The following is a 72,089-nucleotide window of genomic DNA, read 5'->3' as shown; positions in this document are numbered from 1 at the left end:
TTCGGTAGAAATGGTTCCGGGATCAAACCAAGCATGTAGGTATTCAGCTGCTAGAATCGCAATATGTAGTGGTAAATTCAATTAACGTACCCGCGAAGGCGCAATAACATGCACAGTTGAAAATATGTCCTGTCTAATGATTGCTTCTAATCAAAAATCCGTTTAATATCGTTTTGTATTAATTAATTTCCATCGTGGTGAGCAGACTGGACGAGCATTATTACTCGTGGTATAACCACGGGACCATTGCGTGTTCTGATTGTTAATTGCCTCAATCTTAATTATCCCGTCTCTACTGTACTGTTACAAACTGACGACGGTATGCACGAAGGATCGTGATTAGTCTGCTTATTAATATGAGTTGCGGCTCGTATAACAAGCTAACAACGTTTTATACCGTGAACACGAGACCTGGCTTATCAGAAGTGCATTGAATTTCCATATCAATTCATAAAACAAACTACTGGACAGAAACAATCGTTGAGACAATAAGGTATTAATTCCGGATGAAACCGTACTCGTATTATAATTAAGGTCGCAGAAGCATTTTTAATAAGTACAGAGATAATTTTCTATAAAAATACCCGGCCTAATTGACTGTAAGTATCATTTATTATTGTATGCAGATGGTCCTGCTTAACGTAATGGATACGAACAAGAGACCGGCTATTTCATAAATTTGTTAAAGTCCAGTCGAGATTACCTTAACCCCTTGGCTTATAACATCGCGTCAAACTCGTGGTGACGATATCAAAATGGATTCAACAAACACAAATATTATTCGTTTTTTTTTTAGTCGAAGTGAAATGCTACTTACTCTAAAAGTTACATATTAATATCAGCAAATGGACAATTGCAATAAGTACACGAATTCCTTTTGTTTCTGGGGAATTATTGATGATGAAATAATTCTGGAGACTGGAGACATCAAGAAAATCATATCTCAACTGATTGATTATAAAGAGCAAAACAGAAATATTGATTGATAATCCCGTAAAAGATAAAGACTAACTCGACTTGTACGACCTTGGTCAATAAAAAGCTGTCTCACGGATGTGATTTCGAAGCAGTTACGTTATTAAAAGATCAACAAATGTAAAGCAGCGTACTCACCCCTGGCCCCGATCGATGAACTCCGATCTCTCAGTGGACACTGCACTCTATTACGGTCCGCACGCGATCGTCCAACAATAGAACACACCCGCACCACCATCTTTCCGACACCCCAGAGTTCGATCGTGATTCGTCTTAACCAGCAATGGCGATCATCGGCGAACACGCGGACCGATCATGGATGACTTTTCAGGCTGGGTCAAGGACGTCAACCAGCTGCCACTTCTCGTTCCTTTTATTTTTTCCACAACTCGCCCTCTCCCCGATCGGCAATAAAATCGTTTCGATACTTTCAATGGTTCACTTTTGCCTCCTTGGTGTTTGCCACCCGTATAATTGACTGGTTCTTTTAACTCAATCTGATTCCATTTCTTCGTAACCTTATTTAGAGACAAATATACAAGAGAGTTTTTGTACTTTTGTAACTCGAGATGCTCTCTTCACTGGCATTTTTTTTTTTTGCACAATTAAACCGAATATAATTGGAGCGCGAGATCATTAATGGCTCGTACTTTACTCCGCGACCGGTTACTTTTATCTCCGTCGCGTATTTTAAGCACTGCGAGTCTTCCCGCGATTGGACGAACCGTTGGAGAACACACGTCTCTTCAAAGGTGTCTGGAACTCCGTTTATTATTCCCGAAATCCCACGAGACATGAACTACGCCCACCATTAACGATCTATATTTATAACATCACAACATCCCCTTGATTCACTGAATATTCACTAACTGTTTATCTTCTCTTCTTCGTCTGCCTCTTCTTCTTCGAATGTCTTCCCCGAACACTCGACTACTTCAATCCAGTCAGGCCATCGGTCTGCGTTCTCCATTACCGTGACAGGCGCCATGCATCGACACTCGACTCTTTTTACGAACTCTACCGTATCAACTGAACTCCATATTGATCTCCAAAAAGAAAATAAAAAAAAATAGAATATTCTTCACCCTTCCAGTAAACAAGAACTCTTCACAGAGAATCTTCCGTGAAGACAATCTCTCCAAAACCATCTCTCTGTCGTGTCAGGGGCAAGTCCGGTATGCAAAACAAACACAAACACCGTGCTCGTCGTAGCGAACTCGAGGTTCGGTCACCATAATTATTTACATGTTAGCAACCCCAACACGTAAGATAGGAAGACGCCGGGAGGAGCGAGGAACAGGAGTCGGGGCGACCATGTGCTCCGCGAGCCTCACGAACATAACTGCGCTTGCGCCCCTTCCCTATGTCTGACCCCTGCAAACGTCACACGAGCTCTTCCGTCGCTCTTTTCCCCCCTCGTTCTGGTCCCGGTCCTGACCGGTGTGTGCCCTGCGCCTGGCTAACAGGAGATGGATATGCTGGATACGTTTGTCGGGCGAACTGTTACCGCTACCGTTTCGAGGCCATCTACGTGTTCCCGGAAGAGGCAGCGAGGGGGTGGTGGTCGATGGCGCGGTTGCAGTTGTCCGAGGTAGGGTACACGCGTGCTCCAAGGATCACTGTTATTCCTCCCTCCGGCCCAGGATGACTCGAACACTGACCGACTTATAATTACCGCCACATTCCACTTGGTATTAGACGTTGGCAATACCTTCGAACCTCCTCGTTCGAGGATTGCAACGATCATGTGGACACGTCCACACGGCGACTCGTTCTTATTACCAGCGTTAGGGAGGTCAAAGTGGGCGTCGTTTAGTCAATCGTTGTCTGAAGATACCGGACCACGATTCGATTAAGTCGAGACAGGGTATACGGGTTCGTCCAACAACGATAATTCTTGACCCGATTTAATCGAACTTATCACTGACTCTTCGACCGTTCGTCTTCTATTTGCTCCCCTGACTCCGATCGGACGTTATATCTATAATTGTCGGTGATTAACGAAACACCAACACCAATGTTTTCCTTCTTCTCGTCTTCCATCTCTCGTTCCAAGGGTGATGGTTCCGCGGTGACCGGTGGATCGACGAATCTTATCGCTAGTCCGATCAAGGAACGGCTCCCCGGTGGTGTGTTTCCGTGTCATGATGGCGCGCGATCGAAGACCCACGGACAAACGCGGCCACTGGATGACTTCTTCTCCCGACCCTTCCACAGCGCGCTCGAGGCGCATCCCGTGCACCCGATGTGCACCCCCTTTTACGCACTTGCTCCGGCTGTCGGCGTACTTCCTTCCAGGTATACCCATGCGCACTGCACGAAAAACGAAAGAGAGGCAGCATCGGTCGAAGAAGGTGAAGCTTATTCGTGTATCGAACATTCGCGTCACGTTCGCCGGTCTGGGTACAAAAGCCGACGTCGCCGTCGCCGCCGCCGTTGGTCACAAAGCACCCGAAAGGTTACGAACCAATGGCGGCGAATGGGCGTTCACGTGACAAGGCTGTTCTTTCCGTCTATGAAAATCGGGGGAGACGCTCGATTTCCCCGCGCATCCGATCATTCCGCGAACGATCGATTAACGAGCCAGTCGGGACGACACGGTGCCAACGTTCGCGTGTCGTTCGCGACGGTTTTAGCTGGATACCGCGACGGCGACCAAATTAACCCCCTCGCGGTTTAACGCGTGGCGGACGAGACGGAATGTGTTTGGTCTAATTTGAATACCTGTGGCTTTGATGGAAATTTATCGCTGCGTATATTGTTCTTAGCGGTTTTTCTCGTTCTGGATGGATACGCTTGGATTTCGTTACGATGTTTCGTATGAAGTTACGCGTAGGAACACAAATGACTTTCAGGCGCTCGAGAGCCCAACGGATTTAGGGGATATTTTAGACGCCTCGATGGATAATTTAATGTATGTATCTTTTTGTCGAGTATGGTATTTTATTTTTAGGATGTGAATAATGTGCGTTGATTCTGAGCACGCAGCTTGATCATTATTCTAAATTGAAACTGCATTGTTACTTTATTTTTAAATAGTGAGTTACTCATTGGAATCAGCGTTCTTCAACCTCGTTCCAATGGCCGACTGAATATTTTTGTTGATTTAAAAATACAACGGGCTAGTCAGTGGTTTCCAGTTTGGTTGCTAAAATTTATCATTTTCTTCGAAGATTAAATTTTTATCTGTTTGTTTCACGATCGAGCGATTTAATTTTATTAAGAAACAAATACGTATTTCACTTCGTGTATTTATGTAAACCTCTAGTATCTTTTTACTGCAGATTCAATAAGAAAATCTCAAGAATTATCCTAAACATGTTGAGCAGCCAAATAATTTAAATGTTGCTTCCACAATATGCAAAAGTGTTACAAAACTACCTAGAAGCACGTGAATATCAAGGAAAAACACAATTTTCCAACAAAATAAATTAAAACAACGACACATTAGTACAATAATCTCACTGTGTCAATAAGTTATCCAAACACGCATTGAAATCACTGAAACAAATCCCCGTAGTACAGAATTTAACATATTATACTGCAGTGGACCAAGAAATTATTCTTCTGATCTCATTCAATACCTACAATTACGTTTACCTTCGCGACATCATGTCGCGACTTCAACTTGATCCTAAATACACTCGACGCGGTATTGACGAGTCTGAAAGTATGAATTTCAATTTCCAATTCTTATTGCCTGTGTAATTGACTTCCGAACACGATTGTGATTCCAGTCTGTATTACTCACAGGTGCATCGGAAATAAATTCATGGACGTTCGAAGACGTTATTTCGGCCGGAAAGTTCGACAGGAGACATTCCGTGACCCTCCGGAAGCCACGGAATGGCAGTTCGGGATCGAATCGAAGAATATTCTTAGAAACTTTTGCATTCGGCTCGGAACCACACACACCGGACTAGCCCCCTTCTGGATGAAAAAGTGCTCCCGGAGAGGGAGAGAGAGAGAGAGAGAGAGAAAAGAGAGAATGTCGTCTCGTAAAACCGGTGATTTGCATACGATGTAAATTACACGATAAGAGCATAAAATCTTGATTGCTTCATACGCGTTATAAACCTGTTGTCATGCACGATCTTCGATGCAAATCGTTGGACGTTATTACCGTCGATATCTACGAGACGGTGGATAGAACACGCCTCCATTGTTACTTTGTTCCATGGCGAAACAGCGCGGTCGAATCGTTTTAGCGAACGGAAAACGCGACGCCGGTCTTAAAAACTAGCAATCGCCACCTCGCGATCGCGATAAGAAAATCGCTGCCCTCCTCGACAATGCGACCGCGCTCGACTGAAACACGTTTTCGCTTTGGAAGTTTTCCTTTTGAGAAGTCTTTCCTCTCGATCAGACTGTAATTTATTAAATAAATTACGCTTGTATTTCTTGAGGAGATTGCAATAGAACGTTTAAGAGGCTTTACTATTGGATTGTGCCTACAATTTGGGGGTGGTTTTCATTCGTAGCGATATATTTACTGGATGAAGCTTGTTGGTAGTGCCAATTTTTTAAACAAATTATGCTTATATTTTTCAGGTGATTGCAACGGAGCGTTTGACAAACTTTATTGTTGAATTGTACCCATTCGGGGGGTGGTTTCCATTCGCAGCGCTATGTTTACAGGATGAAGTTTGTTGGCAACATCATTACTGTTGCTGCGTGTCTTCATTATACAGATTCATGATCAGTGAATTAGATACAAATAGGAATACAAGGGGAATACGATGTTTAAATTCATGAGTGTGTACATAGTCGATGAGGCTAAGTGACTGAAATTTCACTGTTATTGTACCTTACCTTAAGCTACTTAGCAATGAAAATGCCAAGCAATGAGAGACGCAGTACAAATTGTCTATTATTCCATACGTATGAAAATTTATGAGATAATTGTTATTGCGTGTTAAAACAACATAATTCGTGGTGTCTATGGTCTTATCGTATTCATCTGAGATTGAAAGCTTGCGAGTCTAAATTCCACGTATTCTTACACGCTTCGGATTCGTATCAAAGAATAACAATAAATAAATGTACTATTAACTAATCTGATCATCTCTAATGTATACAAACATGACTATCAGAAGCACCAGATGAAATTTAAGAATATTTTTGTCTTATGAAGGAAGATATCAGTTATTGGCCATTTTATTTAACTGATACAGACTGTTTACGAACAAATATACTGTAATGTTCAAGATTTAAGAGCACAGAACCCAGTAGACCAGAAACTTTCATAAACCTTTTATTCTCACTCGACAAAATCCTGAATACAAGAAACAAATCCCTCAGACATCGGTCTTCTAAAGTACCGTACGAGAATGTACAATACTCAAACATCTGGTGTCCAGTCATCACTGATAAACCGAAGGCTGCAAGATGGTGCAGTCTCGCCAGGAATTCGAGGAAAATGGAAAGGGAAAGTTTAGGGCCAGGCGCATTGTTCGCGACGGAATTCGAGCGCGGCCCTCGGAAAGGATTGCCGCGTATAAAAACTCGGGTCGAAATTGAAAACATAACCTACTTTCACTTCGAGGTATCCATTGGCAGACGAACGTTGCGTTTAGAAAAAAAAAAAGGGAAAACGCAACCTCGAGTGGTCGAAACAAGGGAGGCAAAAGAGAAAGCGGTACGGTACCTGCATGCATGTCCGACCGAACGAAGGGAAAACTGTCGGTAGATCTCACGAACATAACTCGAGATCAAGAGAGAACAGGTTTCCAGGAAAATAATTTTCTTTGAAAACGCCATGGGAAACCATCCAGCTAAAATGATCCTCCGATTCTGTTCACCGTCGCCGCCATTACGGAAGCTACCATAAACGAGATTTTTTCATAGCGAACGCTCACGCCAAGATTATGAATATTTGAAAACCATTTTGACGGTTTATTAACACTCGAGGAATTCGAATTTACGCAAAGTCACGAATGGTTGAAAAGTAATAAAACATAATTCTTCGAGGAGTTTAATAATTTAATTGAGATTGTATGACGATTCTAATGATTTTTCGTTACTTCGTTTAGTTATTCGAATATTCCTCTCTTTAATTTCACCATGGTATCTGTTTTAGTCTTAATTTCTTAGTATTCTTGTTTGAAATGGAGCAAGTCACATTCCATCGTTTTTATTCACTATGTAATTATGATTGTAGATAGGCAAGACTCTGTTCGAACGACGCACGATGATTAAAGACCAGATATAAATATTTAATTACCGTTTGGATAGGCTGGAAGTTGTTTAAATTATAATGTTGACATATTGCACGATTAACGTACTTATCTTTGCTTATTGAATAACGAGCATAAATATTCTATCTGCTATTTTTATAAGATATCTCTATCTAAATGGAAATATTCCCCAGTTCTATTATCGATATCGAATTAATCAGTTAATAAAACTCAGGTGTGGGAAATAAAATTGAATAGACTTATCTGTTCAACTCATACATTGTAGGCGAACGGTTTATTTAGTATACATCATTCTGTAATTGAAAGGAAGTGGAGACTTTTTTGTTAAAAAAACGGAATAAGTATAACGAATTGCATATATTAACATGCCCATAATTGACTTGTGAACTCTTGTTTAGTTTAGAATTCCGGTAAATATCGCGAAATTTTTTCGCGTGATATGATTTTATTGGAATTTATTTTTTCATCGCTAGTATTCAATGCCAATGTTTAAGATTGCATAATATTATTCCCGACAGAAGACAATGACCCATAAACTAAACAAAAATATACCAATTTTCTTTCTCTACACGAAAACTTGAAACGAAATTCATGTGAAACGTTTTGTTATTGGCCAAAGTGATCATCCCAAGCATTTAATGCGAGATCGATGAATATTCTACAACGAATCCTACAGTTTGAATAGGGCTTGATAGATTTGTACAAGCGTGGGTACAAAACGTGACCGTTTGTTTCACTTTCGCCGTATAATTTAACGCATGTAAACGTCGCCACTGTTTAACACCTCTGAGATTTACACACCGTTCGACCGAAAGTGATGAGCCATTGTTTTCAATTGTACACCTTTGTCTTCCCGTTTTATCTAGATTTTTTTCGCCGGTTCTGACAAAACGGTGACTAGAATTTCCATACAAATTAGACAAGTAACGACAATGGGCTGGTGAATTATGCCGGTGAATTCGACTCGTCGGAATCAGGCGACCGTAGGTGTTTGTTTATCGCGGACGAGTAGCCTGTGACATTTCTAAAATCGGTTTTTCGTCTGTTTGCACAACAGAATCGTAATTTTCTGTCGTGTTACAGCGCGTTAGTGGGCTACTGATCCGAAGTTTTATTAGTTTCACGATAACATGTGTTATAGCATTATATAAATTTTTGGCCAGAAGGGACCACCTTGTTTAAGAAAAAACACCGTCAATCTGAAGGTCAATGCGACGAATTTTAAATTTATATTTGCAGTAGTTTATAATTCGAGTGAATGCTGATGAGATTGGAGAACTAAAAAGCAAAATAGATGAACTCATTTCTAACGATGTTCAAAGACTTATGTACCTATGTTGAAATGAATATTTCGTTGCCCTAAAACAATAAAGTGGCATATTTTTAATGAAAATTCTAATCCGTGACTAAAGATGCATGTTTGTAAGACAATCGAAAGGAAATAGAACGAGATCGGATATGTAAGAAATTACCAGATGTGTAAGAAATTTTAAGAAATCTAGAAACTCTGTAAACTTCCGTTGAGAAATGCATGAAAATGAACCACGTCGAATGATAATGTACAATTTCCTGCCCAAAGGAATACGACGGAAGCATACATATGACGCGTAACAGTATGAAAAATTCCATTCTTCGAAAATTTACATCACTGTTCAACAAACAAACAGTTCAAACGCATAAAATTTATAAAAAGAATCCACTCCATATCATAGAATTCAAGTTAAATCATTCCTATCACTAATGAACAAATAACCGAACAAATAATCCCGTCACAAGGGAATCGTCACCGAAGAATCTCCAACATTCCGACCATAATTTCGTCGGAAACTGTTCAAAGTAATATCATCAAGAACAGAAAACCGAACCCGACGTTCGCCATACCCTCTCAAAGCAACAATTACGAGGACAGAGAATGTCCCCGTATCATTTTCAACGAGCAAACATCGTCGCAACATCGTCGCCAATCTTATCGAATGCCCGACCCTAAAAAAATTCGCGATTCCCTCCGCAGACGCAGTCGATACCCGTTGTGTGCTCGTGTGTGTGTGTGTGCGTGCGTGTATCGGGTCGCCTTGAGAGTTCACGTACCTTCCACGGGATCGTCGCTCGTGGATTTTTCGGTCCGCGGAGAGCCGCGATTATTGCACGATCGGCGGCGATCTCCCGGCTTGCGGGGCGGCGTATCAACAGAGAATCCAATCTGATCAGAAATGGCGGGGCGCGCTCGGTGGCTGCGTATGGGTGGAGGAAAAACGATCATCGAGGGCAGGGTAGGGGGATATGGTGGAGGTTGAGGAAGGGGATGAAGGCATTGCCAAACATTTACGAGGAGACTACTTTGCATCCGTAGGTCGATAACGCGGTGATCCCGACCTGCGCGAGTATTTTCCTGCACCGCATCGGGAGATTGCACACGCAAGTCCACATGGCGCATGGTCGCGCGATACAACACGGGGCAACACTCCGCCGACCGTAGTCAAGTGGGCGTGGCCAACCGTTCGACGACCGTTCCGCCAATCGATAACCAGCCCGCCCCACCATACCTCCGACCGATCGGTGCACCGCACCGCGCGCGTGGAATTCACGCTCCCCCGACGATGACGCGTCCGCGGAGCGCATCCACGATATTCCCCGGCTTGGAACAGCGAGATCTCGACCCCGCGAAAAAAAACGCCCGGCTAATTGAGTATTTGGGTGGCAGAGGCGTTTGTTTGTCCCTAGCCGCGCATACTTCCAGAGAGCAACCGTACATACATACCGGTGTGTATTTACGTTCAGCGGACTGCTAACCAGGTTGTACTCCAGGCTTTCGAGATACGATCGCCGGAGGTCTTCGACGGCGGAGGCCTCTCGACAGTTTGGAACATCGAGTTTTTTTTTCACTGTATTGACGTGCATGAATGGGAAGGTTCGATGAGTGGGGATTCATTGGGAGTCCGCTTCTAATGAAGCTAACTGACAGGGGTTGAATCCATGATCTTACGAGAAGCGAAGTGGAATGATTCTGATCAAGTCGATGTACAGCGGGGATACTTGAAGAAACGTATCTCTCTGAAGTGTTTACTTAATTCTCAGAACGATCCGTCGAACATGTACCTCGATTCGATCGAGTGTCTTAAACGAGCTATCACTATGATCCCTAGTAGAATGTCTGTCCAGTCAGGAAGCCTCCTCGAACGCGCAAAAGCAAGCAGCGTCTTCTTAACCCCGCCGCGCAGTAGGTGATTCGTGTATAAGGGTGCTTACCGTGAGAGACAGTGCGTAGCTCGGGATCCCCGTTGTAGCAGCGACGGCGTTGTTCGACGGGCGTCGTCGGAACGCGGCGGCACGCACTCAACAGCCCACGCAACGGACCAAACTGGATCCACGACAATACGCGGACACGTGACCACGGTTGCTCGGTAGATAATGAACGTCTAACGGAGTAGCTTGGCCGCGGCACAATAAGCACAGACGGAAAAAAACCACGTTCGACGTGACACGACGAACTCCCGTCAGCCTCGTGGACGCGCACGACGAACGGCTACGTCGGGGACAGCGGAACTTTCCATGATTATTATTTTCACCGATGGGACGACAACGTCGAGAACACGAGTGACGTTTAGGGGGGGCCCCCGACTTGTACACCGCGAAAGGAGATCGGCCGTAGCCCCGCGTGTTGCGCGAGGGCCGACACACACCGCACCGCGGCGTGGATCGACAAGGTACGGTTCGGCTTGCACCGAGGTCGGGCCACGCACGGAAAGAGGGCCGTCGTCGTAGCGATCGTTTCGCGACTAGAAACCGAAAATACCGGCGAAATACTGGCTAACGCGATTTGAAGACAAGCCCCGTCCCGTGTACGTTCGACGTTCGGCGCGCTATACGCCTTTGGCTTTGCTATACTATAAGATAGTAAGTGAGCGAGAGACCAAGCGCGGGACCCCTACCGGCGCAGCCGTACATCTTAGTATTATGGGCAACTCACATTGGAAGATACGCCATCAAGCATAGCCCTAGCGAGAACGCGAGAGCGAGCGAGCCAAGCCGAGCGATTGTAAAAGTTTTAGGGACACTTTGCGAACGGTCTCTCCTCTCCCCTACCGCCCCTCTCCACCGCAGCCATGCGGCTCTCTCCTCTGCGCTTCGGGTTCGTCTCTTCGCCTCCTCTCCTTTCCTCCGCCCTTCTCGCCGCTATCGTGCTCCTACGAACCTCGCGCCGCCGGTGCGCGCGGAGCCGCGCCCCGGTTCTCTCGCCCCGCGACGACCCTCCCCCCCCCCGAAACCGATCGCAAACATATATACAACGGCTCGGCTCTCTCTGGTCCGCCCAGGCAGTTGGACAAAGACCGTCGGGGCTGCTGGGAGAGAACGACAGATCGGAGGAAAGAGTAGACGCCGGATGCCCCCGTCGAAATCCCCGCCCCCCTCGCCCCCCTTTTCGTCTCTGAGCCCTCCCTCTCTTCGAGCAACAGCCGCCGCGGCGCGTTGGCCGCAGCCGGGAGAAAGATGGCGAGGGCACGCGGTAGGCGAAAGCGAGAACGGTGGAGATCTCGAGAAAATGATGATGATGCCCTCTGCTCTCGTCCGCTTGCTTCCTCCGATCGGCAACGCACAGAGACCACGCTCTGCAGCAGCCACGACGACAAGGACCAAGATAGTTCTTCCCTCGTAGCTCCGTCCCTCCTTCCAGTGTCTCAGTTTCCTCCCCCTTGCCCCTCGGAGCGCGTTCGATATACCGACGAGGATGACGCCCGGACACAGCCGAGCGTCCGGAATGAAGACGCGAGACGACCGAGACGAAATTATGCGCCGACTGGGGCCATTCCCCGCGGCCACGAAAAGACCAGGGGCGACCAGACACATACACGCGCACATACTGTAGGTAGGACGCGATTATCGTGCTCTCGGACCTCTTTCATCGAGCAGGATGGACTAGCGAAAGGGTGGATGCTTCCTAAGGGGTGGAGTGCGGGGTGAGCGCGTCGCGGTGCCCGACATGGGCGCGGCACTCGATCGGGAGAGGAGAGTCACACCGACTGGAATGGAAAAGGGGAAGGAGATACTCGTCGGGTGCGAAAGAAAGAGAGTCTGCGTAGGGCGAAGAGGATGGAAGATGTTGGAAGAACACTTCTCTGTGGGTAGCGAGCCATGTGGAGGGTGAAGACAGAGAGAGAGAGAGAGGACGGGGAACCAGAGACAAAGAGGAAATGTTCTCCCGTTGGATACGGTTTCTTGCCACTGTGCGGTGGCGCCCTCCGATATTTTCTACGAACCAGATGTAACTGGGATGTAGTTTTTTTTTTTCAAAAATACAGTATGTGTGTGAATGTTCTTAATTATGATTTGGGTATTACGGAGCTGGATGTCTGATCAGTTTACTCGTGGGCCGGCTGTCTTGGACGTGGTTGGATTTGGAGAGTAGGCTATTTTGGGGATCGGTAGATCATTCTTTTCTGGTTTAGCGTGACGGCACGCTCGTCTGTGTTGAGGATGAAGGTCGTACTAACACGGACTGGTAAGTTTGAATATATCTGTAAATATCGACTGCTCCTTTAGATGGTTCTGTTAGGTCGTGTTTGAAGAGAATGCGGATTGATCAAGGTAGCAAACTTGGATTCATACTTGTCAAACCAGGCATGTGATGTTTCTCAATGATTTCTCTTGTTACGGAGACTGATAACAACGTCAAATTTATTCATGTTTCATTAATGTTGTAATTCGTAAACGATCATCAATCCTAGCAAGAATATGATTCTTTGAAATTTGGTTAGCCACTAGGCAAATACTTGAAATCTATCTCGTCTCACAATTAGGTTCCATTGGCGCAGAAAAAAGACTCTTCCGGAATCGAAAGTCGGTACTGACCATTGGGACTAGTGTTTTCACGCAAGAGTCGTGTATTCCTTCAAAGATCATTGCGAAATGGAAATTACCGCGCTCTCTGGCCAGTTTACTGGACCGTATCTCCCTGCTCTGATAAGTTTCACACTCTTCAGAATGGTGCTTCGTGTATCGGCCGTCAATTTCTGGAATCGACTTTCACGTGGGCCTTCAATCTTTGTGTAAACTACGAACGCAATAACGTCAATGATAGTGTCATAAATCGGGGGAATGAATTGTGCCTTCGAGAGAGTTGATCGCATGCACGTGAAAGATGGATTGAAGTTCGCGGCACAACGAGCAAGATATACGGCTCAAAGGTGCTTATAATAGCAATACAATGTTCGTTATATTGTCGAGGAATGTAACATTGATAGTTACTGAAATATAAGTGCACGTAGTTGAAGCCTGATATTATGGACATTATCACAAAACATTCAACCATGAAAAATTCACGTCCATCATTTTTATGATCTGTTAAAGTGTCTAAATATAGTCTGTTACCCCAAGCACGTGACATTACATTACATATTCATAGAATTTATTCTATACGACTAATTTACAGTCACGAATAACCATTAACGCATACTTAGAATACCAAAAATATACGAATTTCGATGAATGCATGCCGACTATCGAATGTTTCTTTTTGAAAAGAACGAAGTTCTGGAACGAAACCGTACGTTCCTGTATTATTATTCATTTTCAAAGTGGCATTTTATTTTTTCAAGTCCAGAGAATTTTTGCTGGTTAATCTCGTATAGGTGACTATTTAATTACCAAGATTTCCTCGAGTTTATAACAACCGAATACAAGCGAGACATACGCGTCGTAGAGTGTTTTTAATTATAAAGAATATAAAAGCTCCAGGAACTATGAACGTTCTAATTATTCCTTCTATCTCAACGCGTGCACATATTTTACACGGTGCTCGTTCTCGTAAATGAACGCAGAGTTCAATGCATCCCCGACATGGCGTCGGCGATTCTATTGTTTCCTCTTTTCAGGACTTCTCGCCGCCGAGGCCGAACAATACATTTTTTTTCACGACTTTTCGCTGTGAATTATTAACATCGTAATTCCAGCGTAATAGGACAACACGTTACACGGGAACGCGTTGCTTAAAACGTTTCGCATGATACCTCGAGTTTCCGGTAATACCTAAAACAACGATCGAGCTATTACTCGCTTTCCCTGTGTTAAATAGGATTTATTTTAATATTTAAATGAACAAAATCACCTGGTTGATTGAACTTTAGCTTTTTTTTACAGTCTTCAGTCTTTCGTTTCATTAATGTTAACACGTTGACTGCTAAGTGAATTCTTTATATTTTGATCACATAGCCAGAAGAAAATGTTCATTATACGAAGTAAATAATAAAAAAATATTACATAATATTATTGAACTGTGCGCTGATGTCGTAGTTTGTAAATCAACTTCCCGAATGTTGTTAGTATATGGTATAATATTAATAATTTTGAAACTTTTCCAAATGTTCAACGTGACGAATGTTTTTTTTCTACTGTTTTAGTAGATCTTCGATAATGGTAACATTAGACTCATAATAATATTAAATTCATTCTAAATTCTTCAAATACAAGTTTTTCAGCATGGTCAAGGTATCTTCTATGGTGAATGTTAGTTTTTCCAGAATGAAATAAAAACCTTATGGGAATTTAATGAAGTTTATATGTTTTTTCTTCTTGAAAATTTATATGCATATCTATGAATTAAACAAAACTAGTCTTTTAGCATTAGTCTGAAGTCCCTTACATTAAAACAATCAATCGATAGAAGATAATGTGAACTGGCGAATAACTTATGACTCACCCTAACATCTCTTAATTACAACAAAAGTAGAATTGCTTACAAAAAGATGAAAGACCACTTTCATAAACTCTAACCTTCATCGCCCTACAAATCCAATTAAAGAAATCCTGTATATTTCAAACTCACATTAAAGACAACAGTAACCCCAACATCTTCGAGCAGCCATTTACTTCCCTCCAACTCAATAATTCGTCGAATAAAGCAATGTTCTGTTTTATTTACGACTTAGCAAACTGAAGTTGTAAAACGCGCAACTTGTTTCAAAGACTCCCTAATACAAATGTACGCCCAACCCCAACTCACATACCATCACAGAGCGTTGACAGTTATCCAAAGATGCTAGACGACCCTTCAAGCGACACATTCCAGTATCGAGTCATTTCTAAAAAATTCCGAAGTAACGGCGACAGAACACGTCCACCCGCGTTTCCCGTTGAATAAAGTCCGTGACAGCGCATGACCCAGTACGATTCTGAGAAAGAAATTAATGTACCTTGACTGCATAGGCATTGTCTGGATCGATCGCATGGTTCGGTTTCTCTGAACCACGTAATTCCTGGTAATGCTGCTCTCCCATGGAACAACGGACGGTAGGAAACGTTATTTTCCCATTCCGTCCGCTCCCCCCCCCTCTCTTTTTCTGCCCCCAAGCCCCCTCCATTCGCCAACGTTCCCGTTTTTACGAACGGCTTATATCGCCGCGTAAATTTGTCTTCGGGTTTTCGCCCGAATGGAAACGGGACGCCATTTAATGCGAATCGCGAGTACGTTTACTGCTTGGTCGGTCCAATTAAAATCGCGCGGCTCTCCCCCGTTCACCGTGTATCGGGTAACACTTATTAAAGTCACCGGAGGAACGCTTAATCGTCCTGATCCTCCTCACCCTCCAACCCCCTCTGGAACCCCTCCATTCGAAGTCCTCGTTACTAAACGCCTCGCCGTGGAATTCAAATTCGTATAACGAACCGACGATGATTCCAGGTGTGTACACCTCCGCCATCAAATTCCTGTTTCGTTCGAGGGAGTACGGTGGTCTCTGGAGTCGTCTGCCGAAATTCCATGGCTGATCCTGGGGGGAGGGGGCAGCATGGACACAGTGCTTGTTGCCACGTCGTGTTCGGGGTAATCGACATGGGTGCCTTTAACGTTTGTATCGTGTATGTAGGACAATATGAAATTTGTAACCGTAATGTAGGTAGCGGATTTTGTGTGCTTATGATATTCAGAAGTTTTGGAAAATACAACGACTCACTTCTTTTTGAATATTTTTTGTAACTTTGAAATAAGATGCGTCGTTTGGTACGTAATCTGATGAAGTAAATGCGACAGACTTCTTTGAACTGATTTGTGAGTCACTGTATCGTGTAGGAAAAAGTTTGCTATTAGATGGCGAGTAATGCTAGTCCTAAAATAGGATTACTAGCATTTATTTGGCAATCTCATTTATTGTAGTCGAACGGAATTTCTGTTCATACCAATGTTTGCAAAATGTCGACTAAACATGTGTAATAGAAAGTGGAAATTTGTGTATCAGAAAAGGATAAACAAACCTGGGATAGTAAATATCAATTGCAACGTTCGTGATCGCTTTAATATTTTAGAGTTGGGAACAATTGTTGTAGATCTGATACCTCAATAAAATTCTACCTATACCTGGGTGTAGAAGGAATGTAAATTCCCCTTCCAATAACGTACAGTCGCTTGTAATCGCGGTGTAAACGCGCTAGAAAAGGAAAGGGAGACGTTGGGTCCTCGTGGGAAGTTGTCGTGGGGCTCGGAATCCATAGATGTTCTACCGGCCAATTACAAACTTGCGAAGCGGTCGAGGGGAGACGGTAGAAGGATCAGGTTTGTGGAAAATATAGAATAAACTTGTTCGGTGGGAAACTTCATTCTCGAGATAGTCGAACCTGAATACTCGTGGAGCACAAGTGTTTTGGAGTAAGATTAGCTAATTGGTCCGTTCACGTTATTATCACCTTTCCATTGTTCCCACACTTTACTACCAAATGAGTTTACGTTAGATAACTGTAGAAACCAAAGAATATCGTACGACTGACGTGTGGTCCTGCCTGGAATTAAAACGTGAACAGACTTTAAGCGACGCACACACATGTCCGCGATCAGGCGTCCCCCGTATTAATCCCAATTAAGTCGCGGGAATGCGATGACGCTCCGAAGATCTTACTCGCGCGCATGCATCCCCTGTCCGCAATGGGAGTAAACCACATACATACTACTACGAAAAACGACGATATAATAAAATCTCGAAATGACGGCACCGACCGTCTCCCAGCGTTATTATCCGGTTGCTCCGGGGGGGGGGGGGGGGGGGGGGGGGGGGGGGGGGGGGGGGGTTTGCAGACGGTGTGTATCCTACACGAGGAGCATAAAATAGCCGGTTAAATGCGCCGAAGGAATACGAAAAAGTCTAATATGAGGAACCCTGGCCGCAACGGCGGCAGCGGTGGCGGCTCGGCCCCGAACGACCGAGAGAACCCGAGGAGAGTTTATGCAGCCGCGGGGCCTGACTGGCCGCGCGGCCAATCGGAGCGGCGGGTTTCGCGGGACGAGTAAATAAATTGAACGCGCCCCGCGACCGGCGTGTTCCCGGAACCGGTGAGACATCTCTCGCGCGATGGAACCGCTCCCCTCGGGGCAACAAGCCCAGCCCCCCTTTTGCCCCTGAAACAGAATCGGACAGGAGCGTTCAATGGGATCGTCGCGATACCACGCGTTCTCCTTCGTTTCCTTCTTTCTCTCGACGGAATTAAACTTGTGTGCTGTAAATATAGAGCTTCACTTGTATCACTTATTGCGCATCGAGTGTGCTTCTCGAGGAATTCTCGAGGGGAAGATCGTGGATTATGGTTTTTGTATAACGTTTTTTTATACCCCGAGGGGATTTAGGTTGGACTGCTCGCGGGAAAACGAGTGTCCTTGCTTCTTCTTCGTGTTTTTAGCGTGTTTTTTGCGTGTGGTTGCCGTTGGATTGGATGTTTAATTGGTATCGGAGGGGTTGCGATATGGGCTTCTTTGTGGGAATGTATTGTGGGTCAAGAAGATATTCCAGATCTGATATGTATGGTTGTTATTTGGTGTTTGTTGTAAATGTTGGCGGAGGCACGGAATAATTTTTATATTGGTCCAAGATATGTTAAATATCGCTGTATTTATATTAAGGTATTGTTAGGGAGAAGCAGGGAACAATAGGTCGTAGCGATTTTTCGTCGATAGTGAGAGAAATGGAAGGAATTTTGTAATGGACCGAATGACGGACATAAACATCGGCACAAATACACGTTTTTAAAAAAATTCTCAAATTCAGTATTCTTATATCCTGCGTGTATTAATCATGAGGTTCTTATTGAAGGGTCACCGAAGACCCCTCTCTGAACTCGGTCATCGAACCGTATATACAATAACTAAACGAATACCGACCCATAAATATCACAGCCCCGCAAGGAATGTCTCACAAGTACAAAAAATGTCATTTTTCAGGAAAGATCAAAGAATCTGATTCATCGCAAAGCGACACTAGTGCCATCTCGCTTCAATTTATGACATTTTCCTGGACGATGCATCCCCTATTAAAAGACATTACACGCAGTGAAATAAAAATTGAAAATTTTTTGCTCATGACACTTTTCCCCAGGTGTGTGATACGTCTATAAGTGTCCAAAAGATTGTAATACCTGTCCCGAATGTAACACCCTGTACAAACAAATATGCTTTAAATACGCCGCTCGAATTGCACCCGTAAATTTAACGATCCCCACGAATTTCGAATCGTACCTGCACAGACGTCAGTTTCATCGTGGCCACCGATTCGTTCAACCGACTTTCAGTAGCCAGTGACGCGAGGATCGAGGGATCCGAGGATCAACCGATGGCTGGCGCAGTTCGACTCGGATCAGCGAAACACCGATTTCTCCGATTCAACCGTTCTACGGTTGAATCCAGTCGAACGGCCGATGGAAGAATGCCCAGGGCGGGGAACGGGGAGCTAACCCGAAGAAAAAAGGGGTTTTGCGACGGGGAGGAGAAGGGGGGTGGGGAGAAAGCGATGTCCCAGGTTACGGCAGGCAACATGGTGGCCGTGACAGCGACGATTTCGCTCGGTCGAGAGAGAGAAGGAGAGCCCCAATGGACAACGATGGTCTCGTCCCACCCCGTAATGCCCCATATACTCGGCAATTTATGCGCCGAAACGTATTAAATACCTTACTGCTCTCATCCTCCCTCCTCCCTCCCGCCCTTCCACCCTCCTCCCACCTCGCTATGTGCGCAATCTTTGAGCCACGGAGATGCCAACCCGCCACGGTCACAATATATACTAACGCCGATATTTTACACACGGTACACCTACATTGTAAATACGGGCGTTCCGCGCGTATCTTTTCTAAGAATAGAGCCCTGACTCGCGACAACCCGTGCCCGCGTCAAGAAAACCACGGGGAATCGCGACGAGGGAGACTCCGACGTTACACGCCCTCGCGCATCTTTTTGTTGGTCGGATCTACGCTTCCCTTCGATTCCTGTTCTTTGTTTTCTCGCTTCGCTGTTGGCTGGATTTAGATTGTTTTCACGGGGTTTCTTTTAGAGGATGTTTCGGGTGGCATTTGGGCGGGTGGAGACTAAAGGCTTGTTTACACGGTCGAATAATTTGCGAACATTGACTTGTGCAGGAATATTTGCGCATAAATTGAAGCTTTGCACACCGCATCCATCCTTTCTCCGCTCACACTTAATCAATCCGATCGAAAACTGCGAATTAATGGCTACCACGATCCTGTAAGCATATGTATAGATCGTAGTCGAAAGGATCGATCCGTTCGCCATTGAAGTTTCGCCGCTCGGCCACTGATCGCCTCCAGGAGGCTAAGTCCGGCTCACCTGAACCGACACGACCCGGAGCCAATCTGCGGTTTCACGGCCGGTTGTTCGCGGTGAAGTGAGACGCCTCGACATCGATTATATTTTTAGCCGGCGATACGGTGAAAACGGAGTCGCGACGGTCACACTCGGGGTACCGGTAATCCCATTGAACGTAGAAGCGACGAAAAAAGGAGACGAGATTGAGACAGAGAAAAAAAAACGAAAAGTATAAAAGATTGTCTCGCAAAAAGAAGCCTTTTCGTCGAAATGAATTATTTACGAGGCGAGCGAAACGAAGCGTCCTGAGATAACGAGCGCGATCGTAAGTGCTTCTGAGCTCCGAGGTCCTTTTTCCTCGCGATAGAAACCGCGGAGCACGTGTTCCAGGGACGGGGACCGTTAAACCGATCGCTTCATTCGTGTTACGAAATTATCGAAGTCAGGTGTCGGATGACGGATAATTCCCGGGTTGGTTCACGATCTTAATTGGATTGATTCGCGATTCCGAATGGAAAAACTGGCCCGTCCTGTTTCTACCAATTACCGCACTCCATGGTCAATGAGCATCGCTTTGTACAGCTTATGTTGATGAACGAAATTATGGAAATCGTTTCCTGGTATCGACGAAGAAGAGAGTCGAATAAATCGCGAGGAGTACAGGCTATCGATGATCACCCAATTAAGTGTAATTTTGAGCGTTTAGACTGGAACTTCTTGGCGTTAGGCTGATTGTATTAACGAGCGTGATCTGGCCTGATGAATGCAATTATGCGGAGGTAAATGAAATACATTGATAACTAAATTGAGATTATGAGTACCTCTAATTGATGTTTTCGCTGATTTCGGTCGCTGAAAAATGAAGATTGCGTCTTTAATCATCATTTTCTTGTGTTTCCCTACTTTGAATATTCGAGATTCTTCGAATTTTCCAGTGGTAAATTTAAATTGTATTTAAATACATATGAATATATTACGGATACATAAATTGACACTTCACTTGTCGCCTTGGGAATTAATCGGAGCTAAATGATGTAATTGTGAAACGTGAAATCACAGATTGCATACCTTTGAAAAATTTGGGAATTTATGGGACATTTAGTGACGCCCTCACCACTTTAGTGACGAAAATTGGAACTAATTCCAGAACTTAAAAACGTGCAGGTTTTTCCGCTACCTTGGATTCAGAAAAGTGCCGGAAAAATAGCTAGTGAGTTTGGCGGGCGCTGAGTTGCCCATCACTGCTCAAGATGGACACGCAGCGGTGACTTTTATATGCTTCGACAAAAAATCTGGAGGTGTGGAAATTAGTAGTCCGAAGTTATAAAAAAGAAAAGGAAATAAAACAGAAGCATGGCTGACGTGTACTTGTGAAAAAAACCGCAGTCTTTTTTAAGCAATAAGAACAAAAAGTATTTCTTCTAGATTTCTAATCTGTAACACGACGAAACGCGTCAATTAAGATTTAGTACATGATAATAATGATCGTTCACTGCCTATATTTTCTTAATACACCCATAAAGAACTACTAAAGCAAACTTTAATAATTATAATTAAATTCTATCGCACAAGTGCACAGTATTATAACTAAAGAATACATTTAATCAAGCTATTTTGATACAATTAACTTCATTTCATCTATTTTTCCATTTCCACCGATTGATTTATTTACCATGAAATATAATACGTACATAATAACATCCAAATCTCCAAATTAAACCAAAAGAAGAGCAGGGCGAAAAGAACCAGGATCCAAGATAACCATAATCGTTACAACAAATTTCGTGGAAGAGCTCGAGGAATTATCGAACGCGGGGGCCGACGTTAATTTAACGAATGGCCGATCGAAGGACACGATAAGGGAATGGGGGGTGGGATGAAAGTGGTCGACGGGGGCCGGGAGTTCCGCTTTTGTTTAAGCTAATCCCATTCGCGTATAAGGAGCAATTCCATTAGGAGGCGGACTGGAGTCTGGAACCGCGCGGGAGGGTCGGAGAACAATCCCGACCCCCGGGTCGCGTCCCCCCGCGCGGAGGGGTTGGCAAACGTCCCCCTCCCTTCCCCCCTTGTACAGCGAATTGAGACGTCGCCTCGAACGATCCTCCGATTCTCCATTGATATTTCCACGCCACCGAACTCGGAGTTATGGCGAACGATTGGACGACCTCGCCAGTCGTTTGGAGAACGAGCTCCAGTCTAAAATGAACTGGTCCGCGACAAATGCAATTTTTAGATGAGTTTTATCCAATGTCTTTTAACATTTTGTCTGCTGCATCGACCACATATGGATGACAGAATTTTTGGACTAGAAATAAATATTAATTTTTGGGACGAGGCACTAAATACAGTGATTCCTCGATGAATTCAATACTGGCAACGGCGTTATTCCTACCACTGGAGAGGGCCCCCTATGGAATCAATCAAAACAGAGTAAACAGAAGCTAAGTAGAGGCTCGTCTTCGTGTAAAGAAGACATTTTTGAGGACCCAAGTACGTCGCATTTATCGAGACTTTACTGTAGGGGACATTTAACCCTTTGCACTCGGAATTTTGTAATTCTCCGTATATTTTGTCCCTTCAGAGGGAAAATCAAAGGGTTAACGAAGGTTAAAGAGGTCATACCTCCTGGTTGACAAAATTCTTCACTGTTGTTTTACCGACAACCGAAGTTATTCTATATATTTTTTTAAGAACCGTACTAACCACAATTTATACTTCGCCAGCGTTTGCAGACGATTAAGGCAGGTCCAAATGTATCGTTTGCAGCGTTGTACTTTTACCAGCGTGCGTAAAATCCTTGGTAAAAAGACATACCTGTCACCAAGTTACACGCTGAATCTAAATTTTATCTTATACAATATAAACTTTAGGAATCCCAATAATCAGTTCAATTAAAGTTTAGCGAGCGAACCACCTGATACAAAAGTCTCCCGACATAAAGTTCCGTCAAAATTGAAGCGGAATCTAACCCCGCCGCTATCGTGTCCGATAGCAACCCCCGAAATATCGAGTCTTCTAATATGAAATTCAATTCGGGGGGAAAGGAATAAAACTTCGAAAGCGGTCATGCGAACGGGTGGGCGTTCGTTCACGTCTGGGGATATCTGCTTCTGGCAAGTCCTCGTCGAATAGGTGGACCAAGATGGGCGGGTGCCACGAAACTGGCTCCCCAGTTGCCCACCATTGAAGGACGTTCCCCTCCGTGTCGACCTTTTATTAGGTACAGGGCGAGGAGGGAGGTGCGGACGCCTCTTCACGCTCATTTTCCGCACAATGTTGCGCGACTCTGAGAGGCGGTCGATTCGAAATTTTTATTTTGCCCAAAAGATCGCCCGGTCGACGATCAACCTTCTCACCGTCGGGACATTAACGACTCGTGTTCGTTGGAATATGAAGCTTTTATCGTTCACCGGTTGGGCTCCGCGTCCGCCATGGAATTTCCAGTGGCTTATGATAAAGAAGGTAGCAGTTGGAAGAGAGAAAGAGGAGAAAAAAGAATCTCCGATTCTGGCATTTCGAGAAGATAAAATTGCTACAAAGTGCGAGCGTGCACGATACCGAGGAATTACGACGAATCCATGTAAATTCGCGATGCTATATTTGGAATGCTCAAGCGGAGCTGCAGTTCGTGGAATTGATATTTTTTTTTTTTTTAGTTCGTGGTGTGTAAGGTTGATAGTTGGTCGAGCGATGTAGGGGTTTCTTAAGGTATTGATTTTTAATTGCACGAAATCAACGGTTCCTAACCTGGGGTACGTGCTTGGTGTTTTAGGGGTATGCAAAAAAATATTGAATAATATCAAATGTATAAAATGCAACGAATTTTCTGATATTAGGGGGAACAATTTAGGGAAAGTAGCTGGCATGTAAAAAAAGTTTGGGATCTGCTGCTCTAAATAATAATAATATTCTAGGTGTTGCACAACTGTCAGGATTACGGGTCTTGAAACTCACCCTCAAAATAATTAAGAATGTCCCATAAGTATTCATCAACAGAATCTATTCTATAGAAAGTAAATCCAGTCAGTAGCGAATTTTAATACAACCCAATATTAGTGTTCATCTCGTTAATTTGATTGTCTGCTTGCCAGAAAGATCTCTTTTCCTCCCTGAATCCATCTACGTGTACCCTTCTCAAAAACGATCCACCCCTTTAACAATCGTCAGAATAAAATCAAAGAAAATTCACAAAGTAAGTAACCTTTTCCCGTACGTACTCTACGAACAATGTTACTTTATTCTTTAGTACGACAATTAACGATATTTTCTTTGAAAACTTCACAACAATCCACAAACTCCCTAGTTATCGCCCCAAGAACCACGGAACAAAGTGGTCCGTTTATCGTCCGGTCACGGCTGCCATTTTGAATTTCGATAAGCGCGAGGCAACCGGTCACCGCGTCCGCATTTCCCGGGCCTGGAGAAGCGGGTGATTACGGTCGAGCACGGTGATTGGCGTTCCACCGCGAGAGAGATCGAACAAAAAGTTGTCACGTTTTCCTCCGTTCGTCGTACCGTGTAACGAGGCGAACGTCAGCGACGACAAGATAAGAAGGACGCGTCGTCCTTCGCGTGCCAGGTGACGCGAGTGCACCTCGAAACAGAAAAATCGCTTGAAAACAACGCGAGCCTTTCTCGTTGCGCTTCACTTTACTTTCGCAATGCTATCTCGACACCTCGTCCCGATAAACTTCGACGATGAAAAACAAGATTTCGACAATGATAGAATTCCATCTTTAATGAAATGATTCCTGTATTTGGTATATTTGGTGATTGGCTATTAAGCTCTTCTGAGGCACTTCGATTATTACTCTACCGATCATAAGTATTTGCCCATATACACTCATAAATATTGGGACACTTATCGAATATGCAGTAAATGTTGCAAGGCATTAGAAAAATAAATTAAAAAATATTAACCCTTTGACTGTGAATCACTCGTAAGCAGGACTTTTCGTCGGTAATTTGAAAAATATCCAATTGTATAAATTTGATCAAATATAACAACTGTTTTCATCACAGAAGAAGCGTACGATGGATGCAACGCAATAGCAGAATCAAAAATTTGTAATTTCCTCCTAGCTTGATGAGCAACATAATGCTATGAAGTAATAAACGTAGGCTAAAATATACAATTATTACGGAACATAACATTTTCTTCATACAGAACAGGTGTCCTAATATTTATGAGCGATGGTGTACTAAAAAAATGTGTCAAATTTTTCGAATGAATTGGTTTCCTTTGTGATATGGGCCATAAAGCAAGCATTCTTCGTGATCGTTTATTGGAAATTCCCAACGTAAGATGTATGGGGGCAAATACTTGAGCGATAGTATACGTGACAGAAATTTCGAATCACTGTGAATTGAATTCGAAATCTAAAATTCTTGCAGGTCTTGCGAATTCTGCACTCTGATAAATGTTTCTATCTATATTTATCTAGCCTTAATTTTACCGATTTGTATCAGAGTACAGCTAACTTGTACTATGATGTAATTAATTTTTTTTTTTTTGTATATCTTTAGCTGTATTTAAAGGAAATGAAGTCCGACTTTTCGTTATGTTAAATATTCGAAGATCGAAAGAGGTTCGCTAGAATAAGAATGGTCTCAGTCAATCACTAGACTTAACGGAGCGTGCCGTGAATTTTGATGGGGTAGGAGGGCGAACGAGGAGCTCGTTGCGCAACGACCGCGATGAAATTGCATTTAAGACTTGTTCACGAGACTATGTGGGAGCGGTAATCGTGAAATATTGGCCCACAAATTACACCTACCACCCGACCAATTCGCGTTATTAGGCCTTCCGTTATTCTGCATTCGATAATCTCGAAGCTTCGCGAGTTGAAACAAAAAAACGGTGGATTTAAACTTCGATCGATTATTCACGGTTTTGTTATTTCCTTGTACGTTCGACGTGTCTTCGGATGAAAAAGAATGCATAATAGGTTGCATTGATTTAAGTAGATGTAGAATTATGAAGCGTGCTGATTTACTTACCGGTCTGGCGAGCCTCTGACGATTCTTCACAAACTTGTAACAGGAAGCATCGTTGATCATCCTTTTACCTGCCACTGAACCAATCCATTCTAATCATCAACACAGGCTCACACACCTGCATTCCACAGACAAAAGAACAATCACAGTGCTGCAACATTCATACAGGCTGAGTGGATCGAGTCAAGGTTTCCCCGGTTGGAATAGAAGTCCCGATTTTTATCCCTCGTGCACTGTCCAAATGATTAGGTTTAATTAAATTGGTATCTACTTGAAAAATGCATTTCCTTTCAACTAGATTAACACTGATACGATTGATTAATCTGAAATTAATATATAAATTTCAATAACAAAAAACAAGTCTAAAGGTTAAGGTCTACCGCTGGGTTTTAAATTGACCCGAACAGCCTAATACGTGTGAAATAATGCAACGACCACACGAACACTAACACTTCAAATAACAAGATCCATCGATAAACAAATATCGGTTGAAACGGTAATAAAATTGTGAATCGAATGAGACTCACGATAATCGAACGAGTTCGTTGTCGCGAAACACGGACCGAAAATCGCGTGGTGGACGGAGCAACGAATTTTACAGAACTGAGGAAATAGGTGAAACCAAAAGCGTGTTAGAAAGTCGGGGGGCAAAAGTTTCCAAATTTTTTTTGTTTGTTTGCCTCCCGACGCACGTTCGGATTTTCAAGGGCCCGAGTGGTTTCCCGTTGGCTGCAATAGGTACACAATGCAGGCCGGCCTAGCTTGGCCGGTCAATTTTTTTTATCGATAGAAAGTTGGTCACTCGACCCAGAAGGCACTACGACGTAGCTTCCAGCGAACGGTTCTACTAACCTTTCTTCTAACAATACCACCTCGACGAACCTAGTAAATCAGCAAAATTTCATCGTCACATTCTACCCCATACATTCCAGAAAGTTCTTCTACAACTATTACATTACATACCGTGTAAACCCTATTTATCAAATTCCCATTAGACAAAACGGATAGAATCACAATCACATCAAACTTCCATTTCAATTCTGTTTATCTATGCTTTCAATTATTTCTCCTCCGTTCCTTTCACCCTTCCCTTTTCGTCCCCTCTCTTGGTGACGTAATAGACACCCTTATTATTATATTCATAAAACGCAGCTCTCCCCATTTCCTTTATAATCAACCGTCAGATTTTCAGTGGTAAGCTATGTAATATACGACCACTACTAAATCGCCCTCGCAAAATGGCTGCGCGATTAAAGGCGTAAGAGACGACGATCGCGCGTACATATGTACATATAAGCCGTCTTTCAGATATCCACGGGGTTCACGGAAAACCGTTTATCTTTTCCCGTTACTTCCGCGATAAACTGCTGTACTTTATAAAGGAACATGGCCGTGCGCGCGCGCGCGCGCTCATGCTCGTACGGGTCGCATTCCTTGCGTCCGACGCACAGGGCAAGTCGACGCTCACGAAACAGGATGATTGGTGTGTATGTCTCTCTTTCTCTCTCTCTCTCTCTCTCGTCTGATCGCTTTTGCAAATTACTTTGGCACTAATTAAACATGTTTTTATTATTGCACTTCGATACAGGATAATCTTGTGGTGTCTTTATTTACAAGTAGCAGTATAATATCTATCTTACGACCGTAATCAGTATCATACAAATACAGCTAAGAACAGACAGCGGCTCGGTTACGGGGGACGAACGTTAAAGTGAACGCGTGCGCGCGCGCGCAAGTTTCCACTGACGATCGGTGTCGTGACGATGCTTCTATCGAACGATTATTCTTTTCTTAACACTTCGACTCCTGGGTTGGTAGACATTCTAAACATTGACAACCCTCTTTTTCTTTCCTTCAAATCGAACAGATTATGTTTCACCACGTGGTATCGCTTTAAGCTCTTTTATCTTCATGGATTTCAGACAAATTTGTTTTATTCATTAGGTGTACAGGTAATTCACTATTTTTTCCACAGATTCTGGATTTATCTTGGAGAAAATTCGAACGTTGCATTAACGAGATTTGATCTTGTTTTCGTTACACCTCATTTTAAAAGAAATGGCGGGAAAGTGATTTTAATTTAACACTAGAACTACCAAAGTATTATAGATGACTGACTTCTGAACTTTTACTGGAATTATCGGAATGTTATAACAGTCCATGTTCTGAGATTGTTCTAAACAATTTATAAATTTGTGTATGTTCAACGTCGGTAGTTCTAGTATTAAAATACAGTGCTCGAAGCAATTAGGGGATCGGTTATTGCAGTCGCTGTGCTTGTATAATTCTAAGAAAGCTTTTTATAAAAACAAAAATAGGTGTCAATATGGTACGGAACAAATGTCAATTTATCGAACTCCTATCGTTTGTTTCGTTTCTTTCGCAGGATTGGCACAATCCCACAGTACCGATCCCCTAATTGCTCTCAGCAGTGTACACTGACAACTTATTGAAGGAATAGTGGATTAATAGTTAATTACAAGATCAAATTTCTGTTTTCAGTAAAAAATAATGATATCGATACATGACGTGGCAGTCGAAGTGTTAAGATTTTTGAGGATCTCACGGACCGGGGTCTTACAATCCATACCGATCGAGGCTTTCAGTGATCCACCATTCAAATTCTTCGTCAACTCCATTAAAATAATTACTCTCACTGATTGCAGTTGACAAATTGTTTCTTTACTTCATCAGCCAATTGAATGGTAATTTAAATGGCTAATTAATGGCCCGGTCTGCACCTAAAGCCATGACCAGTATCGATTGCGATCGTCTGTATTGGGACTTCGGCATTTCAATTTAATCGTCATGGCTAAAATAACGCGAACAAAAATCCATCATTACTAAATCCGAGGTACATTCAAAATAAAGAATCTCGACCTTTATCATCCACTAAAAGTCAAATAATCTATTAACGAGTGTTTAAAACTAAAATTGCACGCTATAAATAAACACTACAGCATCCCCTATTCTGCCTCGATTACTTACCTCGTTAAGTTTCGAGTACCGTTCATTCGTACATTATTTGAGCCATGAATTCCCACGAAATTGACAAAAAAGGAACCATGTAAATATTTCATTATGTGTCACGGAATGTTGAGGGTTGTATCGATTAAAGAAAACAAAAATCTGAAAAGATCGTACGAAAGGGGATGGAATTTTGAAGAATCGGGGGGATGAAATCCTTACAGTCACTGTTCCATCGTTTTCAAGGTCCGGCGTTCGATGAGCGAGTAAATGACAATGTTGAGCATGAAACAATAATATAATTGTAATTCTCTTCACATGCTTCCTTTCATCCACCAGGGGACAATATAAACGCGGCTTCACCATCTATAACTGTCGATATACAAAAAAAAAAAAGAAAACGGAAATAAAATCACGCAAGAACAATTTTTTTTTAACTTTTCTGGCAACTCGAATATATATATATATATATATATATATGTGTATATAAAAAAAAAGTATTAAATACGCGTTGTCGCAACGTATAATATTTTCTCCTCGGTTTTTAAGTAAACTGCCTGGCGTTTCACTATCTCTCTCACACGCACGCTCCTACTCTCTCTTTTTCTGTTCATCTCCTCGACAAAAGTTATCTCCCGATCGTTTAGATCTTTTAGATCGAGTTCTCCAAGGGGAAACGTCTCGATCGTTTCCATCGAACGCGTTTTAAAGCTCTCGGACAAGATTAAAAAATTTAATAATACTTATCAAACGTGATTATAAACGAAAATAACATTTGGAAAGAAATAATAGAGGAAACAGGGAAATATTCCGTGGTTACGAATTGAAAAAAGAAATGTGTATACAGGATGCTCCATTTGAATCCCTTCGCGTGTTCTTCAAATACACTGCCTTTATTTGAGAAAATCGTTTCATTCGTTGAATTCAAATATTAAATTCAAAAATTTCATCGATTGATTTAAATTGGATTATACACATTTTTCAATTAAGCTTGTGCACTGAAGAATTTTAATGGCGTGGAGTTTAAAATTATTTAAAGCAACACAAAAGAATTATTGAATATATTTGTTTAGTGGGATAAATATCGCGATTGAACCTCTATACAGGGCGATCAATTGACAGTGAGCGATCTTTTATTATTTTGGATGCATGTAACAAATGGATATTATTACTGACACGAAAACATTGTAACAAATTGATACACTAAAGAAACACAATAATTGTAGTTCCATTTTGTACAGTCGTTAGTAGAAATAAGTAATGATCACCAGCGCCATTCTATTATTAAACAGTAATATTTACAATCTTAAAAATACAATCAGTGATAAATCAACGATTCAAATAATGAGTGTACGAGTCAACTGATAAGTATTTATATTTATAACAGTAAAAAAAAAAAAACTTAATAAAAAAAACCATATCTTGTCACATTGTCCGAGTAACAAAAATCTGAACAATTATATAAGGAAACAAAACCATCGAATTCGAAAATAATGACGCGAAAGCATTGAAATGGAACAGCCTGTATACATATACAACCCCGTGAACGTTTTCGAATCATTCCGAAACCGCGTGAAAATGAGCAGGTTGAGCGAGATCATCCCCCGATCGCGGGTATAGTTGCGTTGAATGAAAAATAATCGTGCTCGTTTAACAACACCGTATTCCTCCGTATATTTTACCGATTCACGTGTGTCTGTATACGTGTATGCGTGAGCGTGTGTCTGTGTGTGTGTGCGTGTCTCGTGTGGATCCATTGCTTCGTCACCGTCGATAATTAATAATATCATGATCGTTATAGGCTGATAGGTACATACAAAACAACACACAATAAAAACAATAACATAATATTAACGTGACGCTCACAATAATAATAATAATAATAATAATAATAATTAATATAATATAATAATAATAATAATAATAATCATCATGATATAATAAATCGTAATAATCGTAATAATCGCGGTTGAACATCGTCAGCGGCGGGACAATTAGCAGCTAATTTACAATCGATTCACGAACCCGAAATACTACTCCCGGACTCCGATCCACGATCATCTCAACATCCAGATGTACACCTGTACACTCGCGCGCGCGCACACTCTCCCATTCCAATTAATCCATTGTTCGTCCCCTCCACTCCCATCTCTCCTCCCCCCACCGTTCCTCTAGCCGATCACACACATCTCTCTCTCCCTCTCTCGTGTTCCATTTACTTCCATCCACATATCTTCTATTTTTTTTTCCCTTTATTCACGTCTACTTATACTGTATCCATATTTTTATCGTCGTTACATAATTAATGTACCATAGTAAAACGTGGCGGAACTATATTTATCGTTAAATCCGAATTCGAATCTCGCGGGCGTGTGGCTGTACGCGTGTGTGTCCTGTCTGTTTCTGTGTGTGATACTCCATCTGTACGTGTACGTGTTTTATCTCTGTTTCACATCTTTGTTTTAACTTTAGTCTAATTATACGATACATGTCTCTCTCTCTCTCTCCAGCTCTCATTTCGATTCCTCTCGCTCTAAATGTACACACACTCGTCCATTTTCGTCGTCTTCGTCTGTTTAGTCGCGATTCGCTATAATTTGATCATCTATCTCTCACACTCTCTCTCTCTCTCTCTCTCTCTCTCTCTCTCTCTCACACACACACACTCGTGAACATTCGATCTCTCTTCGTTTAACATGCACACTTTAATTTTCTCTCTCTCGCTCGATCGTTCTCACGCGCTCAGGGAGCGCGCGCGCGCGCGCTGCCACGCTTTTAAGAAATTCCGATCCTCGGTCCTGCTCTCTCTTCTATCGATTTTCCGACGACGCGAGACCTGGGCTTGCCACCTCTCCGGTTCTCTCTGGAGATTTTCGGATTTTCTCTAGGGGGACTCGAAATATTACGTTACCGTCAACCTCGACACTGTTAATCGTCTTTTCACGGCAATCCTTTTAGAATTCAGATTTCGAAGACTAGGATTGTACGTTTTATTTTTTTTTGTTATTGGAATCGCCGTTGGACAGTTTCCCCTACCATATGTTCCTTCGATATCTCTTGCTTCCTTGATTATGGTGGTTGTTTATTTCGGACAACGAAATCAACGACGGGAGAATGATATTCTAACGATCACTTTACTTTGACTTGACTATAGCTCTTAAGTATCTAAATATTGCAGATTTAATGACGTTTAAGTACAGAAAGAAACTAGTTATGAAAATTCATCAATTGTAAATTCCTATAAGAGATTATGGTTAACGCTTATAATAGAAAGATCGAATGTTCGGTAATATTTCTTTCAATGTGAAAGCAATTCTTTGAAGATATTTTCAAACTATACTTTCTCATTCACTAATATTTTCACTAGAAAGAAAACAAGAATTACCCTAGCGTTCCATGAATGTTTATGAACATCAATCACAAGTTTAATTCTAAAATTAACGAGTTTAAATACGCGCAAGAAAAATTAGTCGTTTCAGTCATTTTAAACAACTTTAGGACAATTTTTATTGTTAAAACAAGCAGTGCCTCGTAAACAATAGAATAAACAACTTAATGTAACATGCTTATAAGTGATCCTTGTCGATCATCTTCATTCACAAAAGCGTTCTCAAATATTCATGTGCAACAACATATATATAACATATTTAAAAAAAAAAAACCTCAATTTTGCGTATATTCCATTCACAAATAAACATCGGTCGTTACAGTCAAATTAAAATTAGTTCTACACTCAGGACCTCGAAATAGTTATCTTCGCGATTCCATTCGAAAATTCTGCCGGCCACACTGCCGTTTCCCTCGAAACGGTAACGCGACGGATGTCACGGTAGAAACAGTGACCTTGAGCAAATCAATTAAACCCGGACTCATCGAAATTCGTCTAATCTACCCACCGAATCTCCAATTTTTCAAACCGGAAGAGACAACAATCCCATATAAAATTCACGTTTCACATGTTCATCGACGCGCGCGCGCGCGCGCGCTCACGAGCACACCAAAAAGGTACATACAGAAAATACGCGTGTATGTATACATTTATTATAGTATTATCGGTAGGCATGCACACTCGCTCGTTCAGCGGCCCTTATAATTTAGATAATGTTGCACCTTAGAGAATAGAGATCCACTGGGATATTTATTTTCATTTAACATCCGATTAAATTACCTACTTACTCGCTGACGTACCGATTAAAAGGTAAACGCGTCCGCCTTCTTCGATCCGCGACCGCGCTTAAGGACTTCGTCCCGTCAGAGATCTTGTTGTCAGAACACCCTCGATCACTTCGATCGTTCCGTGTCATTGTCCTCGGACTCGTCAGGCTGCTCGATCCTGATCCTTCGTCCTCGAATCTGCAAACTGTAACTGCAGACCAAATCGGACGTCTCTTGGTTAAATTCTCTTTATCCCCCAGTTGTCTGTATTTTTCCACGAATTCTCGATCTTCTTCGAGCGTGGATACGTCCTTCGCTTATTCATAAAAGGTTCGAGGACGAACGTCAGATCGAGCAAACGACCGAGAAAAGTTCGAATTAGGTCGACCTAACCCGACCATTGATTACATTTCGGTTTCTATAGCTTGGCCAGGCACGGCTGATGGATCTATTGTGCTCGATCAGGCAGGAGATAGAAGAATAGGTCCATTACTGCTCTGTTTCTTTGTTTCTTCTTCTTTGTCCGTACACCTTCTCTGATTATCGACGTGGACACTGGTTCCACAATAATAGCAATCGATAGTCACAAGTTTCCCCATGACTTCACTTCTCTGTCCTGTTCTTCTAACTCCCTCCTTCGATCATCGGCTGTGCGCACGATTTCCTCCTCGAGTTAATTAGAATTCGTCGCGTTGGCTCGAGTATCTCTTAATTAAGTATCAAACAACATCCCGTCTTTCGTGTTTTCAAAGTCTCGACGCGCTGGGGATGTTTCGCGTACTCCGTAGAATCACCGAGAACGCTAAAATTTCACGTTATAACAATCTAATAATACTAAAACGATTAACAAAGTCCATTGTACTCGATTCAACTGCCACGATTCCAAACAAACAAACAAAAAAAATATATATAAAACATCGATTTCTTGAGTTACCGCAATTGCACACCTCGTTTTGAACCCCCTTTCGAGTTGACGCGTCGATCGCTAGAGTGACCGAGTGCACTGAACCGACTACGCGACAAAGTCCCAAGCTCGGCCATATCGAATGGTCTCCCGACCATACGGGTACAGTAAGGTATACCTTTACATCTAAGTCGTGTTGTGTATGTGTATGTGTGTGTGTGTGTGTGTGTGTTTTTTTTACATATAATATAAGAATTATAGGTACTAGTTTGCGATCCTTGGTAGGCGATGAATACGACATTTTTCTGGACATAATTAGACTAACTCTCTCCGAGCGCACGGTGGTCCGCGGGCCAGGCCCGTCCGAGTTGTCCCCGACGCAAGACATCCAGAGGGAAAACATCACGACGGACGGTCGACAATATTCCTTTCACATTCAAGGAACAGAAATTCCTTTCAACAATTTCATGTTACGTCGAGGACTCTCGTCCACGGACCTGGATGCCCGATCCCCAACCTGGATCACGCGAGTTCCTCGACCGCTGGTGGTCTCTACAGATCATCGGACAGAGAGGTTATCTACAAAGGTCCGTTGTCGCTCTCGGTTCACACCAGCGGTCCAACGAAACTTTTTCTCCCGTCCCCTCGGATTTCTGTGGGTTGGATCTATCAATCCTTTACTGGGACCGATGTAACGGAATTGACGGCTGACCCAAAAGGACGGGCATTGGATCCTGTGACGACGACCTCGTTTCGGATTGTCCACGCGAACCGAATAGAGGAGACTGGACTGGAATGCGTGTCCAACGTAATTTAGTATCTACTTTCCGGGAATCACAGACAATAGCGATCGTCGTTCTTCGAGGAACCGCTCGTTAGAAGTATCGCCGGAATCCAAAGCGGGAAACGAAACGTTTTTTCTAGGTTAAACCAGTTTTCTCTTCATAGAAATGTTCCAATTAATTCCGTGAATTTCCCCTCGCGCACACCTCCGTTCGGATTCCGTTACTACCACTTACCCCCGGAATACAGAGTTCGATCCTCCACGTCCGACGATCCTCGGGGTCGCAGCCACAGGGACCCAAATGGCGTCGGTTTCCGAACGGTTTCACGACGGATCCCTATCGATCCACGGATGTTCTCTAGTTCGTCTCGCTATTCTTCTCGATCGACCGGGCTGAACAGTGCGTACGGACGTCAGACCTGATGGGTGCAACGGGAAAGGGTGTTTTTCGTCCAGGGGATGAAGGGGGAGGAGGCGTGTGTGACACGGGATAGGACAGACACTAAGTGACACTAATTTTCTTTATATAATATGTATAACTGGAGGAAGTACTACCGAATTACGAATTGGACAGATTGTCAGTGTGTTCTCCATTCGTTGGATAGCGATCGTGGCCGACGATGTGGATGACCGATGATTAATATTAATAATAAAATAATAATAATAATATACTACTCGCGAAACGTTCTTTCTCTCTCTTTCTCTCCTTACAATCGTTAGGCAGTCTTTCAAACAGCTGCTGAACAAAGTTCGATAGGTGTGTGTACGTGTAACGGGGTCTGATCCAAGATATCTTCAGCAACGACGACGAATGGTTTTCATGCGCCGAGAGCACATAGAAACCAATGGGTATGGACATCTGATATTCTCTGGGGCGTTCCGTGCCTGGTGTGTTCTCATCGTGTTCAGGCGGCCAGGCCGTGGGGCGTCTGATGAAGAAGCGCTGGATACTGTTGAGCCACGTGCGCCAACTGGTGATGATGATGATGATGATGATGAGCGTGCGCGTGAATGTGCGGATGAACGACGGCGGTGGGAGGTGTGACGGTGCTCGGGGCAGCACCAGCGGCTACTGCCGCGTGGGTCGACAGAGGCGTTTGAGGTTGTGGCGCGTGAAGCGTATGGCTGTGACCTGTAACCAGACCGACGTGGCTGCCTGTTGTGTGACCGGTACCGTTTCCGGTTCCTATGGTCCCGACCACGGTCCCCACGGTCCCAGTCGTGGTGCAGCCGTTCGCGGCGGCGGCGGCGGCGGCGGCGGCGGATGTGGAGCCGTGGTTGTGATGAGGATGGCCGAACACGACCCCAGAGAAGGCCACGGGTCACTGATGATGCTTCGCTGAACCGTTCGCGTGGTGCGCCTGCGCGACCACGTGGTGACTCGATGGTGGCGCGTGACCAGCGCTCGGATGATGATGGCTTCCGGTCGCCCCATGGTGATTCGCGTTGTTCGCGCTACTGTTGTTGTTGTTGTTGTTATTGTTGTTGTTCTGCTGCTGTGTCTGCCGTTGGCTGTTCTTCTTGTTCTTCATCCGCCGATTCTGGAACCAGATCTTCACCTGTCGCTCGGTCAGACTGAGATTCCGCGCCAGTTCCCAGCGTTTCTGCTTGGAGACGTACGCGTTGAACAGGAACTCCTTCTCGAGCTCCAGGGTCTGGAACTTCGAGTACGGTTTGCGTTTCTTCCGTACCGTCACCTGGCCGGTCCACTCGAGCGGGTTCGAGCTGCCGCAACCGACCCCCATCCCGGCGACACCGACCCCGACGCCGACCCCCGCCAGGGAACCTGCGGGAAACAACGAAGATGGGGAGGAACCCCACATCACTTAACACAATTAGTTTGCCAGTAACAGGAACCTAGCCACGTTAGCTAGAAATATATGACAACCGGATATTACATGTATTCTGCAGTTTTCTGTTTGCAGGTTTTCTGTTTGGGTTTGGGCGCTTGGGCTGTTTGCGGATCGATCCAGTTTTAGAGTCTTTGCAATCGAGTAAGGGATGAAGTGTTTTTAACGTTTGTTTACTGCTTGGTGGAAATTTATGATCATCGCCAATTAGGTCGGTTGAGTCTGTATCAATGTCCTCAAGTACAAAGAGTTGAAAAATAATTATGAAGATCGTTCAGCAAACAGTGATAATTATTGAGAATTAAGGTTGATTTCATAAGAAGGTACGAGATCAGGAAAAACCTCTGTAATAGTTCTGATTTTAAGTTCAACCGGAAATCAGGACATTCAGCAAAATTGTCTCAGAACAAGGCAAGAATATCTTCTAAAAACCTTTTTAATCTTTAAAAAATCGATCGTTAATTCACTGGTTAAATATGCACAAAATGATCGTGCGTTAAAGGACGATTAATTGCAACATTTCTTCAATTCAGAAACACGTTTCGAATCGACACGACACGAATCGACGGAAACGGACGAAGTACAACGGTTCGTTAGGCAAAGTATCGGCCCGTAACCAATCCCGTTAACTTCTTTTTCCTCCGCGGAACCGCTCCGTTGACATTTGCCGACTGTCGCGTACACTCCGTGGAAACCGATCGATGCGGTCGGATCAGTTCGGTCCGCTATCGCAACCATTTCCGCCGATCGGATTCCATGCATCGATTCGGAAAGCACAAAAGAAAAGTCTCCAATCTACGACCAACAGAAGGACAGAAAAATTCTAAACATCCAGGACCAAGGAAACACGAAAAAACTCTAGAAGTTCAGGACGAAGGAAATAAAGGAAATCTCTAAATGTCCAGGACCATGGAAACACAGAAAAACTCTAAAAATCCAAGATCAATGAGACACAGGAAAATCCAAGACCAAGGAAAATCTAGAATCACTCGATAGACGGTAACATTCGATTGATCGTTACGTAACATGCATCTGTAGCGCCTCATTAACGTCTACGTGAAAGTCCCGAGTGAATTAATTGCAGCTAATCCGTTGACTCTAACGATCGTGCTCCGATTCATACGAGAAAAGATACAAAATCAAGTTTACGATCAATATCGGTATACGCCGTTAAACCAGGATTATTATCGCCGATAAACGAACCCCGGGAATCGTTTCCCTGATGTAATTATAGATTCATTCATAGAGTATGCCGTATGAACGAGACATTTCCAGTTTCGTTCTGTCTCTGTATTCCGTTTCCATCTTCTCCGGATGTCCCTGGGGCGTGCTAGACGAGACAAATCTCTCTCGAGGATCTGGAGTCCCAACGAAGTACTCACGGCCGTCTCGAGTCCCCGTCAAAATCCACGATTGCACTGAATCCAGGAGGATTCCTCGACCTGGAAGCAGTGCCCCTGCTCGATGCCTCTCGAGTTTGCAAAATTCATACGGGATCACGGAGAAGGAATGCGAATTCGGGGGCCGATTTTTCGGGGAACTTGGAAAATTCACGAGATTGGCCGAGTTTCTCGGACAGAATTTCCAGTACAAGGGGTCGCGGGGTCACGAGATCGCGAGATTCAGGCGCGTGACGCGACGCTCGGAGCGTGCACTCGATGGCCTGCGTGCGAACGAGCGACGTTGGGCGAGTGTGCGCGTCAGGCACGCACAGAAGGGTGAGCGTGTGCGTCAGGCGACTGGCACGCCGCGCGACGAGGCTGTATGATATAATTGGACCGGTTCTACTAACCGTGCGGAAAACGTGGGGCGGGGACGGGAAGGCGAAACTGACAGTATACACTGTAGACCGAAAATTTTGAGTCACACTCTGGTTTCACGTGTTTAGAAAGGTGTGAACGAAGGGTCAGTGGATGTTGCTTTTTGTCGAGGTGGGTCTTTGCCTGACGCTTGTGTCTAAAGTGTCTGGGAAGGCGGCATGACTCACTGATCATTTTCTAGGAAAAAAAATCTATACTAAACATCTATAGTGATAACGAAGATTAATCCTTTTGATAGGACAGTGTCAGCTGAATAGTGATTAACACGCCCATATAGAATTACAGGAGTCACGCTCTTTTTAAGAGACATAAGGTATTTAAAAAAGAAAAAAAAACTATAACTGCGCAAACATAACAACTAGCTAAAGGCGCTAGTATCTACAGATGATTGCAGTGATGCTAGATATAGCTGGTATTGGAAGAGAAAAGGTTAAAGAGAAATAAAACCAATCACCTAGTTGTCGAAAATTATTTTAGAAAAACCTAAATTTGAATTAGATCTGTACTCTATTGATTAGTAACAATGATTCAATCCCACGAACAGTGTGCATAATTATTTTTATAACGTTAGTCTATTATTGCTACTGCCCGTATTCCAGTTCTGTCTTCGTTCAATGATACTCACAGATCTACGATACTGACAAGGGCCGTGATCACAAGGTGCGAATTTGTCGGAACGCGAACCGAAGCTGAATTTTCTGAAATTTAAATAAACATCGATGCTATTTTTCTCACTCGAGATCGGACAGAGGAATTTTTTCTGGAAGATACCGTAACGGTAGAACGAAGCGCGCGAAACGAAGAGATTACGACAGCGTTCGGCTCGGCTGACTATCTTTAACCCAGGAACGAACGAGAAGTGGTTGCTCGCTTAACGAACACAACGGCCTCGCGCGTTAATCGCTCGCGAGCACAACAAAGTTGCAATCTTCCACCTGCCAGCCTTCCCCGTTTCCTCCCCCCGCCCCCTTGAACCTAACCGCAAACGAATCGATGTTATTTACGGACGTACTCGGTGCTCGAAAGGTTTGCACGTCCTCATCGGAACGCTCGAACGTTTTTTATTCCAAAATCGGATCGATATCGTTGCGTGCTCGCATTATCCAAAAATAGGGGTGTATTTACAATTGAAATTCTCTGTCGGTGCACGAATCAGAATAAATTATTATCGCACCTTATTTCGGGGAGGAAGAGGGGGAGGGGACTTTTATGAATATGCTCCGGGCGTTTCATCGGAAATGTGTCGTTAAAATTGTCGTGAACGTATCTGATTAAGATGTGTTGTTTAAGCGTGTATTTGGAAGTGATTCAGTGATTATTCTGATCGTAGCGTTTTAATGCAATTGCTTAAATGAGATTTGATTTCGTCGAAATGTACGGAATCTTTTGAACACCCTGTATAACGACGATAGTAAAAAGTAATCCACAATGTTCAATTGTAAAACCAACAATCTGCTTGGAAATTTTTGTAATTATAATTTTCAAACAAACTACCATATCTTCGAATTTACCCTGTACACGATCTGTAGTCTAAAAAAACCCCAATAAACGTCTTTGTCTCCTTTCGTTTCATCCCGAACACGAGGTGCGAATTTCTTTTTTTCCTCCCTTATTAGATCACGCAATATCGTTTCCACGGTCTTCCGTCTGTTCTCTGAATCCCGCCAGGTTTCCTCCCCTATTTCCACCCTCCGTCTCCCCGCCGTCCCTCGCCACATCCCCTCCTTTTCTGCGTACGCGCGTCCCGGTCGGTTCCGCGGGGTACGGTCGCGGCGCGCGATTGCTTAAGCGACAGGAATTTATTGCCCACTAAAACGCTGGAATATGCAAATTACTTGACAAAGGTCAGGATTCTCACGAATGTCAGCCGACGTGCACCAGAGGGGCCGGGGGAAATAAGGGGGAACTGCGGAATAAATGACGTATCGATTCGCGCGGCCCGCGGCGTGTCAGCGACCAAAGGAGCTTGCCTGGTTGTACAGTCGACGATATCGACGCGCTGCCCGGCTTCCCTGATGATCTCTGGCCAGATATCGCGGGACAAACCCGTTCGATATCCGCCGTGGAAAGTTGGGACCCCCGGAGGGGGACTCGACGCACGCGGCTGGAGGGACCGAGGTGACGATCGAACGAGGATACCAAAGTTGGATTCAAATTTACCCGATTGTTGTTACCGTTGATAGGTGTACATCGATATAATTGTATGGAAATAACTAGGATCTTGTGTACGTATAAATTGATGTTGGATATAATCGAGCTGGAAGGCGAGTTGCTGATGAAATAGCGATATCTGTGTAGGTCAGATCGGGGTTTAGCTGACTATCTTTAATTTTCATTGATGGAAATATATGTTAAGATAACAGGTTCATGCAAGAAATCGGCCTTGAAAATGAATTGATGATGAAACAGCGATATGGGTGTCGATTAGTCCTTGGTTTGCCTGGTTATCCGTACGTTGATTGATGGAGAGATGGTGGAATAATTTGTGGAGGTAACGGGGACCTTGTCTATCGCCAGATAGGAGTCTAACATAAGGAACTGATCTTGATAACGAGGTGATGATGGAATAGTAATATTAAAGTGGACCTGAGTTTCTTTATCCTTGTTTTCACTAATGGAATGAAAGTTTTTTGTGGCTAGCAATCTGTAAAGATTTGAGATTCAAAAATTTTATATTTACAACATAGAAGACAACTTCAAAGTCCAGTACAGCGGTTCCAAAGTGAAATAATCAATAAGAAGAACCTAAATGATACTTGAATAAAGCAAGACAGAAATCCAGACACTCGAAAGTATTTCTCTACCGAACTTTAAGCAGCCAGGAATCCCTGAATCTCCCTAAGCTATTGATCCAAAACCCAGCAAAGATCAGTCACCACAACAAACGGACTCCCTACAATTCTCAGCAATCGAACCAGCCACCTCTGAACCCATCAAGACATCAAATTCATCGATACCCAAATTCCGACCGCTCTTAGCCACTTCTAGTCAACTCGGCCCGTAAATTCGCGAAGCGATCCACCAATTAAACTTAACCAGCGGAGCCACGGGCGCGGAAGATTGCGCGATAAATTAAAAAGCGAAGCGACGTGCGTCGTTTAGGGGTCTAAAGTGGTTTTTAAGGTTGCGACGAATGCGTGGTAATTCGTTGGCCACTATCGAGACACCACCTGTCCCCAATCAGGCTGTCCAAGCTACATACAGTGCAGTGATGACTTGTTGGCTAGGCACCTACAAACTGAACGTCACAGGGACAAGAGGGGTAGTCTGTTCGGTTGAGTAAGCCCTTCTGTGACATTCCCAGCAGGCAATGGTTAAGATTGTAGACGTTGCGGTATTACTTTGAATTCTTTCGCGTTCTTCGTCACGTGATAGACTTGTATCAGGTCATTCCATATGTAATGGGAATTTTCTTTGATCTTTGTGGAAGTTGAAGTGCAGAACTGTAATTAAAACTACTAATCGCTTACCTGTATATGTATATTTTCCTTTATTCTGTACAATAGTTTCTGTAGCAACTTCCAGTTTCGTTTCCACAAACATCAAAGAACATTTGCATTACAGCAATTCATCGATGAGTGTTCGAAGACTCCTCGGCACTGAACATTAAATATTTCATAAACTACTGGCCATTCAGAATTACAAGCTCTACCACTGTGTCAAACCTCATTAAGAAGTCAGTGACGAGGGGCCTTCGAGCATTCATCGAGGATTTACTGTATATACTAATTGAATGACCTAATAGATGTAGTCGATTCAGCCAATAGCGATAATTCGTGTAAAGTCAAATTCAGACCAGAGATCACGATACGGTCAGATCACGTCGAATCAGGCAACGATAGTTATATTTTTTTTTCAATTTTAAAAAATTTATTTTTTATTTTCAGTAGAGACGTCGTCCGTACGTGTGTCCAATTAAATTGCCCAGCCAACAAGTCATCTCTGGATTGTACGTACATTAAAAATCTGTACGGAACAAGCTCCAAACCGTGGCCAAGAAGACCCGTGTGCCTGTCGTCTATCCGTGGATACGGAGCAGCCGGCGCACACTCCTACCCGGGGACGAACGAACAAAGATAATGGAGCTGCCATCTATTGGAGGACGGGTAAACTATACGCGGCGCTCTCGTATTCCAGTACACTTTGTATGTATCGTCGCACGCCTGCGCGTGCACCTCCTCCTCCTTTTCCCCACACGTACGCACGCATACGATTAACTCGACGACGAACACGGACGAACACGGACGAACACGGACGGACGGACGAAGAGGATCACGCGAACGATATCTCGTTTATCGGGGCCGAGCGTGCCCGTATGAGCAGCCGGTGTGTCTCGTATTTTCCTATTCTTTACGATTCCGCCGAGGGACGCGCCTTTTCCACCGAAGCAGCGGGGGCCAATCGCCGGCAAAAATCTCGACCAGGTCCGTCCACGGTCGCGGTTACGCGTTCGCGCGCCACTGGAGGGGCTCCCCCGGAATGCATTTATCCTTACCCCGTACGAACGGCCCCGAGAAGTCGATGGACCCTGTGTGGCTCTCTGTCGATGATAAGAAACACGGTCGATGGAATTTCCACGGGTAGCTGGAATTGTGACAGACGCTACTTCTAGGCCGGAAGAAGACGAAATAATCATGAGACGTACAGCAGACCTTCGGACTTATCAGTGATTAGGCTATGTCACCTAACCCTACTTCAAAAGGCACACTTTCTCGGTTTACCTGTACCTTTGTACAGGCAGGTTTTTGAATGAAATCCATCGGAATACACAAGTGAACTGAACCAGTTGATACCTGGTAATTAGAATTGATATAGCTAGAGTTCATACCCTAGGCGATTAATCATTTTTACATCTAGAATACAGAAGTGAATAAACCAGTTGATGCTAGCTAATTAGAGTTGATATAGCTAAAGTTCATACACCAGGTGATTAATCATTTCTGCATCTACAATAGACTCGAGTTCCAGTTTTTTTTTGTTCAAATATGAACATTGTTTTGCTCGAGATATGCAAGCTAAGAAACCGGAGGCGCGTAAAAGTTTCGTGAAACGGCGCGGGGACAGGAGTCGAGAAGGCGGAAAGGACGAAAGAGGCAAATGACACGGGGACGGGAAGGAAAGCGAGAACGGCCGTTAGTAGGAGAGGACTGAACGCGGCCCGTGTACGGGTCATGGAACGGATCAGCTGATCGGAGGCGCACGCCAGAGTTTACGAGTTACGGCCGCCAATAAACCCGGCGCGGTTCGTTGTTGCTCATGCGACGTTTCATGGGTTCCAGGGAGAGCCGAGTAGGAAAAGGACACCAACTGGGGAGAGGGGGACAAAAGAGAATGACCAAATACGTGAATGAACGATGACTCCCTCGACCGACCGTTTGCGCGACGGGCCCACACGACAGTTTTCGATTCCCCGCGGGTTTTCGACCGTCTCGAATTTCGTACGACCGTCTCGCTACTACATGTACATTTGTTTTCCGTTACTTTTTCACGGGGCCGGTTTCTAGATTAATTCGGAGCACGATCTCGGTGGACTTTTGCGATCTTATGTTTTTTTTTTTTTTCTTTGAAACCGGTATGTCTCGTGACTTCTTCGAAGACCTTGAACTTACGAGGACAAGATATTCACGTGAATCTGAGAAATCTCGTTATCGTCCTGGAATACCCTCGTTGCAATTTAACAAACGATCGTATTACAGTGGATTCCGCTTATTAGGGCCACCGTTTAATCGAGGTGGCCGTTTATTTGGGACGAAGCTCAAAGAACAAAACTGAATCGAATGAACTGTAATACTTCGCGTAATTGGGAAAAACCGATTAATCAGGCCAAACGACGCTAGGTCCCGATGTGTCCCGAACAATCAGAATCCACTTTATACATATTTACTACATACATTACCGAAACAGTTGATCCCAGCTGGAAAGGTAAAATACGTTCAATCAACTAGGATAGAGTCGATGCTTACCTGGAGGTGGATACGGGCTGGACGTGACAGGCTCCGGTGCCCCGTAATTCCTTAGGCTACCGTATCCGTCGTGAGGAAACGCGCCTTCGGCCGCGACCATCGCGGCAGTGACCCTGCCCCGATCGTCCGCCGCGGACGGCGTCAAGTATGGGACCCCTGCTTGCGAGTGTGGATGATGATGACCGGCCGTGTCGACCGGATGATGATGCCTGGCGGTTGTGTACGGCGAGTAATTGCACCAGCTCTGCGAGAAGCTCTGATGACAGGAGGACACGGCCGGGTCTGTGGCTCCAGTGGCGACCGAGGACGAACCGCCACCGGTCGAGGAGCTGGTGGTCGCCACGCCGGCCGAGTTGTAGGACTTGTAATCGGCTGCGGAACCACCACCGCTCCCTGCCGAGCCAGCGGTTGCCGCGGCCGGCGACCAGAAGCTTAACGTGCCGGCTTTCCGGTTGTCCCTCGCGGAACCGGACGTCGATGTCGGATCGGCCGCCAGATTGTAATAGGTCGGGGGATTGTTGCCCCCGTACGTTTGATGATGATTCAACGAATCACCCGCGGCCGCCGCGGACGTGTAATGCGAGTCCTGGGGATGATGGGGACTGTAACTCCAGCCGCCTTGGGAGCCGGCCGAGGACGAGTGGGAATGACGTATGACGCCCGCTGGTCCAGCGGCGGGCGGTCCTGATGACTCGACGCAGGTAACCTCCCCGTACGAGGACGTGGCCGGTGTCGCTGTCAATCGTTTCGCTGGTATATGAAGCGGTCCTGGAGCACTGTTGCTCGCCACCGATGAGGCGCTCGGCGATGTCGAGCTGGCGCTCGCTGTTGGCGCCGAAGGCGCTGTCGTACCCGTCGACGCCGGTGCAGCAGGTGATGTCGGTGTCGTTGCTTGTTGATGGGAGCCTGGTGTCGATGTAGCTTGTTGTTGTTGTTGTTGTTGTTGCTGTTGTTGAATCGATACGAGGCTCGAGGCTGTTGGTGGGACCGGTGGCGGGCTGTCCTCGTAGAGGGAACCGTTCATCATGGCCCACCAGGTCACCCCGGTGGAATTCCCCGCTCCGGTGGCTGTCCCCATCGGCGTGACGGAGCCAGGGTGGCCCACGCCGGAGCCGCACAGCGGCGCGGCGTGAACATTGTCGTACAGCGTCGCCGTCGAGCAAGCCACGTGATCGGCGATGGTGCAGATGGTGACAGTTGTTTGTCGGTGTTATTACGAAAGTCCCCGGTACGGTGGCGATGTCGACGGAAGGCGGTGACGGTGTGACCGATTCCGTTTCACCGATCGCGCGGTCAAACGAACGGGTTCGTTCAACCGGTGGAGCGCGCGCGCGCACCGCGGCGAATCGGCGAGTGAACCGCCACGAGGGATTACACGGAATAGACGACGATGATCGGATCACCAATCGATAGACCACAATAGCATCGTACGTGTGGTCAAGAGCGGTAACACGTTGTCCAAGGACGATGGAGGGAAAGTGAGATGCGATGGTCGACGAGAGGTGACGGGTTTTGTCGGGACAGAGGAGGTGCACAGTGGAACGAAGGAGGAACGGAAACACGGACGAGAAACGTGACGATGCGAGAAAGACGAGGTCGGCAGACGAGAGGAAGGAGGATCGAGTGCAGTCAAAACGGTAGTTTTTGTCGTTGGGTTTACCAGGACGGTGACGGTCGAGTTAATAGAGGAGTACGAGGATTAGTAGTAGCGAGGCACCAAGAGCAGAATTCGTACGATGGCGAGACGAGAACGGGCGCGATCAAAATACCATCGTATCCACGACGGAGACGCGACGATAACGGACGAGACGGAACCGACACCAACAACGAGGGTAAATTCAAAACGTCGAGGAAGGGAGGAACAACGCGGGAATCATCGTGTATATACGAGGGGGCGACCAAACGTTGCTCCGTGGAATCGCGCGGAATAAATAAATGAAGGAAACGCGCGTGGTTGCGGAAGGCGAGAGAGAGGAGGCGCCGCGGTAGGTGGGGATAGGGAAAATCGTACGGCGACCGTGCGAGCAGCACCAGGGTTGCGGAGCGGAGGGTGGAGAGGGTGTGCAGCGGCGCGGCAGACAGGTGGAGGGGTAGGTAGAGAGAGCGGGATGGAGGGAGACGGAGACGAGCGACCGACAGAGACGGAGGATAAGGATGAGAGAAAGGGAGAAGAATAGTGTATGCGTGAAAGAGTGAGATAGACGGAGAGGGAGAGACGAGGATGCCCAGGGGCGCGATAAAATGCGTAGCAAATCCGTCGAGAAAAGGTCCATGCACCACCGACCACCACCACCACCACCACCAACGCGACAACGTCCGAAGAAGACGACGACCGAGGTTGAATCGAGGTTGATGATGGGCCACGTGCGGGAACGTGGTCGACGGGGTCGTCCAAACAGCCGATTATGTCCAAGTGGGTCCAACGCAACAGCAACAGCGAGGGACGATCCAGACGCGCGAGGTTGCAACAAATCAAAACAAAACGACACAACACCCTTTAGCGACAATCTATATATATATATATGGTATATCCTTTCTCGAGTCAATGTCAGATCCCGTTCACGATGCACGAGGCGATCTTTCCGTTGATCTCCTCGAGAGCCTGACCAGCGCGTACTCGTCGACACGATCAACGAACGGAACAACGCGGCTGAAACATTCCGCGGTCAGGTGAACACTTGGCAATCGAGGTCCCCTCGGGCATAGGATCGAACACGTCGCGGCGTCCAACGAACAGCAGCAACACGACCACGTTCCTCTCACTGTTGTTCCGCCGATCTTGCTGTCGTCGTCGTCGTCATCCCGCTCCGGGTCATGCTCCAGCTGCATGTCGTCCCGTCACCTTCCTCGACGGAAACTGTCACCGTGCTCATAACTTTCATCGGTTTTTGCACACACGACACACACGCGTACAATTTGTCGCTGAACACTTATTATGCTCTCTATCTCTGTCTTCACTCTGTCACCGAGTTTCTTACGGTTACTTGTCACTTGTATCTGTAATCGACTCGACGATACGCCGTGGTGTCCTTCCTTCTATTTCTCTAGTTACGATTAATCCAGTACACACGCGATCAGGTGGATCCGATGATCGCACCGGGTTAACATATCTCCTTCTCTGGATATCACACCACCACCACGGCCAGGAGAAACGTTTCGTTCGTGGTCGGACGTTCGGGGGAGATCTCTCTCCTGGTGGCAGTAGTCGGTCCTTTTTCTTTTTTTTTTGTTCGTTCGTTCTCTCTCTCTTTCTTCGTCTCCCCTCGTGTCCCCGGAAAGTCAGGTAGCCGGACCCCCGGATCTCGTGTAGGAGCGCGCGCGAGCCGAAAAGTGGTTCCTCAGGTAGAGAAGAAGTGCCCACCGGTCCTAAGGTCCCCCCGTGACTGTTGGTGTCGCGGCGGCAACGGCGGGTACACACACGCGCGATGTTTATACACACACGAAAAGACTCCCTTTCTTCTCTCTGGCCTCGCTGAGCCGAACTGAGCGTCAACTGAGAGCTCTGCCCGCGGCTCGGACGCGCAAACGGGCTGAACGCGACACGAGCGCGATCTCTCGGATCGTTTGGCAACCAAACCCCTGGACGGACACGTCTCTCTCTTCCCCCTTCCACTTTCAGCTGTGCCTCGCCGCTGCCCCGCCGCGTACCGCGTCCACATGCCCTCTAATCTGCCTCTCTCCCTCCACACACAAGGCAGATCGCGAGAACCAGCGCGGCCACGGAACGCACCGAGCAAACACGCTTGTATGTATGTATGTATACACGCAGCTCCAATCTGCTCCGCGAACTTCGAGTGCATCACTTGGCAGACCTCGCAGTCTTGTTTCACTTCGAACATACGTAGCCTTAGCCCAGAAGAAACGAAAGGGAAATGTCCGGACCCGGATCCCTGTGGGCCAATGCATGAATAGCAGGTGCTTCTCTGCTGTCTTCTTTTTTCCTTTTTTGCTTCTATCCAACGGTAGGATGTTCTTTCGCGAGTGTACTTGTGATATTCTTGCGACGAACTGGACACCTAGCGGCACTAGTGCACTTCGTGTGGAGTGAACCTTCGCGAAGCGTCAGGTCCCTTTTTGGGACTTTGAGGATAGTTCGTTTTCCAGAGTTGGGGCTATTTAGCTAGGTGAAGCTAAGAGGCGATTGTCAGGGGACAGATAGTAGGTGTCCTCGTCTTTATCGACCAGACCAAGTCTTTGGCTTCAGGGGTATCCTCAATATTCTTGCGGTGAGAGTAATGTGTCCACTTTGTGGAGAGTAATGACTTTGTCCTGTTAGTGACTTTGCAGTAATTTTTTATTTTAGATGTAGAACTAGCCAGCTTGACTAATCAGGGGGACAAATGATTCTTATGTCCTTTTGCTCTTGTCATCCAGACCATTTTTCTGTTTTTATTTAAGGGTACAACTCAGTACCAATTCTTGCGTTCTTTTCCATTTTATCATCCCTCAAACTTGCATCCCTAAATTGGTCTCCCTATCACTCGATGTACCTCTTTTTCCCTAGATACTTCAAACATTTTAGGCGAAAGAAACTAAAGTGACATCGATCCCCTTTGTACTGGCCAATTGACAAATGCTGCTACCATCATTCTTCCCTGCCACCATCTAGATCAAGTTTTTTTCGTGTCTGATCTCTGGATACTCCTCCCGCGAGTTGGGTTTTTGCGCCACGTAGCTTTCGCGCGTTTACCAATTCTTTTACCCCTCGAGCACGGAGTCAACGAACCGAGAAATTTATTGTCGCCCATGAAACGCTAATTGCTCGCCACGACTCGACGCGGGACTCGATTCTTTTTCGTCCCCGGGAGTGAGTCCATCTTTCCGCGGTGTTTTCGTACGAATAAGTTTAGCGAGCGACGCGTCTCCACGGATCCCCCCCAGAGTTTCCTCGCTTGAAACGCATCTGTCCTGTTTTGCGGCGCACCTTTTACGACGCCCATTATCTTGGCGAATAACGGCAACCTGTTATCGTTATTGAATTATTCGTCTAGAGCAGTGTCTGCCGGTGGAACGTAACTACCGTCGCCTGGCTTGTGCCTAATTATTCTTGTAGACGCAGCTGATGAGAATGCTTGATAAGTTGACTATTCGGACTTTTCTCGGTTAGATTGTGGTCGATACGAATACGATGAAAATAATTTGTGTGCAAAGGTGTAAGTTAAATTCAAAATGTGACTACCTATCCATACTCAAATTACTGAAAACAATGGAACCACAGACGAGATATAAGAATAGACCTAACATCTTATGGGACTTGGTGTCCCACGAAAGTCACGCTGTTTCAAACGCACACCACATAAAAGTTTCCGACTTCAGGACATACGTTTGACATCGTGATGCCACACAACACACACACACACACCCGTAATTCCATATAGCGATACATACATTCATTATTGTCCTGATTTCGCTAGCAAGGAATGGAATACTGAAATGGCACGGGGGCTTCTGACGCCCTCGAAGCATGGGACAGAAAATTACATTGCACGTTAGGTCTATTCTTATTTCAATCAACTTTCAAGAACAGATACAACATACCATCACGTAACATAGCAAAAAAACCACCGATCACATAATTGACTCAAACGAAACAGTATGACGCGCGGAAACGTGCATTTCATTGCATCATTCCTACCATCGAGGTGAGCGATCGATCATCTCAACGAGGACTCGAAATCGCTACCCAAAGTAACTCACTCAATGGACAAGTCGCTCGAATGAACGAACGACCGAGGAAAGAACGCCGTCCTCCGGTATATTCTTCGCGCGTGACGTCACGCGCTCAAGGAAGAATGGATGAGATGTGTCCCGTCGCAGACAGCCGATCTCTGTACAGTGCGTGGTTTCGCACGCACGCACGTTGTCTCTGTGTGTAGACGTGAATACCCGCGCGGAACGTCGGGGCAATACGTCATGGCTGTGTATTGCAGTCTAAATCTCGGTACTTTTATGGGGCAGTAAAGTAAAACGGTCTGACAACAACTCCGGTGGCACATACCGCCTTTCATCTGTCCATCAGGCTCGCGGCGCCACTAGATCGCGCCACGCGCGGGACACCTCTCCGATGCGCCTCTTAATCGACGGGGACATTACGGAATCAGCTGGAGACTACCTAGGCCTATCATCGGGTACCCGATAACATCGAAGCTATGTCGTACAGCTCCCAGTTTTATTTCCGGACCCGGGCTCCGACAGGTTCAACGAGGTCTAAAGAGGGGAAATTTTGGTCGAGGAGACTACTGAACTTCTGGGTTCCTTGACTTTATGGAATTTTGAACGAAGATGAGTACAGAGATTCGAGGCTTTCACGGCCCGGATTCTAAGGAAGAGTGGACAGAATGTCATCAGAGAGTAGGACATCTCCGTGATTAGTAAGGGGTGAAATATTTCGAGTATCGACGTCGTAATTTTTCCACCGTTACAAGGAAGATCTGAATCCGGTGGAAGGAGTAAATAAGTACTTGTGACCCAACTGACCCTCGCCATTAGAAGTGTTTAACGCTGGGAAGTATGTAACCCTAGACTACATTTGGGTGGTCCTCTCAAGTGGACTCGTTTTTCATGGGGTGCTTAAAAGGTCGCCTCGGATTTTCCCCCCAAAAAATCCCCAATGGGTTCAGTTAGACAATATATAAATCCAAACGTATCACAAGAAATGAAAACCTTCGCGTATGTCTAACAGTTTAAGTCTAATTATAATATTAAAATATCTCAAAAAAAAAAAATCTCGTACAGCTTCATTCACTTTGCTTCCTGCTAATTCAAATTGTTTCCAGACCCACAGATCAAGTTGCATTCCACTCTACATGTTGAATTTAGCACCCAAAAAACCAATATCTCGCGACACGTACTATTTTTCGAGACACCCTAACAAGATACGTGTTTAATCAAGGAAACATCGAGACGCTAACCCTCATGCAATATTTATATACCAAACCGTCCAGCATTCCTGTTCAATGACGATAATGAAAAATCTTCTTTTTCTGTTTTTTTTTTTTTCAGATCCTTCTCAATGGAGACGCGGATAGGTGAACTTGAAACGGGGGCAATAAACAGCGTGAATAAAGAGGTGGCTGAACTTGAAAACCGATATACATGTAAACAGGCTGCGGGTTGTGTAATTGGTCCATTAACGGGTTCTTTTATTGGCGTAATAACGCGCCGGCGGGCAGACGGCACTCACGACGGAATCTATAAATTTCGTGTCTGCATTCTGACGTTTCGTTCTCCGTTCGAGCGAGCGAGCGAACCGATCCTCGTCGCGGCGTATCGATAAGCGGGGCGGAATCTCAACCTCTCGTAATCTAGAAGGGTGGGGGTGGAGGGGGAGGGGGCGGACGGGCCGATCGACGTCGAGAATATATCGAGAAGGGAGCGGACATCCCGCCGCGAAAAGAAAAGTTTTATCGTCCCCCACCCTGGTGCCTTCGGCGTTTCGTGAAAATGTATGAAACCTCGAGCCTTATGAGAAAATTTCGACAAAGACCCACGGATCGAAGCTTCCCAACGGATAACCGTGGATTAACCGTGGTCCTCGTACCGTTCGTGACCTTAATCTTCGAAAAAAGGAACTTTTTCATGTGTTTTTTTTTTTTTTTTAAGAAACATCGAATTCGAGGAATAGAGTGCGGATTTTACGTATCCAACGAAGCAGAGATCTTAAAGATTAATTCTGGAACAGCGATGAGTGGGTCCGTTTTGACCCGAGTTTTTAGAAACTTCATTCAGTAGCTTCTGATTAGTAGCTTAAATTAGTAGTCGATTATGTTGAGACGAAATAATGAGTGTCCCAATAAACCCTCCCCTATTTCCATCAGCATCAAAACCTTCCGAGGGTTGAATAGATTTCTGTCGAGTTCCTTCAAGTTCCAAACCTTTTCCCGCTCTTTTTTTCAAACTGTCGAAAAATACTGTATCACAAATACCTATTGTTTCGATTGTTTTCCAGTGCCTACAACACAGTCTCCTTAATATCCTAACAACAGACTCCTCTCGATTATTGTCTGGCTTGTTCTACGCGATTATTGTCCAGGCGTTATCTCCACCACTGGAGTGGGGGGCGTTGTGAGACTTGTCAAGCACATACTTTGTTGCCCCTCCGCTTTCGTTGCCGGGCTTCGAGCAAAAAACGAATTTACGAGGGTTCAGAAGCATTTCTCCCTACAAGATTATTGTCTCGGCGCGGATCCTAGTTGGGGACGATAATCGAGATGCGTCTGTACCGCGAAACGATGTCTCGAACCGGTCAACAATAAGTACACGTGTCGCGAGCACGAAAGCGACGAGTCGCACTTGAATACGAGTGCGATAAATCGCGGGGGAGGCGCGAGCCACCTGACGTTTGTTGTAGAGGCGACGCGATCATGAATGGACTTTATAGCAACCCGCCCATTTATAGGTAGTATGCCGCGGTTTAGTGGCTATGGGTTTTAGTGCGACGCAGTTGTATACAATCCTCTGTTTACGGCGAGTACGTATACCTACCCGGGAAACGGGTACATTTATCGGCGGCTTTTTAGTTCGAGATTTCGAGGTCGGGGAATTAACTCATCGAGACACGTCGGGACGACAAGGATCTATATAGTTTCAGACAAATCATTCATCGTCGAACAGTAAAAGTATTTGGATTTTTCAGGTGGTAGTTCTGTGTCCCCTGAAATTCACTGTGCTCTTCTTGTTTTTTAAACGCAATCAGGGGTGAAAATAACCTTCGATGACCGTTTTGGTATTTTCTTCAAAGTCTTCTAATTTCTTTTCTGTTTTAATCGATGTGTTTATTCACTTTTATTCGCTTGATTTTTTCTTCCAGTTAATGTTGCGGTATGCTCTTGTTCTTTAAAATCAGTCAGGGGTGAAAACAACCCTCGACGATGTTCTTGAAATTTTCTTCAACTTCTTTTCAGCATTTTTTCAATTTTAATCGACCTACTTGTTCACTTCTGTTGGTTTGCAGTATTCTTGGAGGTGGTGTGCACGATGATCCATGAATTGCATTCGATTGCCAAGTGTTACTCCAATGACCATTTTCCAGCCACGTAAAATTTCCAAACCATGATCGTGTAACCGTATTTTATATTATTATTCTTAGTGTATACGAAAGTAGCTATGATTTCAAATAATTTCAATAAGAAAAGTGATAAACATTCGCGTAACTCACCTTGTATACCGGCCAGTGTTCCTGGCTGGAACACGCGGGAAAACCTGGAACATCAGCGAAAACGAAGAGATTGTGAAAAATTTCTCACGAATATTCAGTCATATTTAATACCAGTATATTTTCGTTTGTGCCACGTTGTATATGCAACTTTCTTGTCGAACATTTTCAAGATAACAGTAATTATGTCCTCGAAAGGGAGGAGTTCAGAAGTTGTTTAATTACCTGCTGCACAGCTCGAACGGGTGAAACGTCTTCTCCACGGCGCCGTACACTTTGAGGCCTTTTATTTACTCGTTCACGAAGAAAAACATCAGCCTGGAACGGAAAAAATTATGGAGAATTAAACGGACCGATCATCGATACGATATTTCGTAACGCCTAGGCTTGTCGCCGTGATTTTATGTAGTACATTTGCGGTTTATATCGCGCCAGGTATAAAGTTCCGTATCATGTACATCGGTTAATGGTCCCCTGGATCATAACAGACCGTTATTTATCCTAACGTCTTGGAAAACTCTAAACGGAGTTGCGAATATTTATGCAAGAATCACTGTTTTCAAAATAACTCGCGAAATCAGAAGTGAGAATACAAATTTTTTTCTTCTTGTCAAAATTCTACTGAACTAAAAACAATTGTAAACAAAAACTTATCAAGCCTTATTAATGTTTCATATTTGATGAGTGTCAGATTATACGCTATAAAAGAATAAAGTCCACAGTCTACTTGTAAATATTCCATTAGCTTGAGTCTGTATGAAGTAGATCAGGATTGCAACTCATGAATTTAAATACCTATTAACCCTCGAATTTCTTGATTATGGTACAATTAAATGCGAATATCAAGTAAAAAAAAATAAAAAAAAAAGGAACCGAGATAAAATATCGAATACAAAAAACGAGTCAACATCTTTTCTTTGTTTCACAATTGATGATGTTCCCTGTTTTATATTGGTATATGTGGTGATTGGAATTAATTGATTAGATATTTTAAGGGGAATGAAATCATTTTAAAGAGTGCAAAAAAAAATACACACATATTTATTTCCAAATGCTTTTTCTTCCGTTTTTCCCCGTCGAAATCTCTGCAGAGCCGCACCCCAATCGCCCCCGCCATCTCTCTCTTTCTCCCCCCTCGTTCGAACACATAGAAAAGCGAATCGTGGGCGTGCCTATGAATTTCGGATTGCCTCGGGTACCGTGTGTAAATATCAAAACCGTGGCTGAAGGTGAAAAATGTGTGGAGATACACTCTCTCTTGCCGGAGGTGTCTGCCGAGTCAAATCTCCGGGGGTGAGTTTACGGCGGGAACTGCGTACGCGAGGGGAGAGACGTGTTAATTTAACGCGGCGCGAAAGAGAGCGGAGCAGAGGGTAGGAAAGAAATTCGTAACTGACTCGAGGAAACCATATATGCTCGTTTCGTAAACAACCAGACGACGAGTAACACGATGGAAAAATAAAGTAAGAAGACCACATTTTTGGTAATACTCTAGAGTTTCGTGGAAAATCTAAAATGACATTTTTTTATATTAATAGTGAACGCTGATCGTTTAGAGTGGTTATTTTCGTTGTAAATAAAATATGATAGTACTATAATTTCTACAAAAAAATATGACTGTCTTGTAACTTTTTATATGTGGAATGATTAAGAATATTGAAGTCTTTTTATTTCATGGATGTTGTGCATTTATAGAATATCCGATCATCTGACATTCAATACTTATATGTAAAAAGTTTCAGAAAGTTTTTTAGGTTGTCTTTTTGTTTCTTACACTAGTAAGTACATATATGCTAATAATTAATCCTTGTATTTGTTACACCTACTAGAATAATTATTTACACCTACTTTAATAATTTTTTCTTTGCATCCAGTTTTCAGAAGTTAATCCACAAAATTTTATATCTGCATAAACATCCGTTGTCTACTCATCATTGACAAAATTCGTATATAACTCTGATTTCCATAAAGTACTCCACTAAAATCGAACTAAAACAAATACGCCCCAAAACCAAATCACAAAACCTCAACATTTAAACTCACCCCCAAAAAATTCCATCTTTCGTATAAACATCCTTATTCCAACGACGAACAATAATTCCATTCCGTAGATCGTTACATGTACACAAAATAACAATCGTCCTTCCATTAAATCCCCCCATTCACCGTGCGAACGCAAACAAAATCCGAAACTAGGATCCAAGGCTTCTCGACATCACGGACTCACCCCCTCATTTCTTGCGAATCCCCAAAAGACCCCCGAAGAAAAACTTCCCGGAACAGCAATCTCGCCGTTCGCAGACGATAAACGCGTCTCGCGAGGACCACGCGCCGAACGGAAGAGCCCGAGGGATCGTTAACAAAACGCCGTGCAACAATCGCTCCTCCCGAAAAACCGGGGGTATCGTTGCTTTTACCCCCTCTTGTCCACCCTGGTACACACAAATCCCGGCGATTGAGCCCGGTCACAAAAGGGTCGACAAGTTTCTTTCCGTGAAAGGGCGAGAGGAGGGGGGATGGAATGGCGAAGCTTGGCAAAATGTGGGCAGGACGTGTTACGGGCGATATTATCCCAGGGTTGGGGGGGGGGGTGTGGACCAAGTAAAAGCCTTGTGTGGAGAGGGGTGGGTTTCGGTCGTGGCGGAAAACACGCTGGCCGGCTTGTCCGTGTGTGCACAGAAGAGATCGACCGAGGGGGGCCGCAACAGCCGGACACGAGAAAGCTCTCGCAACCCCCGTATCTCGCGGCGCCAAGGGGTGGCCCCGTTCCATTTCTGTGAAACGGTTCGCGGAAACCGTCCATTTGTCATTTACGCCACCCCTCCCTACTGGGACTGACCGTGATCTCGCATCTTGCCGTGTAATCAAATTAAAATGTCGCGAACTTCCGGGCGATTACGCGCCGATGTTACCCACGTTCGAGCGAGGGATGCAGATTTTCGGGGGTTGACGGAGCACGGGGTCGAAAGGATTGATTTTAATACGGCCGTTTGATTTTTGGCGGCCGTGAATTGATGGGGAAATCGTCCTCTCGAGGGCCATTTGGGGCCTGGGATTTTGGAAGCTTGTAGACACTGAAGGAAGTATATTTGGTGTTTATTATTAGCATTTTGTAGGGAGACCAGCATGTTTCGAAGAAATTTCTTCCGAAACATAAATCTAAATTGAGATGAGTAGAGATCTATCTGTTTGTTAATTATCAAACTGATTCGTTTTTATTTCCTAACACCTCTTGATCTACTGACATCGTAAAAAGAAATTTGGGGTCACTGCAGATCCCAGGAACCCATTTTCGAATTTACCAGTGCGCCTACTTCAGGGTTAAATGTTAGAGCGTTTGCATATTCCTGGAAAAATATAAAGTATATCGGAGTTAAATCGGTGACCTGAAACTAATTTATTTGGACTGTATTGTTTTTACTTTATATGATTATCTACAGTTGGTAAACTGTAATATTATAATATAAATATAGAAGTTCAAAATAGAGCATTCTTGAAGTCTTCTATTTGTATTGAGTACCTACTTTAGATGGTTATTTGAAACCTGTCATCGGCAGAGGGACAGCCAGAAAATTATCAAACGACCCGCTAAAAATGTAGGACGGTTAACCTTGACCCGTGGATTACGGGGGAAATTTATTACCCTCGAAGTGACTTTAACGCACGTTTTCGATAACGCCCTGTGCCGTTGTAATGGGTCGATATTTATCGCCTCGTTATCCCGCGGGGGTGGTTTATGTGAAGTAGACGGATTTTTCAGTAAACACCGAGTAGTACACGCTCGACTTTCTAACTGATCGAGAGCAGATTTCAGAATGATAACGCCCTTTCGAGTAACTTTTATCAATTTTCGCGCCATCTATACTGGATGTTTATCGGAATAGTTCAAACAACCCTTTGAAACGTTTACGATAAAATGGTAAAACAATGGTTAACACGTGAAATGGATATGGAGAAAAATTTTTTTGTTAGAAAGTCCCAATAACCTTGAACTGTATTAAATAATATTTGCATAATCAATGAAGCGATATTCGGAACGCTGTGACCAATAAAATTGGTGCATAAACCTTGGATGTTTTAAATGAATGTTTATATGTATTTGTACATTTCTTTCGTCTCCTAGATATAATCAGAGTGTTCTGCAGTATCATTTTTCATCATCCAGAGAAGTTCAGCGATAACTTCCAGCCGTGTTCAATTTCGTCGTCGCAAATGGGCGTCAAGAACTCCACCCGAAAGGGAAAAAAAAAAACATACGACCTAACTTGGCCGAGATAATTAAAAAAAATCCAGTCCCCCGGGAGCCCAGTTCCAGTCTTAATTCACGTCAGCCACAGTACTAAACCTCAGCAAAAAGGGTTGCATTCATTGCGCCGACACCCCTTTCGGGAGATTACGAAACCGTCGTCACGAAAAAAAGTTTCCGTAGAATTAGACTCCACGGAGGAACCATGGTCCCTAAAAAGGCAGAGATTGGTAAGAGTTTCCTCGTAAAAAAAAAAAAAAGAAAAATATTCATCCAGCAACGAGCGTTGGGGATTAAGCTAGGGAACGCCCTAGAATTTCGTTGGCTTAATCAACAAGCGAAAAATCAATGATCCTCCCGTGTTACTCCTATCGCGATTGCCCGAAACTATAATAAAACCATCGAGGATCAGACCACAGAAAACAAAGCAATTCAGTTATTCATATTCCAAGATAATATCTCCAATTCTAATCTCAATATCCTCTTACCCCTGCTTGCATCTCAAAACACAAGAAAAATCCTCACCCTCTGAACTGTTCGAAACGATCCACGAACAACGAACAAACAAGCACCCATCCCGACCAATCATAAACCGTAACCTCAGTTCGTTCGACCGAGTGCGCACACACAACGAATCTGAATCCATCCGCGAAACACGTTCATTCCATTCGTCGCGAAGCGCTCCGACCCCCTTTATCCCGAACGTACAACGTCTACGGAGGACACGGAAACCTATTCCATCATCTCCTCCCGAGCAACCGTTCTCTCCTGGGGATTCAGGGATTCCGCCGAGACGATCTATAAAAATCAACCCTTCCGTCGGTGGTACACGTGAATCTTCATCAATCGAGACCGGGGGAAAATTGAAATATCACCCTGTGGAAGGTGGATCAGCCGAGGGGTTGGGAAACGTCCCTTTCTCTCTTTCTCCGTGATGGTGAACCCGTTTCTAGGGGTAGAGTGGGGGGTGGGGAGGGGTGGTTGGTGGTGGAAAAGGGGACGCCGAGTTCCCTATAACAGTGTGACGTGACGCGTGCCGTTTTTAGCGGGGCGTCGAGACGCCTTCCGCGTGGAACGCCGCCGCTCCAGCACCGGGACGCCCTCTCGGTTTCCACGGACAGACGGTATGGCCGCGCGTCCAATCGGAGCCCTCCGATCCGGACAGGCGCCCACAACATGGCAGTGGCGTGCGCTCTGCGAGACTGGTCAGACTGAATGTACGCGTTGGAATCCTTCTCTCCTAGATCTCGTTGGACCTACGTCGATTATTTTTTTTGCTTCTCTTTTACGAGCGATTTTTTTCAGCTGTCACCCGATTGATCGGAATTGGATGGTTGTACGTAAATGATAAATCAATTGGTGGGGTGCAGGTGGGGTGTTAATGACATGCCAGGCGAATTCTGGGTTACGTTTGATTCGTGGTAAGGTAGGATAGAGACAACAATGAACAGTTATGGAACTTTGTAACTGTTAAGATGGAATTTTAAATTATAATAATATTAATAAATATTGGGCACGTGAAAATTAGATTTTTTATCTTTATCTTTTTGTGGCGTATAGATTTTCAGAAATTGGAACAATTTAGTTAATTCAATTTAAAAGAAAAATGCAGATTTCACCGGTGAATCAACCAGTTAATGAATATTTCTTACATGAAATACAGTAAACGATAAAAATTCGATCGAGTATAATAAATTTCTCGTTTTATATTTCTATCCCAGTAAAATCTCCGACAGAAGAAAAGATGTTCTGTTTCTACTGCTTATACAAACCAGCTCACAAAATTACATTTGTGCTAAAAAATCCGCAATTCCCTTACAACGAAAAAGTTATCAACTCCAAGGTATCTAAATTAACAACCGGAAGTTCCCCCACTAAACGAACTCCATTCCCCTAAAGAGTATCACACACCCACTCGCAACAAAGACCTGTAGAAACAGTTCCACGTCACCCCAAAAAAATCCCAATGGTGTTCTCCCGCGAAAGCAAATTCCAAAATCGAATTCCCACGTCGCTCCGGAAACCACCGTCGCCGCGTAGGATGGCAGAGGGGTCCGAAATCGGTGAAAGGCGACGACAGTCGTCGTCCCAGCCCTTTAATGCAGCAATTCGGAGTCGAGTCGCGGGCCGCCTAACATTTTTCGTTAGCTGGGATATACAATGTCCCTGTCGTTCGATCGTTTGTATTCCGTCTCCGATCCGTCGTTTATACGGTCCACGTATCAGTGGGAAGCGCGGGGTCCGCGCATCTATAGACGATATGGAGTTTTGGGGGCAGGAGCTTAAGAGGGTTTGAAGACCGAGTTGGAAGTGGTGGTGAGGTTCGACGCGGGCTACGTGAGTATACGTCGGGCCTGGTATTGAGTCAAGGATGGCTAGACCGTTTCGTGTTCCTGGGGTTGCGTCGTCATGGGAACCGTCCTCATCAGGCAAAGTCTCTCCAAGATGTTTCTCTCTCTCTTCCCGTCCCTCTTGTCCGCACACCCGTCCAGCCACCAGGCTTCTTCGTCGATTTCCTCTGCAGCCTGTTGTCGTTTTTTTCTTCCCTTCTTTCTATCTTTTCGCGAGGCTGTTTTGCATTCTATCGTCGTTTGCTCGGAGATAAAGTCCTCTCAAGAGGCGGTCCACGGAATGGAGAACTTGCTGGAGAGGCTTGCTACTGATAACGTCCATGGAAAACCAGGGTAGTCTCGCCGATCGGTTTTACAATGTTTCGTATTCTTGTTTCGCCTGGCTCCGGGACGACCGACGGGGGGAATGGTTTTGTAATTTTATTTTCTTAGCTGGGATGGCCTGATTGGATCGTGGTGGGACGGAGGGGGTTCGGACAGTCTCCCCCGTCCGTGACGCTGACCCGAACGATTAAGCCGTCTAGGCTTAGAATTCTGGCTATTTTTATGTCCCGTGCCCGAGATGGCTGCCATCTTGGCTTCAGGATTGTTGCACAATGTGATTCTTTGTGGAATTGGAATTGACCTGTCTACTGTTCTGCATCGAATGGTGAACTTTATTGCTATTTTAGAGGTTATGTCTCCAAGGCTGGATATGAGAAGCACAATTACCGTGACGTGCATTTGTTATAATTAGACAAAATCCAGAAACGACGTTTATTATGGACAAGGTTTAATCGCGACCGAGACTTCGGAATTATTTCTGGATGAACTTTTCGTTAAGCCCACCACCACTAAATCCTTGGCTTTAGGAGCTCTCGCGCTCCGCCATGGCTGTGCGCGGACAATATAAAAGGTTTTAAAGACGTCAAGTGGAACGCATAATGGTGGCGTCTTGAGGCTAAAGATTCTAGAATCTGGTGCCTCTCTGACGAAAACACGTGTGCGCGTTCGTTCACGGTGAGACATGTATATATACGATTTCTTGTGTTTTTACAGTTGCGTATGAACTTCACGCGGGACGTGCACGTTTGCGCGTAACAATATCGTAAAACTTATATTTTCCAGTCGTGTCTGTTCTACCAGTCGAGTCATTGGGAAAACAATCTACAATTCAGACTCAGCATCTTGCCGAATTTCACTCTATTTTATGTACTAAAAAATTCTTAAGTCTAATGCTGGTATGTACATCTATACTGTGTCTGTGAAACTACAACAAGATTAAATAGGAATTAGAGGAACGTTTTCATTTTGTGTTAGACTTAAACCTTAGCAAACACTCCATAGACGCTAAAATACTCAATATAATTGCGATAAAACTAAATGTTGAGTGAAAGGGTTAACAGTACCTAAACAGAGCATTTACACTACTCGTTTTTTCTCCTTCTCTTCTTTGTATTTTCTATTATTTCAGTGTGATATAGGTTCACAAGATCTACGTTATCCCACGCACTATAATATAATTAGTTACGAATTATTTAAACAATTTCCTACTTTCTCTTATTTGAGTGTGCTAAAGACGATGATGAAAGAATTTTAGAAAAGAGTCTCAAAATCTACGGTACTCCACGCACTACAATACAATTACGAACCATTGAAACAATTTTCAATTTCCCATCAGTACGGTGTGATAAATGCGATAAAGCTGCAATAATTACAATAAAATTCCCAGTATTTACGCTATCCGTTAAGCTCATAATTTAACCCAATGAACATCGAATACAATATTCATATAATCGAATCATTTAAACAATTTCCCAGAAGTCGTGGTGGTTACGAGACGATATTTTTCGGAGCGTTTCCGAAAGAAAGTTACGGCGCGAGTTTATACGACGGGTTACAGGCAAAGCCACTCGCCGCCAGAGAAAGAGAGAGGCGGAAAGGAATCGGGATTAGGGCTGGAAGGCTGGCGGAGAAGAGCGTGTGGACGGATTCACGCGGGGTGTGTATAGGAGCTTCCCATCCAGCTCGACGGCGGCCATGGTGTTTACGCGCGGTGGTGAAAGCCCGGGGCTGAATGCTAAGGAAAGGCCGCCGCCACAGCCGTCCAAGGGGGATCATATTATTTTAGTTGAATTATTTATAGAGCGTCGCGATGAAGAAGGCGCACGTGCGCGACTCGCCTCGCGGAACGAACCCGCGGCTCCTCACCTGACGGTGAAATATATAGGTATATATACTCGTGTCTGCGTGCGCAGAAGAATAAAACGTTACGGGAATAGAATCCGTGAAAATTCCGCTGATTCCGCTGAGCTACCGACGAGAGAATAGCCGCGTAGGACCTCCTTTGGATTTGGCTTCACGGCTGAATAGACCAGGCGGGATCGATTTTTAGGATTGCTTTCCCGTACGCGCCGAGGATGAACTTCTTGGCGATCAACTGGCCGAGTTTAACGCTCGAACTCACGATGATAAACGCATATCTAGTTCTATTCGGTCGAGAAACGTGAGAGAGTTTGGAAAATTTATAAATTTATAGGTTTATTAATTTACTCACTTTCGTGTCGTAATAAAAGTTGCGAAGGATCCGAGGAAATGTATTGTTATAATTTTGGACACGTCAGTTTGATTTGTTTGGTAGTTCTAGTGTTAAGGGGTGCAGGGTAGGAAATACTCCGGGTAACAAATTATCAGAAAAATAACCCAACTTTAGATAAAATTGTCTCCTGTTTGAATACGTTCATTTTGTTGAGAATTAATTTGCCAATTTTTCATATGAAGTTTAGAACAACGTTTCTTTTTGTGAACTCCTCTGGTACCAAAAAATAATCACATTTCCCTGATCACGATCGATTAATTTGTAGAGGAGAAACTGACGAATAAAATGAAAGAACTTGCAATTTCGTTGAGTGGTTCTGGGGGTAAGTGTACATAAAGCTGCGAAAACATGGTTTTACAGTACAAGCGCTCAGAAGTTGACGTATATTTACCTGTTCATACGTCATCGGGCTTTTGAAAATTGAAATTCACTTACTTCCACTCACCAGAAATTGTTCAAATTGGTCTGGAAGTGTTCAGAAAGACTTCTGCTTTGAACTGAACATTAAACACCGAAAAATTATTTTTTAATCATTTTTTCACCCTACCCTCTTTAAAGTAAAACGGGGACGGCTATCCACGAGTGTCGCAGCAAGATAGAATGGCATTTACCGGTACATGCGAGGGAAAGGGTGAAGAGGGAGGTTTAGGGGTTGGCGATGGGATCGAGGTCTTGGCATCTGGCTATCTTCCGAGGCATGGTTGCCGCATCAAGACCCTCTACCTTGTGCAGCGAATGTTTCCAGCGACCCTAATATTTCGATGCAGATATCGCGAGGATGACGCGCGAGATCTGATTCGACTTGGTGCAATCGGCGTGAAATTGAGGAAACGAGGTGGTGTACGAGGTCGTCGTCGCAACTATCTATTTAGGAGTTTCGTACGAAACAGCAGCTTCTAATAAGAATTTATGTGCAGAATTGATTAATTTTTAGCTGTCAATAAGTTGCAATGATTAACGCTGAAAGTACCAGCGTTGAATGTATATTAAATTGAATTGTTGATTAACAAATCTGAGTTTCATCATTTTTACGAATTTGGTAGTTCCAGTGTCAAGATTTATTTAATATATATTATCAGTGTGGTATCTATTCTTTTTCTTTTTCGATGCAATCGTGTAATTACTCCATCTCACTGTGGGGCGATGAATGTTGCAGCGACGGAATCGATGGAGATGTCACTTCGAAATAATTTTAGAATCTCCACTATATCAATTTTCAGCCTTATATACGATACTTTGATACAATCCTCTAATCATCCTATTTCACTGCGTTACTGATGAATTCAACAGTGACGGAGTTGATGAAGACACCAATAATTACGAATTAAATAGTGAACAATTCACTAAAAAATAATTTAACAACCTCCACTAGGTACATCAATTTCCCCTCTTCCATACATTTCAATACAATCCCTAAAATCTCTTCTAATTTACTCTGTATCGTTGGCGATATTAACAATGTAATCTTCGCCAACAAACTACCCCTATCAATTACTACTTCCGCACAATTCCTGAATTACAATTAACATCCATCCCTATTTCATGTTTCCAGAACCCTTTCACTCTCAGCTTCAACTGTTAGCAACGATGCAAAAAATATGAAAGTTTTCCCCCCGGGTCAGGGAAGCAACTAGGACATTTTCTCTCTTTCTATTCGAAGAATATTGCTTTTCCCTCCACTGGAGAGCCGACTTTCTCAAACAAGGTATATTCCCATTGATCCGAAACAGTCGTCGCGGCACGAATTCCCGGGTGAAATCGTCACCGACGGCTGTACATATCTCCGGGCCCCCGAGAATTTTTTCATACGAAGAGAAAGCTGCAACCCCAAGAGGGTACGTCGAGCTGGCGACCGCTCGGTTTCATTTAGTCCTCGCCGCTCGGACGGTTTGCTCGAGATCGCAGTTTCCTGTGTTCGCACGACGACACACACGTTCCTTCGTTCGTTCGTTAAACGGTGGCCGGTTGTTTCTACGTGTCGTCGGACGATAAAAGCGTCCCGATGGAAGATTGCCGGGAACGAGGGGTGGCGTCGAATGTCTCCCTGGCTAGCGTTCGGACATCGATCGTGCGAATGGACTAGCGACGACTGGGTGGAATATTTCTCCCGACCACTGACGGTTGAGTTTTATTAAGCTTCGACGATCCTGACTATGTTAATCTTGTTTTGGTTACAATTCGATACCTGGAAACTCGTGGGGATACAAAAGGTTAGTGATGCTCTAAATAGGCGAACTTTTATCCCTCATCGGTCCTTTGTGTCAATTCGACATGTTTTTCTTGTAGGAAATTACTTTTTTTTAAAGAATATGCAAATTCAATTATTCATCTCTTTGCTATATTTTACCGCTGTGTCGATTTGACACTGAGGGAAAAATCAAGTTGGGAAAAGGAAGGTCGCATAAGGGTGCATCATTTTCAATCACTTTTGGATTGAATTTGTACGTTCAGAATGGCAGTATTCCTTGTGAATATTATACAGGAGGTTTTGTAATTCATACAATTCGAGTGCATTCTCTTTTCAAAGTTGCGCAGAAGTGTGTCAAACCGAAATTTTCAATTGTATATATTCTTTGATACAAAAATATTGTATAATAATCAGTATTGAACCATTCGGGTACAAACTGTGTCACTTTGCAAAAATTATACCAAGTATTAGAACGTCACAACTCACCCAGACTGTCTGATGAAATTGTATAACTGCAATGCTCGCGAAACATTAGGATAATATTTCCAAAAAGGCACAGCATACACCCAAGAGCCTCAATAGTACCAATTCAACACACTCATCGTCAAACGTATTTCACCTGATATTCCCTGCACGCCAACAAAATTGCTATACCCTAAAATAAAGTCAGAGAATGTTTCAATCTCAACACAACAATATCTTCCCCCGATCTAATCATAAATAAAAGATAAACAGATAACTTCCATATTCCAGATGAAAAACGAGAACTAAACAAAAACTAAACTAAATAAAATCCAAGCTTTACCACAGCAATCGGAAGATAAAGATGAAACATCCCCATCGTAACTGATTACGAAACATCCTCTACGCCTGTACGGCTCCGCTCGGCCACCGTTTGGGTGGTCTCGCTCAGAAAACGATCCCGCCGAGCTCCCCCCTCCTGCCGAGCACTCGAGGAAAAATGATTTTTCGATTCATTCCTGTGTTACCTGTCGCATACAGTTCCCTGTGGCTCGCGTGCCGCGAGTTTGCATCCGGTTTAGGAAATTCCACCCCGTAGCGACGTTGGCTCCGAACCGTTTGTTCTTGGCCGGCTCGGTTGCTGCCGGTGGTGGCGGCGGCGACGGCGCTGGTGGTGGCAAATATATTATGCCTCTCGTAAAATTAAGTTTTTACGATCATTTTATGGTCGTGCGCGGTCCGTCGATGCTTAGTACCTATAGGTGTGCGTCTCTCGCAGCTGTGCTTTGCGCGGCCCTCGTGGCGACTCGTCACGGATCGGTTTCATCATACGAGCGAGCTGGGACATTGTAACCGTTTTCGGGGACCGGGCCTGTCCCGTCCCGATCTGATACCCTTTTCGCCTTCGTTCAGATCGATTCTAACCGGACGATACTAAAAATTGTTGTTTAGGCTTCTGTGCCGTGTCTGTATCCTTGTGGAACTGTTATCTCAAAGATGGCCCTGTGGGCTTGGGTAATTTTTCCAAATGGAGTGGTCTAGTCATTTTTCAGTTACGATGTTGACGTTACAGCTTTAGGTTTTAGTTTCATGGAGAAAATATGGTATTTCCGTTTTTCAGTTCTAATAGTGATATCTTTGAGTTTCGTTATTGAAGTTTCGTCCATTTTTATTACCAATATAGAAGTTCCATTTCCATCTTTCAGTTCAAATACTCAAGTTCTATCTGCACCATTCAGTTCTAATACTCAAACTCCATCCCTATCTTGAACTCAAATACTCAAACACCATCCCTATCTTCCAGTTTCAATACTCGAGCTCCATCATCATGGTTCCAAATTTCCGTCCTTACAATCCAGTTTCGTTAATATCATCATCAAAACAACACCCCAATAAGTAATCGGGTAGGGCTAAGTAGCCCCTTTCATACCTCCAAGCTTTCCTCACCCACTTATCCAAACATCAAACGCTTTCCCATTGCGTTAATCCCATCCAACAGGCTCGTTCGAAATGTATCTCTATCCAGAAGGTAGTATCAGGTGAAAGTGCGAAAATAGTTAAACGGACCGGTCATTAAAAGCGAGGAAATCTCAACAAAGGAGCCAATCCACGAGTCCCGGTTGGATCCCTCCTCGGCCAGCCCACACGAGCATCCCGTTCGAAAGGATCAGTGCTCCAACGGCCTCCGAACATAATTTCCTTTACGACCAATTAGTAGATCCAGAAACACATCTACGCCATTCGGGGCCCATGGGTAGGGGAGGGGGAAGCTGGTTGGACGAATGAGGAGGATGAGGACGGAGAACGAAAGAGGAGGGTAATCTCTTGAAACGCGTTCCAGCCAACGGAACAGTCTCACGATCTCCGTCCCCCCCGGTTTTCGGATTTTTGCCCGGGCAAATGCCGCGAGGATCCGGGGGACGCTCAAAAACGCTCGAAATTGAGGTATATATAATCAGGCCCCCAGCTCCATGAGGTGGGTGGTCCCGACACGTGAGCCTCGTTTAAAATGACCGCCGCGTCATGAGAACGTGAAGGGGCTCCGTACCCGACCCTCTTCCTCCTCATCCTCCTTCTTCTTCTTCCTTTTTGCTCTCGTCCGCTGGTTCGATAATTGCGCGGACGTCGGAGACGCTGCGAATTCTCCGCGATGACCCGCGACGTTTTATCATTTCGAGCCACTTTACAGGCTTTCGGACCGGTACCCTCGGTTTTTTGCGGAATTATCGCCTTCTCATCCAGCCGAAGATCGCCCAACTGGACTTGTCTTCCATTCCTGGTTGCATTAATTACTGTATACATGTATTTAGTCACCAGACCGCACATGTTTAGACATTTATGGCGGGTCTTAACCATCACGCTAGTACGAGTTTGCACCAGCGAAACATTGTTTCGTCTGTAACATTCTATATGGTTGGCATAACGGTTTCAAATATTTTAAAGGTGAAAAATTATTTTTCACTTTTGCAATTATAGTAGATTCCGGTGATTTGGGACACGTTGTGTTTGTCCGAATAAACGGCTGCTTTCGATTAAAAGTGGTGGCTCGAGTAAGTGGAATCCATTGTATAACCATTCAATTTGGAGGAAATACAATGAAGAAGTTGCTTTTAGGTTTTCGAATACGTCGAGATAAGCCTCTCGAATCTCGGAAATTTCACCAACTTTTGCAAAAATTCGTCCAAGGGTTAACACGTTCTCCAAATAGCCAACTTCGACTTTTTATTCACGCCAATTCCCAGATAACACATGACGCCTTAAAAACGGCTTAAAGGCGCCTTAGACCTAAAATAGCCGTAAAATAGGCGACTTTAAGACGTCATGTGGTTTGTATGCTTCGTGAATTTCAATTTGGCTTCCTGTCGATCACCGTTGATCGATGGGTCGCGTTAAGGAGAAGAAAAGGTCTGAAATCTCGGCAAGTCGTAACAGCATTTTCTCCGAAAAGAAAGAGTCACGATAGCCTTTTTATCGACTCTTTTTTTCTTCATCGATCGTCGATCCTCCACATTGTTGCTCTCCGAATCTCGACTTTGTCGGTCGTTTAATGGGATACCGTGCCAGTTTCACGCCCGTAGCCGTGGCAAAAGTTAAAGAACAGGCGAAGTTCGAAGTTCGACAACTGGGCGGGTCGGCGGTTTTGGAAACACCATCGGCCAGGGGCGAACGGCAGAGAAAGAGAGAAAATTTATCTTTATGGAAATTCTTTGAAATTTCTCTCGACGAATGGGAATTAATCGGTCGCGGACGGCCGAGGGAGCGTTCTTTTAATCTCGTAATATACGACGCGTTGTAAATAATCGAGTTTATCGCCCCGATAAAGCCTAAGGGTGGGGGGGGGGGCGCCTTCCTACCCTGTTGCCGCCGCGTATTCCGACCGCGGGGACGATTACGATAATTCTTTTAATCTAAGCAGAAAATTGCGGTGCACGGAGAAGAAGGAAACGGCACGATAGCGTGATATGAAAGGCTGGAATACAATTAAAGAGTCAGGGACACACACGATGTCTCACGGGACTGACCGAATCCAACTATCGCGGAAGGAAATAATCTTTCGAGGAAATATCAGGTCCGCCGAAAAGTTCTGCCTGTTTTTGAATTAAAAGAAAATACATTTTCAATGCATTTAATAATATTTACTGAACAATATAATTTCCATCGTTTAATCACCCTGTACAATGGTAAAAAGAGGCAGCCATGTATGTTTCGTTCATGTTTGTTGAAACTTGAGATGACATTATCGGACAGAATTTTTCAGTAGACTTAATATATCTCGGGGGTCACGGAATTCTGTGAAATTTGTCTCGAATGTGTCTGTGAATCATAATTTTGTTATGTATTCGTTACGTCTGTTCGGAGATTTCAAAAATTTAAATCTCTGGTTCACAGGTCGACTAGATAGTAGACTGAGCAAATTGTGAACTTTTAACCGTTGAAATTGGATTATTTTACTGGTTCTGTTTTCAAAATGAGAGCTGAAAATTTTCTGGAGTCAACATCGACTGAATTTTGATAACTTCGAAGTCAGTGTAGAGGAGTCTGTAACTTATCAAGACTGGAATTGTTTTCCCACCGTTTCGCAAGCATTGCAGCTAGCTTCATTAGGGGGTCGAAGATACACTGATACTGGTGTGTATCTTGTAGTGTTCCTCTAATATACTGAAGCTCGGTCATGTTCCGGTTCATTGCTTACCAATCAAAAGAAAAATTTAATTGGTCAGCTGAACGTTAGGAAAACAATTCTACAAGGACACGGCTTACATCCGAAAGCCTCAACAGTGAGAACTGTATGATGCCGGGTAAGCCTCAAATCTCCGACTGTCAGCTATTGTTTCACAAAGAACACCCGGCAATTGGGAATTGCGTGTTTGCCCAAACGGTCCTCGATCCATCTAAGACGGCTAAACAGGCGATTATAGGTGCGAGGAGTAGTCCGCGGCTACCGGGCAATTACTTTAACGACGCATATTAATCGGCACAATAAAGGCCCGTTACGAGGGTATAATTACAATATTGAGTTACGGCCGACGTTTATTCTTGTCACGCGATATTAACGGCGCGCGGGGCCCTGTTGCCCACGCAGCCCGTTGCGCCGCGCGTCGTCGTTTATGCGTTCGTTGGTTCGTTCGTTCGTTCGTAAACGGCTGGACAGTGGATTAGCAAAAGTCAAGTCGCTGCCGCAACAGAGAGAGTGTGGCCTGTGCGCGTGTTGCGTCTTCCTTCTACTTCGTTGGCCATCGTTTTTGCGCGCTCCCTTTCTCCCGTCTGTCACCGACGGATTCATTGGTCCCGCGCTGATGTCTCTATTTCAACGTTCTCGCAGAACTTGACAAACTGGTGGCCACCGCAGTCGCGAAACGACCTTCTGATTTCTTCCGGCTCTCAACTCGCAGATTAACAAGTTCTGGTTGCCTTTCGTTGAACGGTTCTCAGTGGGAAATTGTTAATTAGGCGATTCTCATTAATTGGTGAACATCTCAACTTTAGATGATGACGGAATTTACTTAAAGATACATCGAAGACAGACGCTATTTATCTTTAAAGTGAGCAATAAACATATATCAATTAGAAAGTTCCGAGGAAAAATCATGTACTTCATCGATTTCGACTGATTTTACGTCGCAGGATTATGGTCTTGTACCGTGAATTCTGGCCCACCCTGTATAGGACTAACGTTTCGTTCTATAGATCTCTGTAGGCGGGAAAAGAATAAGTCGAGCCAATGGTTGGACCGGGTTTAGGAACCGGATCCCTCGTCTGCCGGCGAACTTCTCCATTAATTAAGCTATCCAGGCCGTGGAAGAATCTCTCTGCTGCCTTAGTCTGGTAAACGACATGGCTGTCGACTGCGTGTTCAACGGAATTCCGTAATGAAGCTTCTAGACGTCACAGCTGAATTGTGCTTAACAGGTGGGTTGGAAAATTTTATTTGATTGTGAAATCGAAATGACGAGTATGATAATAATATTTAATTAGTTGATTGTGAAATCAAATTTTAATTATTTGATTGTGAAATCAAAATGTAACTAGCACGAGAAATTCTGTTATCTGGTGTCCACTGTAAAGTGCTTGGAACATGAAAACATGAGCATCGAAAATTAAATGTATATCACGAAATGTGGTATCAGTAGACTGTGTGTGTGTGTGTGAACTGTAATGTAATGAAAAGAGGAAGCAATACAATTTTCGATAAGTGATGTCAGAAAATTATTGAGAAAAATGTAATTTAGCACGAAGAACCATACTGTCTAGTTTAATGAAAAAATAACACAATTAACCTTGTATTAATTATGTAATTACTGATTAGATTGTAATCGCTGTTACAGGATAAAGCCACTCGCATCAAGGTCTTTGCAATGTCACGTTCCCTCGACTACGTACTGTTTCAAGATTGTCCTGAAGTTTACTAATGGGAAATTAATGGAAGGATTGCTTCTCATGAAATATGTACGCAATGCATCCTCAATGGTCCAGAGCACATATTAAGGCTATGATAGTTCTACGTTGCACAAGCTGTAAGTACCAAAAATCATTTCTGCCTGCAACGCTTGTATTTATTTTCTTGGTCTTTTTAAATATATAGCGAGGAGCCAAAAAAACCATGCCATCAGCTCAAATTCATCAAAATTGCAGTTTTGCAACGACACCATTGGAACTAGAGTTAGGTACAATTTTACACGAATAATACATAGTGAAAAGCAATATTTAAGCGTCAACCAGATCTTCAAACAGTAAATGAGACAAATAATCGTTTCCCAAGTGTCTAGATATTCAATAAAAAGTATCACTTCGTTCAAAAAACTGAGAATTCCCACAATAAACCCTTAAAAAATAGCGAAGTACCTTTTCATCTTTTATTCATTATTCGAAATTGCTTATCCACGCAACCAATTCGCACAACTCTGATTGAAACGACATGTTCCAAGGTAGGGTCTCTCACTGAAAAATCGAAACGTCACACATACATCTGTCAACAATGGCCACGCTGTATTACCCTCTCAGACACCACAGGTACAATCTTCAACGAAAACGCACCAGAACGAAAGGGATGATCGGGAAAACGCCTCGCGAGCAGAAAATCTGTCTGCCCAGGTGTACAAACGGGGGGATGGGGGGTTAGACGCACTTTTGCCAAAGGACATTAGCCCAGTCGGCCAGGCTTGAGTGTCTTGCACGGAAGCCCGCTTAAACATTTTATGAGGTGGTCGGCGTAATTTGATGGCCCATAAAAACGCCTAGTCTAGTTTTTCCCGGGGCAACGTCATCCGTCGTCGCCGTAGCCGCGGTGCCACGCGCCCCGTGTCCCTGGACTTCTTCGGTCCCGCGCGGGCCGGATTTATTCCCCTTTAGCCACCATTAAAACCGGGTAGATGCGTGGCCTAGATTACCGATCCCCGTCGTTTCGGTTCGAAACGCGGCCCGGTTATATCG

The 72,089-nt window shown here is 44.4% G+C and overlaps 2 protein-coding genes across 2 annotated transcripts; both read right to left on the bottom strand.

Moving 5' to 3' along the window:
• Positions 1-32,985: 32,985 nt before the first annotated feature.
• LOC107185280 lies at positions 32,986-35,733 on the bottom strand (the record flags this gene model as incomplete). The annotated part of the gene is made up of 3 exons (XM_015572938.1): positions 32,986-33,070; positions 35,315-35,578; positions 35,621-35,733. Coding segments are annotated over 3 exons (462 nt in total), but the record flags the coding sequence as incomplete, so codon positions are not given.
• A 136-nt stretch (positions 35,734-35,869) lies between these two features.
• On the bottom strand, positions 35,870-45,332 carry LOC107185318 (homeobox protein abdominal-B-like). The gene is made up of 2 exons (XM_015572980.1): positions 44,181-45,332; positions 35,870-36,372 (listed from the first exon to the last, which is right to left on the bottom strand). The coding sequence occupies exons 1-2, from the start codon at positions 45,256-45,258 to the stop codon at positions 35,870-35,872; spliced, it is 1,581 nt and encodes a 526-aa protein (XP_015428466.1). The 5' UTR covers positions 45,259-45,332.
• Positions 45,333-72,089: the final 26,757 nt, after the last annotated feature.

This window comes from Dufourea novaeangliae, unplaced genomic scaffold (genome assembly GCF_001272555.1).
Source record: "Dufourea novaeangliae isolate 0120121106 unplaced genomic scaffold, ASM127255v1 scaffold60, whole genome shotgun sequence".
In the NCBI taxonomy this organism is placed as follows: domain Eukaryota; kingdom Metazoa; phylum Arthropoda; class Insecta; order Hymenoptera; family Halictidae; genus Dufourea; species Dufourea novaeangliae.
The sequence above is the reverse complement of the archived record's forward strand: the minus strand, read 5'-3'. Positions and strand labels throughout refer to the sequence as shown.

Bases quoted from the DNA above. Each gene is read 5' to 3' on its own strand.
- LOC107185318 (XM_015572980.1), bottom strand. From the start codon at position 45,258: ATGGGGACAGCCACCGGAGCGGGGAATTCCACCGGGGTGACCTGGTGG. The intron at 36,373-44,180 runs GTAAGCATCGAC...AATTGTGTTAAG, and splicing joins CAGCCCGTATCCACCTCCAG to TGATGTGGGGTTCCTCCCCA.